Source organism: Lygodium microphyllum, chromosome 4 (genome assembly GCF_053477565.2).
Source record: "Lygodium microphyllum isolate KBCC chromosome 4, Lygodium_microphyllum_v1.1.10, whole genome shotgun sequence".
Lineage (NCBI taxonomy): Eukaryota > Viridiplantae > Streptophyta > Polypodiopsida > Schizaeales > Lygodiaceae > Lygodium > Lygodium microphyllum.
This window is the reverse complement of record NC_141138.1, coordinates 175,447,080-175,511,894: the sequence shown is the minus strand read 5'-3', so window position 1 is coordinate 175,511,894 and position 64,815 is coordinate 175,447,080. Positions and strand designations below refer to the sequence as shown.

The 64,815-nt window shown below is 40.6% G+C and overlaps 1 protein-coding gene across 2 annotated transcripts; it reads right to left on the bottom strand.

The window, feature by feature from the left end:
• Positions 1-4,270: 4,270 nt before the first annotated feature.
• On the bottom strand, positions 4,271-53,905 carry LOC148037939 (YebC-like protein). Of its 2 annotated transcripts, none has more exons than XM_087676972.1 (7): positions 53,613-53,905; positions 34,318-34,424; positions 6,188-6,249; positions 5,937-6,096; positions 5,554-5,831; positions 5,070-5,193; positions 4,271-4,924 (listed from the first exon to the last, which is right to left on the bottom strand). In XM_087676972.1, the coding sequence occupies exons 1-7, from the start codon at positions 53,722-53,724 to the stop codon at positions 4,829-4,831; spliced, it is 939 nt and encodes a 312-aa protein (XP_087533098.1). In that variant the 5' UTR covers positions 53,725-53,905; the 3' UTR covers positions 4,271-4,828. The 2 variants fall into 2 exon arrangements, with proteins under 2 accessions (XP_087533098.1, XP_087533097.1); XM_087676971.1 differs by having other exon boundaries at positions 4,272-4,924; positions 34,318-34,586; positions 53,613-53,902.
• Between the last annotated feature and the right edge of the window lie 10,910 nt (positions 53,906-64,815).

The following is a 64,815-nucleotide window of genomic DNA, read 5'->3' as shown; positions in this document are numbered from 1 at the left end:
ACAGTGCATCCATACCCATTCCTTTCAAAGCCAACTACAAATGAGACAATGCAAAGTTTGGGGATAAAATGATAATCACAAGGAGCCTTCTTAACCTTTACAACTATAATATCTTATGACAGTTTAGGGATATCGTCAATACGTTTAGGAGTCATTTCAATAGGCTGATGCACTATACTTCCATCAAGATGTATTAACTCGATTACTTTTGAGTATACCTATTGAGCTTGAGACAAATTTGGCTAATTTTATTTAGCTGAGCATTAAGATGAGAAGTTATATAGAACCAAAAGGCACAAAAAATCTTCAATCTTTCAACCACAACAAGTCTCTACACATCATTAAGGAGATATGCAATGTTGTCAATCTTGATGATAAAATGCTTGTTGCTAAATCTCCAAATAGAGTGGACATTCTAACTTCGTCTAAGATGAAGGATTGATGGCATGACCACCTTGTCAATACTATGCACACTACTAAAATTGATAATCCAAGGATTTTCATCCAATCATAAACACAATCTTGAATATCAAGTCTCCTATCAACTAGTCATGGACATGTGGACCAAATAATTATAACTAATTGCCTATACACTTATATAAATGGAAACAATTATCTTAACAATACAATCAACAATTATTCTATTTCTTTTATTTGCTCTAATACCATGTGTGACAAATCCATCCCTTAAGTCAACTAGAAAGGAGGTCAAACAGTAGGTGCTTTGGTATCATCTTAAAATCTTTAGACTACCTCATAGTGGATGTGGCAAATGTCTAACATATCAAGAGGTCTCGAGTTGAGGTGAGTTGGAGAGCACTTGAGTAGGATGATTGACTTGCACTTGGCTGATAAAGTGCACCAACTATTTTCCCGATCGTGAGGATTGGTACCCTATACATCATTCCCTTAAGACGAGTTGAAAAGATTCTCATGTAATCCTAGGCAATCAACTACATCCATGAAGCTTTGGAAAGCTATTCAACAGATGGGATCCACCCACTAGTAGGCTACATCCATCGAGGATGCTCATATTAACTTCTTACCAAACTGAAATGAGAGATTCTTTGGTTTTCTAAACATAATATGCTATCATACTATTTGGCATATAGGAATAACTTCTTTATTTTATCTTTTATAGAGGGTTCCTTGACACATTATTTAGGCTCTTGACACTATAATGAGTCAAATAATTTTTTGGAAACATAACATCATTGTAGAGTAGTTCTCTCTATACATTGCTCACTTACACTAGATAATTTTAACTGGGTCATTCAATACTTGGAGCATGGGGATCACAAAGGTTTTCACCTCCATTGTAGTTGACACCATAGATTATGACTAGAGCCCTACCACTTCCCCATTAACGTAGGAGGATTGTTCCTTTTTGTGGTGGCCTTCATACCACTTAGTTGTCAACAAATATTTCAATTAGTTTTCAGTTAAACATCTAATTTGTCAATATAGTGAAGGACCTTGGGATGGGTCCAATATTGTGTATTTATTATTTAAATTTCTTAATTGGAATATATGGATGATGGATCATGTCATGGCAATCAACATCAATTTCCTAGACCTCTGTGAAGATTCCTTTGCAAGTAGTAGGGGGTAATCAATCAACCAGTTTAGCCTTAAAGGAATGAAAGCAAGCTTTTCGAGTTCAATTGAGCTTATCCTTTTGTAGTGGTCACCAAGTAGCTATTGATGGACAAGAAATTTATATTCCTTTATCGAGATCTAAGGCTTGTCTAATTCATAGAAAATTAATATACCTCCCTATCAAGGGCCAATAAGCAAGAAGGTTCATGATTCCTTTTCCCCTAAATTTTGAGATTGAGGAGTTTCCTTCTTGAGATGCCCAATCTATTAAGCTTCTTATATTAGTTTGAAGTTGATTGATCTTTAGAATAGTCTTTACTGGACTAACATACTTTGTAAGTTTTAAGTAGGATTTTTTGAAGTCCTTCCTAGAGGGATTAGGGAATTTTGGGTTTCTTAATAGTTCGTCTTAAATGTCTTGCTATCTATGCTTATGTAGTTATTTAAGATTTTTATTTGATTACACAAGCTAAACATTTGTGCCAATCTTATATGTAACATATTGACTCATGTAATTAGCAAGTCTCTTGGATATATGAATGAGCTCCTAAAGTCAAAACCTTAATAAAATAAACCTAATTTTTGGGGAAAAAGACTTCGAAGAGTTTCTACTAGATACAGATGATCTTCACATTGTTTCCATCATCGCCATCATCCAATTGCTTAATACATCAACAAATAAAATCAACACAAACACTATCAACCTTCTCGCACAATGTTGTACACAAGAAAGAAGATGATGATGAGAGAAATGGATTAATGAGGATGTGAAAGGACCATTGCCAATTGATGGCCCTCCAATTCATATCCCCTTCCCTCCAATAATATAAAACCACTACTAGTAGCCATTCCCTCTTGCCCTCCTATTAATAGCCCCATTTCCTCCCTCCCACAATGAATACAAAAGGGCAACACCTCATACTTTTTCTTTTTTTTTTTGGGGCGCGGGGGGGGGGGGGAGAGAGAGAGAGAGAGCATGAAAGTTATGGATGAGAGAGACAATTAAGATAAGAGAAAATAAAATGAAAACAAAAGGAAAAAAGGAGTACCACATTGTTGACTTTCCTTTATTCATATATCTTTTGATTTGTTGGGCAAAACCCATCAAGGCTACATTCTCTAAGGCACTTTGAAAATGTTATTCACAAATTGCTGTAATACCAAAGAGGAGAGGTACAAGAAAGGAGCCCATGTGTAACAGAGACGCAATCAAAGATTTTAAGATATAAACAATTCCACCATGCAAATGAACAAAGAAGCAATCAACCTTTTCTATCAAACTAACAAGTACAGTTGCCTCTTATGTCGATATAACATTACACTACTAAACTATTATTTATCAATAGAATTATTTGAAAAAGATCGGATTCATTCTTCTATGTATAACCATATAACTACTAGACTATTATCATCAAGATTATGATAAGATTCAAGCGATGCTATGATAATTAAGTTCATGGGACTAACCATGTGCCATCAACCATTGGATTAACCATAGGGTCCGAGGTAAAGCCAAAGAAAATGAGACTTGCTTGGTAATTAAGAGCCGAGAACCAAGTGGTGGAGAAGACCAAGCTTGCTATTGCTTCATCACCTAATACAAAGGAGCTGAGCGAGGCTTTGGTTCAAGTAAATCCATTGACAACCTATGATCAAGATGTAAAAACTTTGTAAAATCAATAGCTAGGATCGAGATTAAAGACATTAAACCCTAGACAAGAGACATGATGAATATGTGGGAGTCAAAAATCCTATGAGGATTGAAATAACAAAACGAAGCCCTAATAAAAAGTAACTAGTTTCTTAGTGATACATTTATTGATGTATTGTACATTTACGATCTTGTAAAAAATCTTATGTAATGGGATGATGAAGGAAGGTGATTGGATATGTCAAAATAGCGGAATATAAATTACTTGGAGAACTAAAGCTAGTTTAGTATATTAAGTGAAAAGGGTGTGAGTAGAGGTCTCGACAACCCCATCCTAAAGGCAATTGAACCCTATTGGTCAAGTGGCTTTTGCATTACTCTTTAGAATTAGGATTGATTAACCACGACTACCATAGTAAGATAGAATCCAAGTCAACATTGTATTAAGGAAAGAGTGGGACTATTCTACAACAAGACTCAACTTCCTAAACTAGAGGGTGCTCAAGTGCTCCTTTTCCATAGGGTATGGTTGAGTAAGTGGACCAAGACCTATGCTTGCATTCTATATCAAAGAACTAATAATTGAACAATTATTTAAAGAACTCAATGAGACAAAGCAAGTTTGAGTTAAGCTTAAGCAAAGGGTAAAAACTATGAACTTCAACAACACTATTGGGCTTGAGTTGATCCTGTTTGGAGAAGGGTGGCCTGATGAAGACTCACTCAAAGCCTGGAATATAATCCATCTAGTTGCTATGTGGCATAGTTGGTCTTTTTTGAAACACTCAAGTTTTGAATAAGGGACCTTCATAGCTCTCAATGAGTCCTTTGAGTCTAATCAAGATGCTACTTTATGTACCCTAAAAGGGTTTAAAAAACCAAGCCGCTATCTACAATCTTTGCGAAGGCATTAGATAGCGCTAGGTGGAAAACATCTTCCTTTTGGATGTTGTACAAACTTAATATACTTTCATAATATTAACAAGTGTATTATCTTTTTTAGCAAGCCTTGCATACGTGCATTATTGAACATCAAATAGTTATAGATAGCATCCGTATCTCAAGGCAAAAGGACGAAAACCTGCCCATACATATACTTAGCCTATGTATAATGCACCCCCTCAAGTACCATGAAATTCCCCAAGAATAGGATGCGCCTCTTTACTCCAAGAGAGGCTATTTAAACTACTACAGTTCACATGCGCTTCCAAGCATGTATGTAAGCTAAGTGCGGATCAAATGGCAATTCTTTTGTTAGATTTCTCCACTAAAAGGAAGACCAACCAATGTTCAGAGCAGTTTACCACCATGTCTGTTAGGTGTTTGTGTGACAAAAAGCTTTTGTGCTGGATGATTGACACCTGGTTGCCTATCAGATGTTAAATATGAGAGAATGATGTTTGACTACTGTGTAAAATCTCATATGGCATATGTGCTACACCTGTGAGGACCTGCTGATGGAAGATGCCAACCGGAACAGGCCTACTCAGAATACGGAAAAGAATGATTTTGCAATTGGCAAGGGCACTTTTTGTGCTCCACCCTCTTAAGCGCCTAGCATTTTGGGTGGACAAAATATCAAAAAGATTGGTTGCTGTAGACTGCATCCACATCATCAAGCTCTAGGAGCTTATCCATCAGGGCTTTGTTTAACTCTAGTGCCTCATCATCTACCTGCAAAATGAGAAAGGAAGCTTCAATAGAGCAAAATCAGAAATGAGATGTCATGACATGCAAGGATTTACTGGCAGGAAAGCAACTCAAACAGATTGGCATCGTTTGCATAGTGTATTACAGTGCCCATAAAACATATAAATACCTCGCAAGGAGCAATGGGTATGAGCTCTAGCCCTGAACACTCCACATCAACAGGAATCCCTGCTGCTTGTAGCTTCTTAGTCAAAGCAGCATATTGATCCACAGGAGTAATCACTTTGAAAAACCTGAACAAACATCAACACTGGATGAGTGCACATCTTGACAACATTGCCCAGAGAAACAAGGCCATCTAGATCATTCCTGGTCATTTCCTTCCATCAAAGATATCCATACTTCATACAAAAACCAAGCTTCACATGGGAGGTCAATCTAAGTGACAATCTTACAATTACTGCTCAATTTTCAGATTTTCATGCATGATAATAATGTTTTGTGTGTGCATAATCTAAGGGAGAACTCTATCAAATGTTGCTCGACCAGCTTTCCTTCTATTGCCAGCATCTAGTGCAGGCACAAGTTTTAATGATTTGATACTGATTGCATCATCACTGCAAAAGCATTTATAGTACAGCAGTAGCACTCACTTGTCGGTTTTGCCATTGGGATCTTCGTCTTCGTCATAGGCCGGTTCAATAACATCTTCTGCACCAGCATCCATGGCTGCTGCAAGTAAAACATCTCCATCAACCTTATCTGCTCGGACATTGATTGCACCTGCCTTTTTGAAGTTGAAAAGAACAGATCCAGGATCAGCCATCTTGCATCCACTCCTCTTGACAGCATCTCGAACCTGAGCTGCTGCACGATTGAGATTGTCTGTCAGGACTTCGATCACAATGCCCACACCTCCATATCCATATGCCTACATTGCTCCAATAAAACATTATCATCAAACTGGACCTGAACTTGCATATTGTGCTTTGTATAGCAGCACTACTGAAGTTTTAAAAGTTCTGTACAATCATACCTCATAGGTAATTTCTGCATAGTCTTCCTGCCCTTTTTCAGAGGCTTTCTTGATGTTCCTTTCAACAATTTCCTTCGGGATGTCAAAATCCTTGGCATATTGCAGTAATGCAGCCAAGGCTGAATTTGAGACAGGATTGGTTGATCCCCCTCTCTTGATACTGAGGTCATATAAAACAACCATTAATCCCATCTGAATCCCACAAGATCACACGGCTATAGAAGCTACCTTCAGAACTTTCAGCTACATACGCTGAGACAATTTCTTTGCCGAACTTGCCGTATAGCTTTGCCTTTTTGGCATCTTGAGTCCCCTGTTAAATTATGCCAAATCCTTATCACAATCTTTTAAAGAAACTTGAGGGTGTAAGTAGCTTCCTTACACAGTCTATGTCTAATACTACAACAGTACTAATTACAAGGCATACTGCTGACACAAATCCGAGCCTGACCAACCAGCATTGAACAGAATGTATGTGACTGTTTTATCAGAAATTTCAAACAATGCTACAAAAATGTCAGTGTTGCTCCGGCCAACCAGTATCAGACTATCTTCGATTCAAAAGTTTGAAACAATACCACCTAATCAAAATTGTAAACCAAATCACACAGCTTTGATTGCTAAACATTTCAAAGTTACATTATGTCATTAAGATATAGCTTGCAAACTGCTCAAAATATAGTAAAGTTAGTATTTATGTCTAAAACTGTAAAATTTCTGCATTATCCAGTATACAAAAGACTCTGTGAAATAATAATAGATGAACTGCAGATTGAAGGAGCTTAACAAAGCCATGACTACAGGAAGTGTTAGCCTCATGATCACAACTGCCAGCACAGATGGTGTTTCAGCCCTTAGTAATTTTGTTCATGGAGCTGTGTTCTATCTAAGTGGATAAAGCTTAAACATACTTGTCAGGGCATAACTGTAATTTGTAACTATAGAGGGTAATCGGATGAAAGGTGTACATGAATGTATTCTGGATAATGAAGTATTGAGGAGCAAAGCTGGATCAGCAATGAGAACTTTACAAATGTAATTTATACCAAACACTAAAAATTTGACCATGTTCCAGCAGTGCTAACATTGCACGATGATGTGATGCAATGTGGATCAGATTTATCTAATCAAACAATTAGCTTCCAAGTCGGGATGTTATTCTTGAGGATTTGTATCCATTCAATGATCTAGTTGTTGATGTTTCAATTTAGACTAATATTTCAGAAGTCTTTTAAGGACTTAAGTCAGTTTAGCAATGAAGTTGAAGCAAATGAAATTACACAAGTACTTGCAATGGATATTTATGCAGTTGATGATACAGCAGGAGTGCTTAATGTTGTTCATGTTGATCAATTTTTGAGCTTGACAGTGCAAATTCTGAATGAGTTTGTTGATCATAACAGAAGTATCCTTTATTTTTAATTTAATTTATATTTTTCTTTTCAGCTGTTAAAAATTGACTATTAGACTAATAAGATAACTTACAGCTGCATCTTGGCTTTTTACTGCAAAGGAAATCTACAATTGACTTTGAGCCAGGCAAAGTCTATCAAAACAGGGCAGTCATGGCTGTCCAGTGTCCAGGTAAGAGTCATGGCTGTTCAGGTTGCAATCGTGACTAGTCTAGTTGCAAACAAGACTATTTCTAGCATAATTGTGGCCAATTTTATCTGTTTTGAGCAGATCGTGGCTGTTTTTAGCAAGGTGAGGCTGTCCTGGCCATTGTGGAGTGTCTTGAAGATTGACAGCATGTGAATTATTACAAGTCCTGTGGCATCAAAACTAGGCTGCACACTGCAGGTCAGTCATGGCTGTCGTTGCAGGAGTCATGCCTGATCATGCTGCCATCGTGGCTGGTCTAGTTGAAAATGCGGTTTTTTCTATCATAGCTTTCAAACAGATTGTGGCTGTTCTCAGCATGGTGAGGCTACCTTCAACAAGATTCACTATATGTGAATTGTTGCAAAACCTGTGGCATCAAATCTAGAGATTATCATGCACACTGCTGGCTGTACTGATCCAGAGTGATATCTTGTTCTTCTATGTTTGTGTTCCATGGTTGTTGTGGAGACATCCAGGTCCATGCAAATGGTAGTTACATGCTGCTAGACTTGCTTGAAGTCCCACTTCTATCACTTGTATTTGGTGTTCAAGGAATAAAGTTACAAAAATATGGCAGGGAAGGTATTGGGCCAATCTGTCTTGGTGTGGGTGAAAATTGTGCAACTATGTAGGAGCACTCCAGCTTAAGGCAGTTTCATTAGTTCATGTGTTTCAACTTCGTCTACTTTCTCAAGGAGGCAGGACCAGAGTTGTTTCAGTGCAGACCAAAAAATTTCAACATTGTGAGAAGAGGGCAGGATCAAAGCTCAGCACAGAAACTCTATAGACAGTGTGAGAGTGAAGCACAACACCCAATCCAATAGACTGAAAGAGTGTAAGTTGAAAGTACAAGGTACAACCCCCAAACCTTAGGGTTGTAGGGGGTGTTCACACCCGAACACGGTAAGTGCCCGTAAGTGTATGTGATAAGCACATACGAAATAACACCATAAGTCTAGGGGAAAAAACCTCTCCTACCGAGAGTTAAAAGTGCCCCAGTGTCCTACTAATCACCGACACTCCTATGTGAGCATAGGCGTAAGTGAGGTGTGAGTGAAATACCCAACAAACCCCCCTAGACTGAAGAGTGATCAAGAGTACAAGGATTATCCGCCACCAAAGGAGATCAAATTTAAAGCATCGCAAAATGCTTCAAATTTGTCAGGAGGAAGAGCTTTGGTGAAGATGTCTGCCACATTACTAGTGGTAGGACAATAGACAAGGCTGATATCACCTGCATGTAGCCTCTCTCTAACAAAGTGATAATATATCTCAATGTTTTTCGTGTGTGCATGAAACACTGGGTTCCGTGCCACTGCAATGGCACTCTGACTGTCAATAAACAAAGGAGTAGGCTCCGTAACAGATATATCCAAATCAACTAGCAAGCGTCTAATCCATACGCATTCAACTGTGATAGTGAAAGCTGCCTTGATTCAACTTCACATGACGATGTGGCAACAGTGGACTGTTTCTTGCTAAGCCAAGACATACAAGACGAGCCAAGAAAGAAACAATTGCCACTAGTGGAGTGACGTGAATCATAATCACCAGCCCAATCAGAATCATTGTAAGCATGTAACTGTAATGGTCCCCCCTTGGCATAAAGCAATCCGAGAGATCTAGTACCCTGCAAGTAACGGAAGATACGCTTAACAGCTTGCCAATGTGACATGTGTGGCTGATGCATATATCTGCTCAAGGCTGAAACTGCAAACTATATGTCCGGCCTAGTGTTGCATAAGTAAATAAGACATCTAACTGCTGGAGCATATGTGTGTATATCAAATAAATCACTGTCATCATGTAATGACAGCTTTAGTCCAGGTTCCATTGGTGTACAGACTGGCTTGCAATTCTGTAAGCCAAACTTCTCAAGAAGTTTACCAATGTATCTTGACTGTGATAACCCAATACCTCTAGCATCATGTATGAACTAAATGCCCAAGTAACGATGCAAAGACCCCAAGTCTAACATGTCAAAAGTTTGCTGCAAATTTTGTTTAAATGCTGAAATTTGATCAGCATGTGTCCCTGTAAGCAAGAGATCATCAACATAAAGACAAATGATCAGTATGGATCCCCCCTCTTTACATACGTAAAGAGTAGACTCAAATGAGCTGTTTATGAACGAAGTGGTCCAAGCCCTCAACTGCAAAACCAATGGGCTGCTGTACATATACTTCCTCATGAAGTTTCCCATGTAAAAATGCAATTTTAATACCCAGCTAATGCACAATCCATCCATAATGAGCAACCAAAGCAACCATAGACCTGATGGTCGTCATGCGGGAAGTAGGAGTAAATGTCTCCTCATAGTCAATGTCTTTCTTCTGTGCATAGCCTTTAGCTACAAGCCTTGCCTTGTATTTGTCAATGGATCCATCTGCATTCCGTTTTAGCTTGTAGACCCATTTTGTTCCAATGGCTTTCTTCCCAAATGGCAAAGACACCAAATCCCATGTTTGATTCTTAATGATAGAATCCAATTCAGCTTGCATTGCTGCCATCCAATGCACACTCTGTTCTGCATCCTCAACACATTCACGCTCCTCATCATCAAGGGTGCTTGCTGCCATAACAAACTCCATGGTATGTGCAATATCATGTATACGAGCTTGCCTTCTAGTACGACCAGCCGTGGGTGCATCCAAATGACTATCTTTCATAGTCTGTAAATACCATCTAGGCATTTGTTTTGCCTCATGACTATGCATAAGCTCTTGCTGAATTTTAGTTTCAGCACTTTGCTGAATATTCAAATCGGTCAATAGCTGATTTTCTGCATTTTCCAAAGGAGCAGCTGGCTGAACATTCACTTGCTGAAACTCCAATTGAATCACCAAATGTAATGGGCAGCAGCCCTTCAAATACATCACGGGCAGCCTAATATGTGTCTAAACCAGCCAGGGACAATTCTGATTTTTCATCAAATAGTATATCCCTACTGACAAACACCTTTTTAGAAACAAGATCATAGAGTCTGTAGCCTTTGCTTTTACTAGTATAACCCACAAAAATGCATTTGACAACCTTGTCATCCAACTTTTTTCTGAGTACCTTTGGAATATCTGCATATGCAAGGCACCCAAAGGTACGAAAGTGCCCAACAGAAGGTTTCCGGCTGTTCCAAGCCTCAAAAGGTGTAATTTTCTTCAAAGCTTTGGTGGGGCATCTGTTCAAAACATGGCAAGTACACATGACGGCTTCCATCCAAAACCTGTGAGGCAAGCTCTTTGCCTTCAACATACATCTAGCCATCTCCATGAGTGACCGATTCTTCCTCTTTGCAACCCCATTTTGCTATGGCGAATAAGCAGTAGTGTATTGATGGACAATGCCCTTTTGCGTCAAAAAAGAATTCAGCATAGAGGACATGTATTCCCCCCTCAGTCCGAACGGAGAGTTTTTAATTTTACAACCAAACTAGTTTTCAACAAGTGCAATAAAAGCCAAAAATGCATCATACACTTCTGACTTTTTGACCAAAGAGTAGACCCAACAAAAGCGAGTAAAGTCATCAATAAAAGTCACAAAATAGTAATATCCTCCCAATGACTTTGTCTGCATCGGCCAGAATACATCTGAATGCACTAACTGCAACCTGGCTGTTGCTCTAAAAGCAACATCACGGGGAAACGAAAAACAATGCATTTTTCCCAACATCCTTCGCACAAGTGCTCAGAAGGTCTCTCCAGTAGAGATAATCCATCTAGCATCTGCGTACACTGCAAGAGCATCAAGCTACCAAAGTTCACATGCCCCATCCTGGCATGCCAAAACTAAAAGAGCATCCAACTCATATAACCCATGACATAAAGTGTCTGTCAAGACCAAAGTCATGTATTCTTTGTCTCTCACCATGCATTTGTCATTATCAAATGTAACCTGCAATCCACAACGTACCAAAGAAGAAATAGAGAGCAGATTCTTCTTTATGCCTGGAACAAATAAAGCATCCTGTAGGCGGAGAATAGAGCCATCAATGGCTATAAGCACAATCTCCTCGATACCTCTAACAAGGTATGATGCATTGTTGGCACATTGTACAGACTTCCCAACTGGAGTTGCACCAATAGAAGCAAATAAATCTCTGCCAAATGTAATATGCCTCAAAGCACCAGTGTCAAAAAACCAAGTGTCTGCATCCTCACTAGAGCTAAATGCTCGATCAGCCCAAGAAGTGTCATAACTACATGTGTAAAAGCAATAGTCTCTATCTGCAACAAAGGACGCGAACCTAGTAGCAGTGGAAGGAATATCAAAAACAGACATTACTGACTCCTCCTTGGCAATGTGCTTTCTGCACTCAGTAATATAGTGGCCTGGCTTCTTGCAATAATGGCATTTGCCCTTTTTGGCTTGCGTGCCCCCTTGTTTTTTACTTGCCTGTGGTGTGCCAGAAGTCCTAGAACTCTGCAAAGCATTCTTTACTTGGCTGTCTTTGCCCTTCTGTCTAGCCATAAAAGCCTGCTCAAAGGCTATAGCATCCACACCACCATTTCTTCTTGTTTGCTCCTCCTCTAGAAGCAAACTCACTAGCTAAAGAAAAGTGATTGGCTGTGCAGTAATCCTCATAGTGAGGTTTAAGGCCGTATGAAAAGCCAAGTATGAAGGAGGTAATAAGTTCAAAGTGGTAGATATCATCTGTGCATCCGAATAGTACTCATCAACATTCATGAGTTGCTCACGCAAGTCTTGAATTTTGTTCAATTTATCCTGAATAGAATCACCTTCATCCATTTTCAATGTCTCTAGCTCTTTCTTTAAGAAAGAGATCCAAGTCTAATTCTTGCTTGCAAACATCTGCTCCAACGTTAGCCAAGCTCCTCGTGAAGAAGCTATTGAACAAATGTGGGGGATGATTTACCGCTGAACTCCCAATGCAATCAGTGACAAAGCCTGTGCATCCCGTGTATCCCATGCTTTATTAGTTGTTGTTCATTGGGGAAGTGGCTGAAGTGGAGCAAGCTGAGGTGCCTGTTGTGCATGTCCTCTTGGAGGAGTAGCTGGAGCCACAACTCTAGGTCTAGCTTCTTCTCCACTGACATAATCCCAAAGATTTTTTGCCACAAGTACATTCTTCATCATGAAGGCCCAAAGTAAATAGTTATTTCCATCCAATCTGTCCTCCTTGGATACATAGGTGAAGACATCTCCTCCCTGATTTGTCATGATAATCGATTACCAAAAAAAAGGCAAAAGATCAATGTCGAAGCGGGAGCATACTAAAAATCTGAAATTTACAAAAATTGCAGGAAATAACTTTCTGCAATTAGTATGCACAGGTACACTCTATCAAAACTATCTTTAGTGCACGCAATTCAATGTGCAATCAATGTTCAACAACACTATATTAGCAAAATCTCCAAAATTTCTTGCCTTAGATTTGTTCAAAACAGTCTTTCAGTGACTATAACTACAGTGTGTATACCAATGTCCTCAAAAAACATAAAAGCCCCAAAAAATTTTATGAATGTGCCAAAAGATTTGCATCCAATGTGTCCCATACACGTTTCTTTAATTCTGTGCTTGCTGCGTAGGAACTCTTGCTTCCAGAAATTTATACTAGAATTAAAAAATTTATTAAAAATTTACCACAGAAATGGTGGGTTAACTGGCACAAATTCGTCAGCTAATGGGCATAAAATTGTAGTGAACTAGCGCAAAATCCTCGGACAGGTGTCAGACGAGTACAGTCGACGCTGCAAACGAGCTGTTTCTTGCGGGACAAACGTTAAGCAAGCGGACGAGCAGTCGACTGATAACGAATAACACAAAAAACATCTGGCGGGTGGTGCAGAGGACACAACTGATGGAGACAGCACAAGAAATAGACACAAGCAACGCTACTGGCGGGCACTGGCGAAGCGTATAGCAGCTAACGATCGACGTGGAGGCTGCAGACTAATGACTGACGTGGCATGAGCAGGCTACAAGCTACAGGGGTGGCGATTCCAGAGACGAAGCACTAAAAACATGACATAAGACGAACAAAAGGCGTTAAACGCCTGAGGTCCACGCGGCAGGAGCTGGATGAGCTGACGAGCAGAACGCTGGCGACTACTACAGGTCGGGCTGAAACTAGGGCAGAGTTGAGCTGAGGAGGACCGCGGAGCTGAGCTGAACCGAGCTGAGCTGAGTAGAGCCATTGCTGCTCTAATACCAAATGTGAGAAGAAGGCAGGATTGAAGCTCAGCATAGAAACTCAATAGACAGTGTGAGAGTGAAGCACAACACCCAATGCAATAGACCAAAAGAGTGTAAGCTGAAAGTACAATGTACAACCCTTAAACCTTAGGGTTGTAGGGGGCGTTCACACCCGAACACGGTAAGTGCCCGTAAGTGTGTGTCATAAGCACATACGAAATAATACCATAAGTCTGGGGGGAAAAACCTCTCCTACAAACAGTAAAAAGTGCCCCAATGTCCTACTGATCACCGACACTCCTATGTGAGCGTAGACATAAGTGAGGCGTGAGTGAAATACCCAACAAACATGTCAAACAGTAAAGAGAATAGATTATCATGACTCACCTCAAGAGTCATATACAAATAAAAGTGAAGAGTAACCACTTGTTTCTAAGCAACAACAAGAGGATGTACCACAGCCATTGGTAGCCACTGCTGGAGATGATGATGTTGTATTTGGGGCACATGTGCATGCAGTTCTGGATGTGTATATAGATTAATCCAAAGATGAAAGGTTTTGTGCCACCTTCAATGCTTCAAAGAATAGTGCACATCTGAATGGGGCTTTTGTTCATCCAGTGTCGCATGATCCTTTTCCACAACAGATTCCAGATCCACAGTATCCAGGTTATTTTGGTGGAAGCTCAATCTTTCACGCCATGGCTGGAGGGTGGCTGCATGGGGGTGCTTCCCAAGGTAGAATGGACATGCAAGGTAACTTAGCACTGGACAATCTGAGATGCAAGGAGATATCCAGGCATGCATAATGGAAGCATCCAGCCCAAAGTGCATATTAGGGCTATATGGGAATTTGGGAATAGCTCCTGGAGAGATGCATAGGATGCCATAGCATCCATCTAGAAATATCTTGATTTGATGCTTAAGGGAAAGCTGAAGACTACAAAAGAAGGAAAACAGTCAAAATTAGCAATGCAAAAGCAAGCCCATGGCACTCACATTTACACAACAGTTTGATGCAGCATGTTTTGGTGGCAATTTCACTGTTCTTCCAAAGTTTGCAAGGCGGCATCATTTCCCAAGGGTAATGCTTTGCAATGGCATTTTACTTTACTGTATCAGGGTAAAGCTTCAAATTCTTGTGGAAGCTTCAAGTAAGTTTCCTCTTCTATTTAGCTCACCACTACTCTTAAAGCACATGTTATCATAACATGGCATACACTCCACACCAAGGCATGTACTGTGTGCCCTTTTACTTCCAGTTACTTCATGCAGGCCCATATCCTTATCAAAGAAAATTAAGAAATATTATTGCAGATTGCCCAAAATGCTCAGTGTTAGTCATTTAATGCCTCCGTGTGTGAACAAACTTTTGTGTGTGGTGTGTGTGCGCGTGCACATGCCCATGTGTGTACGGGTGAACGCCCTCTACACCACCGAGCATTTGCTAAGGGTCAAAGGATTATATATTGAGGCCCTATTCTTTGTACTCCCATATCACACATCACATCAATCTCTCTCTCTCTCTCTCTTTTCGTGAAGATAATTGAATTAAGTAGTAAATATTTTACATCAGACCATCAAGTCAGCTTAGAAATAACGGAAAATAACAAGCATGAAGGGAAGTCTACACAAACTCTAACACAGAAATATCACACTGAAAGCACAGCTGATGTGGAGCAGACAGTGTCCAGCCAGGGAGTAGCAATATCAGGAAGAACCAGGTCAGTAGACACCATAGAGGTGATTTGCCACAACACTAAACCCCGGATTCGGGCCACATGACCATGAATCCCAAATACTAAATCAAAAATGAAGGCATTCCGAGTACGCCAAATATGCCACAAGGCTCTCCATCTGAGAAAATGGAAAAGCCAGGAATAATCTGAACTCAAAGAGGTCATGGAGGTCATCTTCCCCAAAATCCACGAACGCGCTGAAATCCAGTGTTGAGTCAACAAGGACCAAACACAGAAAACAAAATTCCAAATCTATCTTGCAACAGGGCAAGAGACAAAAAGATAAAGCACTGTCTCATCACATGTAGTACAGAATATGCATCACCCAGCAAAGATCTTACGAGCACACAACACATTCCCAGTAGAAAGAGCCCAAATAAGTAGCCTCCACATAAACACTTTTCCCTGATACGAAACCTTAGATTTCCAAAGCTGGATGAATCTGTCCTGCCACTTCTTTTTGCTTTCCCGAATGTGCCATACTCTATTTGCCTTATCCGTGACCCATCTCTTGGCCTCTACCATTTGATGATATATCTGATTGGCCAACCTTTTCCCAAAATCATCCGGAATCACAAACATCCAATCGCGCCAAGGAGACGAGAGATGTAATGTAGGCAAAGGATAGTAGCTCGTAATTCTATCCTTTTTGGCCGTCCAAATAACATGATACACTCTAGGCATCCAAAAGTGCTGGCGAATATGCCGAAATGAATAAAGACGGGCCTTTCCAAGAATGTGAAGTGAGCGATGCGAAAAGGCGATGCAATGTCCCAGTGATGAAAATGTCAGGTAGAGAGCAAAACGTAAGCAAGAGTAGAGAGTCAGAGTCAGAGAGAGAGATGCACAATGTTGTTGAGTACAATCTTTTTCATGTGTGTACCTCTTTAGGTTTTAGATAGATATATATTAAAGTATAAATGTGCTAAGGGTGTGTTCACACCCGTGCACATATAAAAGGCACGATGGCCCTTTAGTCCTAGCAACCTCCCACCTAAAGGCAATGTGCCTTAAGAGAAGAAAAGAATCAACTAAGTCTAGGTATGTATAAAGCTGAAATACATATAGCTATCGAACTCCCATCATCTGTCAGCAATGAGCAAACTGCTCTACTGGAAGACCCTTCGTGAGAAGATCTGCACGATTATTATCTGTATGCACTTTGATGAGCTCAATGCTCTTGCTGTCAAGTACATCTCTAATGAAGTGATACTTCACCTATATGTGCTTCGTCTTTGCATGAAAGACGGGATTCCGTGCTAGCATGATAGCACTTTGACTATCAGGTAACTCTGTAATGCCAAGCTCTCCTACCAGACGTGAAAGCCATAAAGCCTCCTTGCATGCCTCAGTGGCAGCCACATACTTTGCCTCTGTAGTAGACAATGCAACATACTTTTGTAGCCTGGAGATCCAAGAGACTGCTCCTCCTATGAAGGTAAACACATATCCAGAAATAGACTTTCTGCAATCCGCATGACCAGCATAGTCTACATCCGTAAAGCCAATTACAGATGCCTTCTACTTTCCAAAGTAAATGCACAAATCCTTTGTGCCTTTGACCGTATCTCATAATACCTTTCACTGCTTCCCAATGCTTTTTACTAGGGGTTGCCATGTATCTACTAGCTACTCCGACTACAAAGGCAATGTCAGGACATGCAGCAACCATAGTATACATCAAACTGCCAACAGCTGAAACATATGGTATCTTGGCCATTTCAGCCTTCTCATCATCAGATGTAGGGTTATCCTCTGCACTGAGTTTCACATATGGAGACAATGGAACCCCAATTGTTGCATATCATCAACATATAGAACCAAGATAATCGGGCTGCCATCACTGTCTTCTTGATGTACAAGCAGTGATCCACTTGACTTCTATCAAAACCTTAAGACTGCGTAAATGTATCAAACTTATGATATCATTCTCTTGGTGCTTGTTTCAGCCCATACAAACTCCTTTTGAGTTTACATATCATCTTCTCTTTCCCTTTTGCTACAAACCCTTTAGGCTGCTGCATATATATGTCTTCATGCAGATCACCATGTAAAAATGCAGTCTTTACATCCATATGTATGAGCTCCATATCTTCAGCTGCAACCAAGCCCAAAATGGTTCTCAATATAGTCATCTTCACTATAGGAGAGAAGATCTCATCAAAGTCAACTCCATATTCTTGCTTGTACCCCTTTGCAACCAATCTTGCTTTGTACTTTGGCGAGCAACCAGACTTTCATCTTGTAAACCCATTTTCATGGAAAAGTTTTCTGCCCTTTAGGCAACTGCACCAAGTCCCAAGTGTCATTTTTTTTCAAGAGATTTCATCTCTAACAACATGGCTTTATACCATTTCTTGCTATCATGTCTGTCCATTGCTTCCTTGAAGCAAGACGGTTCACCACAGTCTGTCAACACGACATAATTAGCCACATTGTTTGCACCAAGTACGAATCTATCAGGTTGTCTAGTATCCCTAGACGATCTCCTAACCCAATGATCATTGTTTGCTGGCTGTTGAGCCAGCAAATTTCCATTTTCAGCTTGTTGTCCTAACATTCAGCCTGCAAATCAGCATTAACAGCTTGTTGTCCTGGCTGTTCCTGCACGTCCAATGGCTCATCATTATGGGCAATGGCTGGCTGATCATTTCCAGCATTATTTTCTGCATTTGCAGGTTCATTTACAGCAAGTATTTGCTGCTGTACAGCTGACACATTTTGCTGTCCAAAAGGCATTTCTTCCCGGAATACAACCCTACGGACCTCCTCAGTCTTTTCAGGCTGTTTATTCATGCAATCTTCCCGAAAGATAACATCATTACTGCATACTATTTTCCTTTTCTCGGGATCCCATAATCTATACCCCATTTCATCCTCGTCACCATATCCTAGGAAAACGCATTTACAGCTTTGGCTCAAGTTTGTTGCGTTCTTCTTTACGAATGTGCACAAAAGCCTTGCAGCCAAACATTTTCAGGTGAGCATATTAAGGTGGCTTGCCTGACCACGCTTCCTGAGGAATCCCTCCCCCCCCCCAAAAGACCTGTTCAATGATCGATTAATCAAGTGAACAGCTGTTATAACAACCTCTACCCAAAAGCCAGGGGGTAATGCAGCATGAGACAGCATAGTACGGATTTTATCATATATGGTCCGATTCATACGCTCTGCAACTCCATTTTGAGGTGGATTATGAGAGACACTAAGCTCCCTCTTTATCCCTTTGATGTCACAAAATGCTTGAAAGGCCTTCGACACACATTCCCCATCATTGTCAGAGCAAAGACACTTAATTGTCTTATCAATCCGATTTTCAACCAATGACAAGAATTTTTAAAACTTATCAAGCACTTCATCCTTAATAGGGTAAACCCATACCTTCCGTGTAGCATCATCGACAAAGGTAACAAAGTATTTCTTTCCCCCTAAAGATAACCCTAGCATCTAACATACATCGGAATGTACTAACTCTAGAGGGAAAGATTTCAACGAAAGAGACTTCTTATGAGACGTCTGTGCATGTTTACCATAAACACAATGATCACGATGCTCAAAATCAACATAACGAAAACAAGGCAAGTAACCCAAACGAGAAAAGCACTTTCATTCCAGTTTGACTCATGTGTCCCAACCAGCCATGCCACAATGCCACATGCATAGTTGTCCCCAAGATGGACAACACCATGTCGACCCCCTGTATAGTCAGAAAACCACTCACGATGAGGGGTGACATGAAAGGAAACACCTGAATCTAAAATCCAAGTGTGCATGTCATCATCCATATCTGCAAGTAAAACATGTGTACTAAAGTGTGAAGAGACAAAGAGTACGTCGTTCCCACTATCACTGTCATGAGTGACTACATTCACCTCTTCAATTTTAACACTACTCTTTTTAGGCTGACTCTCTTTTTTCTCTTCCTTGCTATCATCTGTCTTCTTGCCCTTTCCTTTCTCTTTCTTTCATTTGTAGCAGTCACGTTTAAAGTAACCCTTCTTGCCATAACAATGGCATTCAACATCCTTACCACGTGATTTACTGCGTCCCTTGCTATCAGATTTACCTTTCTGCTATGATCTGCCCCTAGTATGCAAAGCACTGGAAGACTTACTGGATGCATTATTTTGTCGATTCATTTCTTCGTGAGTAGAGCACTCTCTACATCAGCATACAAAAGCATCGCATTAAAATGGCTCATAGCAGTCCTGAATGTATCCCAACTCGCTAGCAAAGTACAAAGCAAGAACGTAGCCTTAAATTCTTCATCAATCAGGAACTTCAAGGCATCCAACTGGCTGAAAATGGAGTCCAACTCACCCAAGTGAGTAGACATTGCCGTACCCTCTTTCATACGCAAATCCATAAGCTTTTTCAGCCAATAAACTTTGCTTGCGGCACTCTTCTTAGCATACAATTCTTCCAGTCGAGTCCAAATGGCATAGGCAAAATCCAAACCTTCAATGTTAAACAGCAAGGCATCAGAAATCGATAGCTCGATGGGTTGAGCATGCAAGCTCATTTCACTCATCCCAATCTTCATGTTCCATATCTATGGGCTTTGCCCCTTTGGTCTTAATCGGCCTTGCCTGCTTCTTCTACAACAGGATATCATAGCATTGTTTTTGCCAGACTGCAAAGTTATGTGCTTCTTCAAGCTTCTTAATGTGCATGAGATGACTGCTGTCATTGCTGCCAGCCATGATTTTCAGCCCAAATGTGACCAAAAAATTCAGTAAATGCAAGCCCAAACTATCACACAAGTGACCAAGGTATAAACAAGTACCAACCAGCAATAAATAACCACATAAAAGTAGAAATTTCAGATTTGCAAATAAATTTTCAGAATCACTAAACCTTGTGCTACAACGCTCCACAACTGATTACAGCTGTTCCAAGGACAAATACATCACATTACATGAGAAGTCCCAAATTTTAGCTGCAATTTCTGTTGTGCATGCACCCATGGGCACAAAATTTGACAGGCATGGTCAAAAGCCCCAAATTTTTTGTGCTCAAAGCATCAACCATACATTTGCACTGTCTCTGACATGCATAGAATAGGCCAATTTTTCCAAAATAGAGCAATTTCAGCAAAACCCCCAAATTTTTCAAGTGCTAGATGTCCAAATTGCATGGAATTAGACCCGCATGTACATAAAATGACCAAATGGCGCACAAATTTCGCCCAAACAGCAAAAGCCCCAAACTGCATGGGGTCCAATGTGCATCAATATCAAGAAATTGGGTAAATTTCAGCCCAATTCTTACATGTACATGAAAAGCCCCAAATGTTAGAGGCAAAATGTCACAAATTCCTGCAATTTCTGAGACAAATATCACTGTTGTGTCTTGCTCGCATCAAATCTGGACAAATCCCCAAATTTTCGGCACAAATCTGCCCAAAATTCTGAACTCTACTTACACACACGAACGCCCATCAATGAGAAAAGGCTTGCTTGTAGGGAACTTTTGAAAAATTTTAAAAAAGTTCAAAAGAAAAGTGATGAATCTGCCCCGTTTATAGCCGCCGGCCCGTCGCCTGCTCACATGACCTACTCGTGACTTGGAAATGACATTTTGACCTGCGCCTGAAGTGCGTGACCTGCGCATGACTGCATCTGACCAAGAAATGACGATTTTGACCTACGTGCAACCAGGAACTGTCGCCTGACTAAAAACATGGCCTGTTGATCTGCACCTAACTGTACGAGCTGTCGCTTGTCTGAAAACATGGCCTGTTGACCTGCGCCTGACTACACGAGCTGTCGCCTGTCTGTCCAATGAAAGAACAATGACGAGTTGACCTGCACAAACTCCAAGAAGTGCGAACACCTTAGCTGCAGCTCTAATACCAATTTGAAGTGAGCAATGCACAATGGTGATGCAATGTCCTACGATGAAAATGTCACGTAGAGAGCAAAACGTGAGCAAGAGTAGCGAGTGAGAGTCAGAGAGAGAGATGCACGATGTTCTTAGGTACAATCTTTTTTGTGTGTGTACCTCTTTAGGTTTTAGATAGATATATATGAAAGTACAAATGTGCTAAGGGTGTGTACACACCCATGCACATATAAAAGGCACGATATTCCCAACAGAATGACACCATCTTGGACTGATCACAACCCCAACCAAGCCATGTGGTTAAACTTGTCTCTCTGCAGATCTTTGTCTAACCAGTCCAACAACCTAGAAGAGGCCAGTACTTCGCCTAGAATAGAATTCTCCTCCTTGCGAGAATCCAGGGGGCGCCAAACCGAAAAATGTAACATCGCCTGCCAAGATGCGATCATATGGGAAAGGAGAAAAGACTAGGAGACCTTAAAAGATCTTGTGGAGTTAAGCACATGCCACCAAGAAGCATGAATAACCATGATACCATGAGAAATGCAAGTCTTTTCTATAGAATATTTTGCTATATCTGTCCACGGATAAGTCTGTACACAAAGAGCCTGCAGAAGAGCTAACCTCAAAGCAGCCATATGAAAATTAACATCCAATAGAGCTGCTCCCCCCATCCTTTTAGGAGTAGTCACGTGCTGCCATGAAATCCACACCTGACCCAAGTGATTTCCTTTCTTCTTCCATAACATGAATCGGATAGGTTTGACCAATTCCAATAGGGCCTTCTTAGTCCAACGAAGCAAAGGCAAGAAAAACGAAATCATGCTGATCCTAATGCATTGTGCAACTTTAAGTCTCACATGGAGAGGCCAACCTTGTGACTTCTAGTACATAAACCGATCATGAATGCGAGATACCATCCAATCCAACAAGGCACGAGGAGCCACCTCCACCCCAATAGGATAACCCAAGTGTCTAGTTATATTCCCTTTGGGAATCACAATACCATTCAAACCCAAAGCTTGCAAATCATTTTCCATACAAGAGAGCAGAGTGGATTTTTTAGCATTAATATGAAGTCCTGATGCCATAGCAAAAAGTTTCCATGCGACCATTGCCCAATTAACATCGGAGCAATCAACCTTAAGAAACATAAAGGAATCATCTGCCAAAGATTGGCCCACAAGTTGGAAGAGACAAGCCAACGATTTCGCCTTGAATGGCCAACTTATCCAACAAAGAAAGCATCGGGTGAGTAACTAATGCAAACAACAAAGGACTGAGAGGGCAACCTTGACGGAGAGAGCGGGATAAGGTAATTTCATCAATGATGCCTCCATTAAGTGTAATACAGGCCACTGCCCCCTGACCAATAGTATCCACAAGAGAAACCATACGTGGCCCAGAACCCATGGTGAACATTAGCTGCCTCAAAAAAGACCAGCTTACATGATCAAATGCCTTTTCAATATCAAGCTGAAGCATGACCACCTGTGGACCTGAAGCTTTTGTAAAGTCAATCCCCAATTGAACATTCAAAATGTTATGCATTATATTCCGACCCTTAATGAAACCGTATTGGCGAGGATGAACCAAATGCGGCAATACTTTCTGCAATCTGTTGGCAATGATTTTTAAAAAGATTTTGCATAAAGAGCCCATAACAGAAATGGGTCTCCATTGTTTCAAAGAAGTAGAAGAGGGAACCTTGGGCAATAACCAAATGACTACAATCTTCCAGCCTAAAGGCATGACACCGGAATTCCAAACTTGCTGACACAGGCGAGTCAATGGGTCCTTAGGTTGCGCAACATTGGTTGAAAACAATTCATTTGGAAGGCCATCCCAACCAGGGCTTTTTCTTTTAGGCAAATGGGACAGTACCTCTTCCACTTCATCTTCTGAAATATCCACCTCCATTAAGGCTACCCATTCTGGCTGAACCTATTACTAACCAGATCACAAATGTATATGCGAGCAGAGTGAACAGCGTCTGACAAAATCTCTTGAGGGCCCAACAATGATTTGTAAACATCTACACACATCTGAGTGATGGATGTAGGTTCTGTCACCATAACACCTTGTTCATTCTTCAAACGCACAATATTTTCCCGGGCATATTTCTGATGTAAAATCAATCTGTGTGTGTGTGTGTGTGTGTGTGTGTATGTGGCGCACGCGGAGTTCCATCTGCCATAGCTGTTGTTCCTCACTCTAACGCTCCATATGCAACAATGGTATCAAAGCAGCAGATCTGATCTATCCCTGTACAATGAAGGTTAAAGAAGCAGCCCACACGCACATCCCATGACTTGCTAAAGGGGTAGTACAACAAGAGGAACAAGGACAAGAATGACAATAAGAACAAGAAGAGACAACCGTGCCTATCACATCAGAGATCACTGACCTGCTGCAAGTGTTTTTGCCCAGCTGCAGGTCAGAGTACTTCGACCTGCCCATGCTACTGCCTACCAGTTCTAGATCCAGCCACCACCGCTAATAGCTAGCAATAGTCGCCTCTGCCTATGATCGCCCAACCTGCCTTCCACCCTACTAATGCCATCTATTTCAGTGCCACCTTGCCTAGTGTGCTACCCTGGACATCTCCTGTGATGCATGTAGTTTCTTCTACACTGCCTGTCAGTTAACATGAATGACACGCCACCAGCAGTTGACAGCCTGTTGTCACTGCTGCACGGAGTGTCTAGAATGCCACCCACTTGCCACATGTCATCACGCCTAATCTGCTCCAAATGGGTAAGGATAAGGTATTCCTAAACCTTAATAAAGTAAGGTTTAAATCTTAGTGCAGAAGAGGTGGTCCACATGCTCGAAGGCTCAAAGGGGGTGAGTTTCAAAAAGCATATTAACCCCATAATATTCAGGGATTTCCCCATCAAAATCTTCCAATGGCATTTCAAAGTACGGGATTACCATTGAAAAGTTCTCAGGCATTGACTTTGTAATCAGGAAGACCAAAATCCAACTTCTTCAAAAGCGAAAAGGCACATGAAAGGTAGTCTCTATAGACAAACCAAAAGACATTCGAGGAAATCGCAAACTCAATCGAGATTGGTTAGAAAAGAATGAGAGAGCTTTGGAAATCATTGGGTTTGGGATCTCAAATAATCTTCTTAATCACCTTGACCTTAACAAGGCAACCAAAGAGCCATGGGAAAGTCTTGGTACTACATTTAGGAGGAGCATAAGTAATGCAATTATTTTTAAAATGCAAGTTTATACTTTTCCCTACAATCTTGGGGAAACCCTCAAGCAACAATTAGATGGTCTAAGCCTTCTTTTCCAACTACTCACCACGCTCGAGAGTCATCTACATGACAACAACAACAAGGCCGTACTTCTCAACAATCTGGTCAAGGAAGAAAAATTTAAGAATACAACTACAGCACTCAAAGTAGGATGTGAAATGTCCTACATGAGATGGTTGTCATTCTTATGGATGAGAAACGTCGGGGTAAAGAACACAAAACCGATCCATAGCGCTTTCAATAGTAAAAACAACCCACCATACAATTGACCAATGCTACAAGAAGAAAGGAAAGCAATAAGAAAAAGCGCATGCAACAATCTAGCTGCTGCTTTCTACATCGACTTTGATGATGATGAGCTTGCATCAACCTCAGAAAAGGCAATGAGAATTACTATTAAATCACTTGACAATGATGAACAAAAGTATTTTAAAACAAAATAATAGTAATAGTTTAATTAATATATAGAAAAATAAAATTGTGATTAAAACTAGACACTAGCCATGCCATGCATATACTAAGGCCTTCCCATCACATATATTAAATAACAATGTGGGCTACTCTACCATGGTTTTCAAGTACGAAAAGTATGATATGGTGCGGTATCATAAAATATAGTACTAGATGGTATCTTAATATTCCTAAGATCCTATACAATAAAAATATGTTATTCTCCCAAAAAGAACTACTTAAAACTTTTTTTTTTTTAACAAAAAAGATGAAAATGTTTGAATCTCAAACAACATAATCCCATGAGAGAATCATATTAGTATAAGAAGCATTTAACTAATCCAAAAATACTGATCCACTCAAAAAAGAAGTATCCATTACTTGGTGCCTTATGGTACTAATACGGACACTATAATATGGTACAACATGAACGCTTTCATATGTGGTACTAGTGCAACTATGTACTTTGCCTAGATTCTATATCGGAACAACTTATACTTCTTTTTAATGTTTCCTTTCTTTCAGATTCTCCAAGAAGTTATATCTTTCAAGGGGAGTTTGTACCCAATTCCCATGGCCTCTGTGTTGAGTTTGAGAGCTATACTTGAGTTTAGGGCCCCTCCTTCTATGTATTGTGCTTCTAAGCCATGTTGGCCTTTGATCAACCTCCACGCCATGCACTTGCACCTCTAAAACATGCCAAACTATAGTCCCTAGGCTTGCCAATAGAACATGCCATATTCTAGCTCCAATTACAAATGACCTCTCTACCTTGTATATCTTCTCTTGAGAATCTTTTGTACAAGATTAGACATTGCCTCTTATGAGGTAAGACCTTCCCATCTTCCTTCATGATTCATGTCACCGTTTAGCCACCCGTGACCCAATGCACGGTCGGCTATTTATTTAGCACATCTGTGTGTGGGCTCACTTTGGTGTGTGTTAGACTAACCATGTTCCTCCAATCATTCTGTTGTGAACCCTCCAAATGGGCACTTCTTTCTCTTTTGTGTTATTCATTGTTCACTATGTTTGTTCCCGTGTAGCTAAGCATTGATCCAACAATAGTATCAAAACCACTATCGCCACCATTGAGCTTCAAGCTGCCACCAGCTCAGCCCAACAAGTCACTCAGTTGCACCAAATCCACCACTCCACCAGCTATGACGCCAATTCCAAGCAGCCACTTGGCTGTCTTAACCCCAGTTGCTATGGACAATACTGTCTATACCAACTTTGCCCATGAGCCTCTAGCTAAAGTCACACACAATATCACCACCTTTGCTTGCCAAAGTTGCTAGTGCCCAGTGTGTCAGAAGTGGAGCAGCGGTGGAAGCATAAACATGTGCTGAAATAAACTGCTGAAACACAAGACAAAAAGAGAAAAGAAAAGAACACGATACAGATGAGAACTCAGATGTATGCACGGGAAATGGAATCCATATATCTGAACACGAGACAGTCGCATACAACAGTGAGTCACTGGCTGCGTGGGCACTGGCACTGGCTTTGGCTCCTCTCTCCACAGAGTCTGCAAATGGTGAAGATGATGATGATAATGACTGAGGAGGAGCCACTGAGTATAAATAGGCTGAAAAAGTGGGGAGCAATAAATGCTGGTCGGCCAGCATTAATGCTGGCCGACTGGTGCATAAAATGCTCCACTGGCATAAAATGCCACACCAGAAAAAAACCTAAAATACCTAATAAAAATGCCCAGCCCAGATCAAGCTCAGACTCACACATGAGCTGACAAATACTCTGCTAACACAGTGTTGTAGCTGCTGCCATCTACGTGTTAACCTAGAACAGTCCTCTTGCATAAGGCCACCAACTTTGCTAGCGTTGTTGCTTGTGTTGGAGTGTCAGCTCCAATTTGAGGATCTAGAGATTGGTTCTCACAAAATAAAATTTCTATTTGTAAATGAGGACTCTTAAGATACTCTAAATAGCAAACTGAAAAGAAGATTGTTGTGGGGGTGGGGGGGCGTCTGTTTTACTGTTGGAGACACTTTTCACACACTCTACATGTGCACACCCTCTTTTTCCTATAAAAAGGAAGATTGTTTGGTGGGGGGGTGGGGGGGGGGGAGGAGAGCGGGGGGCAGTTTTACTGTTGGAGACACTTTTCACCCAGTCTACATGTGCACAGGGCACATTTCACCCACTTTACATGATGAAAAGGTGGAAGGGTATTTTGCCCTCTTTTTCCTATAAAAAGGGCACATTGAGAGCCTCTACATACTATTTGGAGCTTTACTTGACCAAGACACTCATTGTATCAAAAGGGAAGCTGTTGCAGCTGTCCTAAAGCCACTTCTACAGGTTTATAGCTGATCCTTCACCTTAATTTTGATACTTCAATAGCTTGTGCTGTATTCACCACTTATCTCTTGTATTTTCAGCATAGAATCTAGTCTACACATTGCTAAAACAGTGCTTTTACAGCCTTCAACTGTGTACATCTTGTGTATGATTCTTTCCCAATTTGTGGTGTATTTTCTTAACCTTAGTTTCAGCTGTAATCTCAGCCTAATATCAATTGAATCTTTGCACAATGGTAGCTGTAATTCACCCTTGTGTGTGAGTAATCTGAACTTTGGTTCTTGTTCCAAGCGTCTTCTATCATTGATATAAAAGCTGGCCTTAAATCAAGCGACAGAGACCAAGACCTACTTCTGCCACTCCAACCAAGTTCGAAAGTGATGAAACAAGAGAAGAGGAGGGTCTCACATGTGAGCAAGAAGCTTGGGACATGAAGGATCAACATGCATATGCCATCTTGATGAGTTCACTTACTCCCAAGGCGGCAACATAGTTTGGATCTGATCAATGGTAAACTCATTAGCAAATGCAGTTCAATGAAGGTGAGTCTATTTAAGACAAGATCGTGAGAAATCAATGAGAAAAAGAGCATCCTATTTTGGCTGCTGACAATAAAGTCATCAAGTCTGAAAGTGTAGGAAATATTAAAGTTCCCATATCAGATTCAGAAATCACCATAAAGGATGTCTTGTATGTGCCAGAGCCCAAGAAGGTTTGTTGTCCATTGCAAAAGTTACAGGTAATAATTTGTGTTTTGATGGCTCGTGTGGAGTTTCTTTCAAAGGATACAGGTCCTGTGACGTAAAAGGAGAAATTTGGTATTCAACCAAAACAGAAATTCAACCTCTAGAAGTTTACTTACAATCATATTGCAGGCATTGTAAAGCATTAAGATCTATTTCTTTGGCATATTAGATTTGGGCATTTGCTAATCTCTAGAATTCACAGGACAGCAAACTTGGTGAAAGGGCTTCCCTCTTTTACTATTACAAGTAACATCTGTAAAGCTTATTAGGAAGGCAAGCGGCAAAGAGGCCATTTCCTCATGAAGCTGACTTCCGTGCCAAAGAAGTATTGGATCTCATTCACATGGATATTTGTGGACCTATTAATCCTTGTTCTCTTGGGGGTCATCAATATTTCATGTCGATTGTAGATGAGCTTACCAAAATGACTTCGGTTCCTTTACTCAAGGCTAAATCTAAAGCCTTTACCAAATTTGAGGATGATTTTACCAACATGACTTCGGTTTCTTTACTCAAGGCTAAATTTGAAGCCTTCACCAAATTTTAAGACTAGTATACTTTAGTGGAGAATCAAAGTAGTAAAAGTTTGAAAATTTTAAGAGCTCTACAAAAGATGAGGAGTTTGTTAATGAAGTCTTTAATGGGCTCTACAAACTAGATGCTAGTATGGCTGTTGTAGACTCCATGGAAACCATTTTCAAGTATAAAATTATCAGTGTCTTATTTCAAGCCTTTTGGCTGCACTCCATATATGCATGTGATATTTGTGGAATATAGTGCAATAAATAAAGCCTACAAGCTTTGGAAACCAAACAAAAAGTTAAAGATATGAAAACTTTCATAAAGATGGTGATGAAGATGCAAATGGTTTCCAATTTCCCTCTTCCGCTTCACCTCAACCTGAGGAGGACATAGAATGCAACATAGAAATTGTCCAGATTCCATTGCATCATCTTCATCCTCCTCTGCCAAAACCAGTTCACCTATAGCCGGTAATAAAGCTTCTACTAAAATGACTGATAACTATGTTAAAGATTCTAAACTCATATAGTGGACGTGACACCCCCTCCCCTCTTGCTATTCTTTGTTCACTGTGAGTGTGTGTGGCTGAATCTTTTAGGGCATCCTTGCAGATCAAAAGTTGTCTATGACTATATTCTCATATGGTCAAAGTGCTATTGCTTTTGCAAAGAATCTTGTGTATCATACTAAGGCAAAGCATATTGGAGTTGCCTGCCCTTTTACTCAAGAGCAAGTACAAGCTGGAGTAATAAATTTGCAATTTGGCACTTCTAAAGATAATCTTGCTGATATATTTACCAAAGCCTTGAAAGGGAAATAATTAAAGAGTATTACTCGAAGCATTGGCATTGGTTCTCCCAAATGGATCTAAAGAGGTGTTGGAGTGCCCCTTCTAATTTGAGGACTCTAGAAACAGATTCTCACTAAATAAACTTCCTACTTGCTATAAGGACTCTCAAAATACCCTGAATAGCAAAAATAAAAATTAGGATTTCTGTTATTTACATGGTAGTGCCACATGGCATTGGTAAGTGAACTTGCTAATATGGCATTCCATGTGGTATAGATCAATGGCAGTTACAGAACATTGATGAGATAATCCCAAATGCATCTCTCATGTCCATTGTCCTAGCTGGTTTGATAGAGTCTTACTAAAGTTTTGCCACTACTCTTCATTTTGCTTGTAAAGGATACTATAATTGAGTCGGTATCCTTGTTGTTGCAAGAAGATCAACCTTGAGTTAATCGTGCGAGTATTGTTATGGGAGATCAGGCATTTGCAGCCAGCCATAAGGGCAAAAGGCAAATCATGGCAGCAATTTGGTTTTGACGCAAAGAACAACTAAGCCCTACTTTCTAACTCTTGTGTCACTAAAAAAAAAGGGTAAGAAGAAGAAAAGTGCAGCTATCGTAGCCTGAAGATCTCATTGCACATGGAAATGATAAAAAAGCACACATGGCAAGCTCAAACATTCGTCCATCTTATGCATTTGTGGTTAGATGCTTGTAAGATCCTTAAGCACATACACACTGCCTATCTATGGCAAAAGCCAAGGATACTTCGTATTTTTTATAGTGGTTCTTCAAAGCACATCACCTCTTTTCGTGGACTATTCATCTCATTACTACCGGACGCACCCAACGGAAGATCAATCATTTATGCCAACTCGCACCTTATGCAATCAAAGGTGTTGGCGAAATTCCTATTGTTACAGTAAATGGGGGTACCATCATGCTCAAAGATATCTTGAGCGTACTTGGCATTAAGAGAAACTTGCTTTCAGGTTCAACCATTTCATGTGTTGGTTGATTCTTAGAATCTATATTGCTAGATATAGTGTGTATGACTTGGTGATGGAGATGACCTTGTTGTTGCAAGCACATTGTCTAATGGACTCTGCTGAAACCAACCTTGCTCCTCAGACAAGGTGGTAATAACCTGATTAATCAATAATTGCAACAAGCAATTAAAGAATACAAACTAAAATGCACAATTTATCCCTTAATCTTGGATGATGGACAACCTGTTGGCCCCATAATAATTAGCACCCCTCACGGTATTTCTTTATCTTTTATTACAAATGGATGGAGTACACTTGGATTCTTTAATTTCCTTCATTGATCCAAGTACCTCTTGCTATCCTAAATGACCAAAAAGCCTACAAACGAATTTGCCCCTTGACTTGCTTGGGGATAATCTCTTGAAATTCCCAATTCCCATGACTTAAATTCAAGTCTCTAGGCCTTCAGTTTTAGCATGCTTCTCGAGGCAGCTATCAAACCCTAATGTTTGCTGTAAATTAGGGCTTACAGCAAAGATTCATCAAAATCTTTACCTCCAATGGCTGAATGTGTTAAAATTTGTTGAGAAAGAATGAGAATAGGCTGGGGGGTGAGAGAGAATGCCAATGAGAGAGAAATTTCTCATTTTCTTCGCATGAGAGAGGTGAAATCTGTTGTTGCCCTATCTTGACAGCCCCACAAGCTGTCACCAACAGCCAAGGAGCCCCAAAAAGCTGTCACCCCCCTGTTGCGTGCTATTAGCGCTTGTTGGGAGCGTCTATAAGCTATTGCCTAGGCTGATTTGGCTGCTCCTAAATGGTCTTTTCTTGTTGGCAGTGGCGAGAGAGGGGGAAAATGGCCAACAATAATCACAACGTCCCACCAACCTTTCCTCACTTGCATGGGCAGCCTTCCAAATCCAATTTCCAACATTATCAAGGCTCAGAAAAATAATCTAGCTGGCCAACATTTACATTGGTTATGCCAATTTATCATCCTAGTAATCTTGAGCACTCATTAGCATAAGAACTAGCATTACTTAATTAAAAATGCCCGATTCCCTAGCATCAACACTAACACTTATGGCTAAATAAACGTTCAATGCCGAATTTTAATGGTACCACCTAGTACCTATTAGATATAACTTATTACAACTTTTGCCTTCAACACCACCTGATATCTTAGGGTCCTAGGTCCCACACTGTGAAATAACTATCCTACACATCACACATGTAAGTCACATTTACACATTTGATTATCTATTAATCAAATGCTAAGCAAAGCATCAAAATTTCACATCCTTGTGACACTTTACAAGCTTGATTTGTATGAGAGGATAGCATTAAAGGATGCACGAGCAATTGAGCTAAAAACCATGGATGATACTGAGTTGTGACATGCTCAATTTGGTCAACTTAGTTATGGCAACTTGCTTCATCTTAAAAGCAAAAAAAAGATGCTTAATCCTCAATCATTTGTGCCAACAATGGTTCCTTTGTGGGTATTGATGAGATTTCTATTGTTGCAATAAATGGGGATCCCATCATGCTAAAAGATGTCTTATATGTGTGTGGCTAGCTTTTTTAAAATAAAACTTGAGATGCCCCAAACTACTTGACTATGTTTACGAGATGCGATGATCACGCTAGTTTTCAGAGCAACATTGTGTGAGGGCGTGCAACGGAAGAACATGAATGCAGAGACAAAGGAAGAGAGACAAGAGGAGAAAGAAGAAAAAATCTGCACTAACTGAAGATGAATGCTGAATACAAGAGTGTGGACTGATTAGTCCTTGCATGCAGCCCAAGGCATCAGTGAGGGCACTAGATCAGGCTGAGAATGATGATGGCAGCAACGCTAGAGACATAGGAGAATGCCGAAGATGAAGTGTGCTCTTGAAATCTGCAGAAAAGAATGATCAGCCAAGTTGGGGAGGCAACTATAAATAGCAAAAAAGCCCCAAAACTGGCTGACCTGCATCTGGGATCAAAAATATGAGTGACCTGCCACCAGAAATCTAGCAACTGCAATAAATGCAGTCTGATTGCACAATAATGCTGCAGAAATGACAATCTGGCAGTACGGATGCTGACAAAAGTAATTGATCCATGTGGACAGTGATGTTCCATATATTAGGAAGATTTATGAGCCAATCAATCAGATGATTGAAAATATTCCAGATTGAAAACTTGCTGTGAATATGTGGAATCAATATTACTTTCTACTTACTTATCCAACTTATCCTAAGTTCCAACCCAAGGACCTCCAAGCAGATGTAGAGATGGCTGGAGGTTGAAATTCAGCTTTTTAAAAGTTAGTTTCTACTTCAAAGCAACATAGATTAATAAAAAATTAACTTCAAACTACCACAATAAAGTGAGAATGCTTAGATGGCCTGATGCTTATAACCTCATCCATCTTTTTCAAATCTTTATGTAATTACTTGTAAGTATTATAATATTAATTTATATAATTATTTTTAATATAATTATGATAATAAATAAGGGCTAATTTTGGTTAATATTGTGTTTAACTTATAGATTCCTTGTCAATATTAACTTGGTGGCAAAAATATAAAGCGGCTTATTTGAGCCGCTTCTTCAAACTTGACTATCCGAATTCTCAACCAAATATGCTCATCATTACCATTGCTTGGAGCACCTTCAATCATATCCACACAAAGAAAAGAAATTGCTTAGGAATCCAAAAAGCAAAGGACCTTGTTTTCCTCAATGCAAATCAACATTTGTTAACAAATATAAAGTCAAAGCACACTCGACACACACATATAGACCTCCATAAAAGTAAATAGAATCCTAGATCAATGCTAGATACAAGTAACGAGCAAGATAATGATGAAGAGGATCTTCGAAAAGCAACTGAAGACTATGATATAGGTTGGATTGCCACATCCAATGCGCATATGCTGCTGTCACTAGGCCTGTGGAGCTATGGCCTATAGTTGCGTGCTATCGCCCTATAGCTCGATGATGTCGCCACCTGTTGTCAACTGTCGCCAAGATTTTCTCTCTCCTCCAAATGCTGTGTTTGTAGTTTCTGGCTGCCACCTGACATTCTCTCACCTGTCATATGCATTTGCATCTAACTATTGTGCAGATTTTCTATCTCCTTAGGTACCTACAGTTTTAGTCTTTCTCTCTCCTGCATTGCTGTCTACATCAAATCCAGCCTTCCTTGGCTGCGTTTGCTAGTGTTCAACACTCCGAGGCTGCCTTTGCTGCGATTCGGTATCCGTTTGGAGTACAACACACTCTACAGCTTATAACCTCTACCTTGATCCTAGAGATACAAGACTTCGAGTTTGAGTATTCACTACATAGTGTGTTTGTTGCATGAGCACTGTATATTCATTATTCATTCACTTTATTATTCATTGTGTTCATCGTCTCTGAGTTACCCTAACTGTGTTTTGAGTTTATCGATCTATGCTTTGTCATACAATTGGTTTCATGCTTTTTGTGTTTAGAGCATTTCTTCACACAACCTTGCACCAATAATGCTCAAAATCCAATGTTATCCAGCAGCACCGTAGGCTGCCATTGACAAATGTCTCAAATGCAGCAAGAAACATCTAGCAAAAGCTGGACATCTCATACCATGTGAGAATGCACACTCAATGGAAGCAATAAGCATGTGAGACAAGATCACACAGACATATGAACAAAAAAGAAAGCATAGACACAAGATAGATCAGAATGCAGACTCCATAACCAGGTTGCATTTGAATACAGTTGGAAAAATGTAGCATGCACACACACGATTCTTGCATAGCATACCAACAGTTATCTGCAATGATAAACAATCGAGCTTGTTCTAGATACATAAACTCATGTTTTTAGAAGCATTGGTTACACTTGTTGAAATGAAGATGAATTCTAGAATGCACCATTATGTCAACTCAGCACATATTACAAAAAGGCATTTTACTGACCTTTCTCAGTGCTATTTTACTAGAGCGCCTTCCCATTTGAACAGGCATAGTGGTCCATAATTTTCGATTTTGGAAGAGTAGGCTGCTTTGGAAGTATAAGTCAGATCCTGTGGTGTTTGTAGCAGGATACACTGTTTTATTGCTCAAGGAAACATTTACAAAGTTTGAAGATTCTCCATCTCGACTTTTGATGCTGCTCAAAGTTACAACACTTCTAAACCCAACATTCTTTTCACCATAGCGAAGATAACACAAACATACTTCCAATTCTGCAATAAAAAAGCAAGATTGCATAATATTTTAGACATTAACAACATTATCTGCAATAACATTTTATGGCATGAAGAACTGAAGAAAATTTAAAACAAATTGAAGAACTACCAGTCTACAAAATTTACCAAGTTCAATATCTATCAGATATTAGCCTTCCAGATCTAATTCATCCCTACTCCTATGACCTCCCTTCCCCTCTGCCTTGGCCCCTTCCCATGCCAAGGAGCAGAACCTACCCATATCAGCACCCCTTCTACACACACCCCATTGGGATCCGCTATCCTTGCAACCTACTTAACAATTTAGAATTTTGGAAAGAGTCCTTGCACTTGCAAATACCTAATATGCTTAATCATTTGATCCATGACGAAATTCAATGAGGAAATTAAATCAAGCTCTTGTGAATTAAGGTATAAACATTGAGAAATGATTCCAGCCATAGACAAATGTATAGTTGCCAAGAAACATGTTTCCTACCTAAGCATAACGTCTGAAACATTTGCATGTTTTGTGAAGGTAAGAAACACCTTGATTAGATGTCATGAGGACATGTATTTTGAAAACCCCACTTAAAATGTGGATTAATTTTTAATCACATGGCTAAGTAAATATTGCACATGTGAGCTGTAATTGGGATTAGAGTAAATTTTACGAGCTCGGGACCCGAGGAAATCACGAGATGTCAAAGGCAAAAGTTGTTATAAGTTATGCCGCACAAGTACTTGGTGGTATCTAATGCCAGTTGTTGACCTAGGTCATTCATTTGGACATAAGTGTCAATTACTGACACTAGAGAAGTGGTATTTAATGGTACCTAACGCCAATCTGATGGTCAAAGTTGGCACAGAGACACTCGGGAATGGAAGTTGCCTAGCAAATTTAATTATTGACCAATTTGATTATTTTTTAGGGCACATAAATAATTATTAGATTAATTTTCAATATTTAAAGACTGAAATTTAATATTTAATTATGGATAATGCTGGAAAAACCATTTGGGAAGGCTGCCACTTGTCCAAAATGCCCATGCAAGACTAAAAAAGGTCTTTAGAGGCTGGAGAGAGGCATTTTTAGGGTATTCAGCTTGCAAGAGAGAGAGAGGAGATGTTGTTGGTTTGATTTGCAGCCATTGGAGGACCTTCTGAGGCAGCCAAGGGCAGGAGAAGACCAATCAACAGCAGGTCACAATATCTACAAGCTGTTGAAACAAGGCAGCCAGCAGTAAATGACTAATTTTCATCAGTTCTTTGTATCTACAAGCTGTTGTGCAAGGCAGCAACTGCAATTGACTGATTCTCAGTCATTCTTCGCGACAAAACTGAATTTTCCCTCTCTACAGCATTCTCTCTCATCTCCCAGCCATTTCACAGCCTTGCTCCGAAGATCTCAGCATTTAGACCCTTGGAGGCTGAGAAATTGCAAATTTCTCTGCTGTAAAGCCTAATTTACAGCAGAAATTAGGATATAACTGCAGCCTCGGGAAGAGTGCCAAAATTTGAAAGCTCCAAGACTTGGATTTTTCGAGGCTAAAGGTGAATTTCAGCTAAATTCAGGTGGAGGACTAGCCAACCATTGAATTTGGGGCATTTCCATCGTCTATGAAGTGGGTAAAGACCAATTAAGTGCCCGAATCAAGGGGCAAATCAGATTAAAGACTTGTTGGTCACTCTAGACAGCAAGTGGAGTTTGGATTGCGAAGGGGATCGGGAGAATCCCATTGTAAATCAACTTCTTCTTCAATAAAGCTAAAGAAATACCGAAAGAGGCACCAATTTTGGGACCAATCAGGTATGCATTGTCCGAGATCAATAGGTAAATTTGTATTTTCAGATTTGCATTACTTGTTTTCTGTTGTAATTAAGTTGTAATCAGGGATTCACCACCCATCCACAGAAGAAAGGCTGGTTACGTGGTTTTGTTGCCGAGACACCACTCAATCCCTTGATTAGATGGACCTAAGGCACCTAATTGCAAACCAAAGCTTTGTGCTAGTGCTGATTTTTACTCTCAGCTGAGAAATTACAAGAATATATCTTCATACAGTGAGATGGATTGAAGCAATGATGATGCCTCTCAGTATGATCGTTCACATGGGAATGAAGGAAATGCAATGCCTGACCTTGGACAAGGCGCAGACCATGAGCTGAAAATGTTGCTATTGGGCAAGATGCACAACCTTCAAGGCATAAGAAGGCTGATGACCAGCAAAGTGAAGAGGAATTTTATGACCAATTCAAGAATTGGATGAGGACAGCAGCAAATCTCTTTGTTAAATTGGCAAAGGATCCTCAATTTACCCGATTTTTGAATGCTCCAAAGAAGGACAGCAAAGGCAAGAAGAAGAAGATATCTTCTACACCTTCGGGACAAGAAGATACACTAAAGATAATGCCAAACCCTTCATATGAAGCCCCCAAAGATGCTAATGAAATAAAACAGTTGGTACCTATGGAGCAAGGAATGCAAATGCAAGGCCATCACAAAAAGTGTCAATCCAATAGATTTTGGATAGCCGGACAGGCATACTATGATGTGGTAGCCATGATATTTTGGTGGAAGCACAATTTTTCATGCTATGATTGGACAAGGACCACATACGAGAATGTATGGCACAAATCCCTATGGTATGCAACAACCAATGCATGGTGTGCAAGGCCCAATGTATTCGCGTATGGCTAGAAATATGCAAAACCCTACGTATGGCAGCATTGGCTTGATACTCGGGGCACAAAGTAGCATATTTGGTATTGTATCTACACCCCCAAATGCTTATGTGCTCAAGCAATGAATATTGGTCATGCAAATGCTCCATTTGGCGTTGGTTTTGATGTAAATTTAGCAAATGCATCCTTTTTGCAGCAGCCAGTGTATGACAACTTGACACCCAAAGGGGCAACAAAAGACTATGATGAGGATAGAAAATGAGTGAAGTTTCAGTCCTTCAATGGTGTACAAGATAGGCTAAAAGCTTTGACTTTCTTTCAACAGTTTGATACAGCCTATTGAGGGGGAACTTCATGGAGTCCTCAAAGATTCGAAAGGCAACCACTTTCTTGAAAGGGAATGCATTACAGTGGTGGTCCACTCTTTTGATGCAAGGTAGGGCACCGTCAACATGGGTACAATTTAAGCAAATGTTTGCATCGAATTGGTTGACAAGTACCTTTAAGGTGGACGTCATGACAACTTGGAACAAGCTAGATACTAAGGAATGTAAGAACTAGGAGCAATATAATAAGAAGTTTTGGAATGCACTGCTGCCTATTACTTCTTATTGCCCCGTACCCCTTTATGAGCAAGTGGAAAAATATGTTTGTGGGCTGCCCAAAGGAATCAGAGATTTTTGCATTAAATCCATCGTATCTAGCATGTCTTAGCTTATAGAGATTGCTGCTATAGCCAATACTTTGCTACGTTGTCGTGATATTATGAGAACGCAGTGTGAAAAAGTATGGAATGTATCATCATCCGACTTTTTTATTGATCTAGAGAGTCAATGTGATTTGAGCCATTAGTACTAGTGTGAGTTGCATGGATTATCCGAAAATACTAGATTTTTGGATATTTTAGTCTATTTTTTATATTATTTATTGTAAAAATCCGAAAAAGTTAAAAAAAGCTTCTAGATTAGGATGGCATGCAAAAAGCTAGTTGCTTTTTCAACCAATTATTGGATTTTCACAAGAGGGAACAGATTGACGAAATCGTGCGTGTCGCGATCGCTGTAAATAAACTGAAAACTGCAGATTGAACTGAAAGAAGAAGAAAGAGTGATCTGGGAGATCCGTAATCAAGCATCCTAGGATTTTACCCCCCTTTTGGAGCCAACAGGGCCATCAGATTTGGGTTCAGAGCAGCAGAGAAGGAGTTGTAATTTTGATGCACGTTTTGTTCTACGAAGAAGCTCCAGGAGATCTAATGCTTGGAGATTGCTTCTAAGTAGTGCGAAGATTCCAAGTTATTTCAATACATATTGATTCAATTCATTGTGCTTTGTCTTTGTAGTGTTTACCACTTGGGTATTCTCTATCTTCTCTTCCATCTCCTATCTCTACTTCCTTCTACTTCTGATCCTCGATGGATTCGACCTTTCGACAAGAACCCCTCCAACAGCATGGGAAGGATTCGGGCTTCCTAGAGAGTGGGGAGAAGCCGAATAAAAAGTTGTTTAAGGCTGAGAAAAGGGGCAGATCTGAAAATCAGCCTAAAACGAGACCAAAACAACAAAGAAAGGGGTCAAAAACATTGGCACAACATAGGGAATTGATGGCTGCAAATAAATGTTTTATTTGTGAACAGGAGGGTCACATTGCAAAGGATATCCAAATAGGCAATAAGCTGGAAAATCAAAAAATCAAGAAGATTCTAAAGGAAAGAAGCCCAAAACATCAGTGGAATTGGTGCTCGATGTTATTAGTGATCAACCCAATGATGATGCTACTGAGTTGTGCAGAGCATGAGGCAAAATTAGGGATCAGCATGCATTGATTTTCTTTGATAATGGTGCACGAGCCAACTTCATCTCTGTTGACATGGCCGCCCATCTAGGCATCAGAGAGGATGAAATGGGACCCATGGGGAAAGTTGGAATGGCATGTAAAAGCCATGCAAAGCCCGTCTCACTGCTCATTGGAAAGCTTCGATTACATATACAAGGATATGTGGACACCAAAGAGTTCTTCATTGCTCCACTTGAGGGTTGTGATGTATTGCTTGGTATGCCATGGTGTCACCGTATGCATGCAGTGATTGATTCTCGTGCAACAAATATCACTATTCAGCATAAGGAAAAGGTGCTCACACTTGATGTAAAGTTAAAAGGTGAATTTGTCTCTATTGTATTTGCAACTGCCATTTCCAAAGTAATGAAAAATCATCTTTCGCATACTTGGTTTTTACTAAGGATAAAGATGATAGTGAGAATGTTGGAAACATGTCTAAGTTAGAGAAGAATCGCATGTCATTTCTGAAAATGTATGTTGATTGCTTCTCTCAATCACTTCTAGGGCAGCTACTACCTAAAAGGCCAGAAGATCATGGCACAGATCTTATCCCTGGAAGTAGCCCACCTAATAAGCCACCCTACAGAGTCAATGCAACCCAACAAGAGGAGATTATGAGTCAGGTAAATGAGCTGTTAAAAAAAGGGTTGATTCAGCCCAGCTCATCTCCTTTTTGTTCTCTAGTGCTTTTGGTGCAGAAAAATAATGGTTTATGGCATATGTGCATTGATTATCGTGCTCTAAACAAGATCACAATAAAGAATCGCTTTCCGATTCCTTGGATCGATGATGTTATGGATAAATTACAAGAGACAGCCATATTTAGCCATATAGATTTGAAAAGCGGGTATCATCAGATACGCATTAGACCAAAAGATGTGCCTAAGACAGCTTTTAGAACATCTTTTGGTTTGTATGAGTTTCTTGTTATGCCTTTTGGACTTACGAATGCTCCTGCCACTTTAATCGGATGATGGATCGTATCTTCAAGCCACATAGAAGATTTGTGGGCACTTTCTTTGATGATATGATTGTCTTTTCAAAGAACAAGGCAGAGCATAAAAAACACTTAGACATTGTATTCAATGAATTGCGTTACCATAGGCTAGTTATCAATGACAAGAAAAGTAAATTTTTCTTGCATGAAATCCACTTTCTAGGGCATATTGTATTGGTTAATGGTATTCGCATGGACCTGTAAAGGTTGAAGCAATACAATTATGGCCACCTTTGAGAAATGTGCATGAGATTCACAGCTTCTTGGGTTTATGTTCTTACTATAGGAAGTATGTACACGGGTTTGCTGAAATTGCATCTCCATTGCATGCCTTGCAAAAGGAGGATATGCCATTTCGATGGACAGTAATGGAAATTTCAGCATTTGAAAAGTTGAAGAAAAAGATGACTTCAAATCATGTGCTTATGTTGCCCGATCTAAGAAAGTCGTTCATAGTTCAATATGATGCATGTGGTAATAGCGTTGGGGCTGTTCTTACACAAGATGGCGGAGTTATGGCTTATGAGAGCCGAATTCTCCACGATACAGAAAAGAATTTGCAAGTCTATGAGAAAGAGCTATTGGCTGTAATGTCCCCATTACTTAGTTTATTTTAATAAACAATGTGTGTATACATTCCGAAGAAAATTAATTTATGCTGCATATCCACACATGGAAAAAAACTGCAAAACCTCTACAGGATTTACAGAAAGCAGGACTGGTTTACTAGAATAGTCTAAAATCTCATATCATGTTTAGATGACTTAATTTCCACGTCAGACGGATCCAAATATATACTGTGACTTATTTTGAAGAGAATAAGTCATCTAAGACAAAAGATCGATAAAAATAACACAATTTACAAAAATCGTTATTTTCGCCTATTTTTGATGGATTTTCGCAATTCTGCTCGCGTTCCCTTGTCGATTAGATGCGTTCCGATCGTTTTGAGTACTCGAACAACTATATTTGGAGTTCATATGACGAAGTTATGATCCAAACAAGTTGCAGGGTAGAAATAAACGAAAATCTTTGTCATCGATGATGTCATCAAAAACGCCAAAAAGCAGGCGCCCTCTCTTTACCCCCCACCATATAAACAGGGGTAGAGCGTCACATCAAAACACACACAGACACAACCACCCATGCAGATGTCACTCTGCTGCTATTGACGCGACGAAGCTCTATTGCAATCAGTCGAGCCTCTCTCTCTCTCTCTCTCTCTCTCTCTCTCTCTCTCTCTCTCTCTCTCTCTCTCTCTCTCTCTCTCCACCCCTACACGAAAGCGTTGCCCGAACCCATCAAGCTTCTTCCATGGCTCCCAAGAGAAGTCGAGATGCTGAGCGAGGTCACGCTCAGAGACCTCCCCAACACGAGGAAGTAATCGCCGCTGTTGCTGATGAAACTCAACACGATGCTAAAGCACAAGTAGAAGTTTACTCCAAACCCATTCAAACCGAAGAACCAGCCATCCCGTAACAAATCAAGGCTGCGGCTATAAACCGTAGTCACGATGGATGGCCAAACGAAGATAATCAGGTCAGTACCCAAGATATGGATCACGAAACTTACTTAGACTTGTAAAAGCACGTTAGTATTATCAAGTGCTTTTTAGGAAGGAACACGGAAATTGATAAAGAGGATAGATTCTATGCATCGCATTGACAACTATGTTAAAATGTCTTATGGTTATGATTGCTTTTGGATTTGTGAATGATGAATTATGGCTCTTATGATTCCGGGCTTGCACAGTCAGACGAATTGTGGATTGTGGTAGTTTGGGACATTGGGGTCTCCAACCCAATGCTCCCTTACACTCTGCGGAGTGTGGAAAAGCTCACATGCGGGTGCGGATCCTACGCTCCCGAGGAAGGTAGGTGTTATTTATTTGATCACTCGAGCACCTAAGAGAGCAAAGGGCTAAGTTGTAAGTGCCCTTGTTATGTAAGACGACTCCTGAGGCTCAGGGAAGCTTAGAGAGCCTCTAAGCCAATAAATTTCCCTGTTGACCGCGGACGGAGTGCGATCACATACAGCCCAATCCCGAGGGATTGGAAGGTCCTATCCTAGGCTGGACAGTGTCTTTCTGCTGAAAGACGGTTTTGTACCACTCTGCGGAGTGATAGCTCTGGATGTTATTATGAAATAAAGTATCTGATTTTCCGAATTGTTTGTTATGTGCTAAAGGTTGAGTTTAATGAACCTAGTCTAACAGAGTAATAAAAGGAAGCTGATTTTATATGTCCAAACAGTGTGGTAGTATGCTTTGCTAATTAGAAAACTAATCAAACCCATCGAGAAAAGTGGGAGGCTTCGATCCTGACGATTGGACGCCTATGGCTGGGTGCACCCGATAAGTCGGGTAACTTTCCAACATTAGATAGAGCTGATTAAATCGTGGCCCTCCCAATACCGGTAGGATTAATTACTAGGTTTAACGCCATTTTAGGGGGCCAGAGCTGAGATTTTACCTTATCGGTAAGGTGATCGAGTTACACTCTCCCCGTCTCTCACTCTCTTTGAACTAAGTGCGGTGTTAACCTCATTCCTACCTTTGATTGATTACAAAGTGGTCTTTCTTAGGTGGGCGTTACATTACTGTTAGGGGTGACTTGTCCACGCTTTCCCTATGAAGTAAAACTGAGATTCCCATGTTCAACTAAGTCCAAGGTTTCCCATGGGGAGACGGGATGGTGATGTGCATGGATATGATTTTCAATCGACTACTAGAGGACTCCTCCGGGTCTGTTGAAGGAGGCACCTCACATGTGGTATTAGAGCCTAGGTTTCAAAGGAGCCTAGGTTTCAAGAGAGCTTTTAGCGTAAGGTTAATTAGTCAACATGTAAAAGAAATTAATAAAATAACCACAATTGTTTGAAGAAAACTGTTGTTGAACATCTTGCACTAACAGTAGCATACACATTGTGCTCATCAAGAACTTAGCGATAAGGAAGCTACAAGTTTGCGGGATATTTTTCCCATCATGTATCAAGTAGCCTTAGGGTTGAATAATTTCTCATTCCGCGAGGCTATATTTGAGATAATGGAAATGATCTTTATTCCTCCAATTGTACTGCAACCTTATCCTAACACATGGTACATGAGAGATTTATGGCCAAGGAATGGGTCACATATGGAGATATATTGTGAGCATAACATTCTTTTTCATTATGAACTATTTCGATGGGCTGAACAACTAAGGATAGTTAAGATATATCTTTTGTTCCGTGCATTTGCTGAATGGTTACTAGACATTGGGGATGAGCCTGTATCTGAAACCTTGTGGGTATATCGGAAAGTGTTACAAATAGTACCACCCGAGAGAGGGGTTGTAGTACCAAGAAGACCTTATTTTGGTATTGGATGTTTTGGTTATCCCCAAGAGCCACCATATTATGTTGTTTGCCATGTACATGAGAATCCCCCAAGATATAAGAATATAGACCGTGATACTTTTCATGAGAAATGGATCCATGAGATGATGTATTGGTAGATCATAGTATGATCAAATTTATCTTTGTAAGTACTTTTCATAAATATAAAGTCTCGTTATTATTGAAGAGTGAGTTATGAGCTTATAATGATAGTTGAGCTGTTTTGGCAAGTTAATGATGAAATACGCTTTATGGAGTATGTTTGAGATCATATACTCCACTGCTTGTGTGCCAATCAAACATGTTGGAATTAAGAGAAAGCGTAATGGCTATCTTAGAAAAGATTCATCTATGGAATTATTTGAGCTAAAACTAAAGCCCAAATCTAGGGAAGGGATGACCCTTACCTATACTTAGTCTCAACTCTATACGAAGATGTAAAAGTCCATCTCAAGTTGTTGAAATGGTTTGAGGACCTCAACTTGATAAGACTTTGTAAAAGTATGATACTCTTTGAAATGATAAGGCAAGATACATACATGGAAAAATTATAATGAGAAATAAATGAATGTATGACCAATATACAAAGGTTCTCTCTCTCAATAGGATCGCCTTCTTGGGAGTGTAAAGAAAAAAATAAATTTTTAAAAAAATTATGAGCTTCCAGAGTATCCCAATCTCCCAAAATCTTATCGATTCCTAGAGACACCTCATTTTGAAACAAAGAAGTTACGGAGATAATTAGAATCACCAAACTAGTGCGAATTGATAAAACATATAAGGAACTCCAAGAAAAGAAGTTTATTCTCAAGCAGACACCAACACCTAGGTTTAATGGTGAAAGACCCAAGGTGAAGCAAGATGCAAAAGCATGGCTTGAGGCTTTGGACGACTATTTCCTAGCCGCTGAAACTACTGCTACAAATCAATCCATGACTGCTCGTCTTCATCTTACTCGCGAAGCTAAGCTTTGGTGGAAACAATTTTGCCAAGATAAAGAAGTAACAGAAGCTTCCCAAACTTGGGAGGAGATCAAAGAAGTTGTGAAAGGACGTTATCTTCCCCCATCTTTTGAATCAATAAAGATGAATGAATTCTACAACTTACGACAATTAAGCCTAACCTTGGAATGATACTATTCCAAGTTTGTGAGTTTGCGCAAATATGCACCCCTAATGACAACATCTCAACAGATTGCAAGGTTTTGCCAAGGACTAAATCCACCTTTGGAAACTCGCCTCAAATCAATGAGACCAGCGACTCTCGAAGATGCTCTTATGCGAGCAAAACCTATGGCCAAAAAAATCACTCGAAATGGCCAATGGAACCATCCAATAAACAACTATGAAAGGGCTACCAAAACCGTGGTATCGACATGACTAATGGCAGAGGAAATGGTAGAGCTAATGCAATCACCCAAGGACCAAATGGGATAGGAATCGGGCAATGCTACCAGTGCGGAAGGACTAGACACCTAAGGACTAATTGTCCTAACCGTCCTCAAAATCCTAGCCCAAACCAGGTTGGTGGAAGAGGCCGAGGGAATGGCAACAACCACCCAGGCCGTGGACGTGGAAGAACAGCTAGTGCCCGGGTAAATACCATGATTGGACAGCTCGAGGAATGCACGTTAGGTGAAGAATTTGAAAGAGGATCCATTCATGCTACTATGGAAAAGAAAGGAGCGGACCACCAATGTTCAGTAATTCAATCTCCAGTTACTTACAAGGGTACGTCGTTTATGATCTTAATTGATTGTGGTAACACGCATTCCTTTCTTGCACCTAAGACAGTTAAAAGATTGCATCTAGAATCCAGGGGAACAAGGAAAATGATAGTAGAATTGGTTAGTGGGAAGGAAATCGCCTCAACCGAAACTGTAGGGAAACTTCAATTTCAGTTAGACAGCCATATAACTGAAACAAAATTTCGAATCCTACCACTAGGATGCTACGATTGCATTCTGGGAATGGATTGGCTCAAGAAGAACAAAGCCCAGAATCTCTGTGCTGAAGAGGAAATAATCTTTTAAGACTTGAAAGGAGAAACCGTAAAGGCATATGGGAAAGCTGGAAGAACTAGAGTCCAACTAGCCAAGGCAAGTCGACTCAGTAAGGGATTGAAGAAAGGTCAACCAATCTACATGATCCGATTGAATAAGGTCGAAAAGATTAATGAAGGCACTCTACCTTCGCGGATCAATGACTTCGAGGATGTCTTCCCAAAGGAATTGACTCAACTACCTCCAAAGCGTAAGGTTGATCATGAAATAAAATTGATTCTTGGAGCCGAGCCAGTGTCAAAACGACCGTACAAAATGTCTATTCCTGAAGCTATTGAGCTTGAGGAACAACTGAGGCAACTGATAGAACAAGGATTTATCCGCCCAAGTAATTCACCTTGGGAGACGCCTGTCCTCTTCCAGAAAAAGAAGGATGGAACACTTAGACTCTGCATTGACCTCAAAGGACTAAAACAGGTTACGATAAAAAAACAAGTACCCCATACCCAAGATAGACAAACTCTTAGATCACTTACACGAAGCCAAGGTTTTTTTCAAGATTGATCTAAGATCCGGATACTATCAAATTCGAATCAAGGAACAAGATATCCCAAAGACTGCCTTCAACACTAGGTATGGTCATTATGAATTTTTAGTCATGCCATTCAGATTGACTAATGCCCCAGCTACATTCAATCGTCTAATGCAAGACATCTTTCAACCATATCTAGATGATTTTGTGCTAGTATTTTTTGACGATATACTAGTATATTCCAAATCAATAGAGAAACATGAAGGTCACTTAAAGATCACTCTAGTAACACTTCGTTCTTGATAGCTACGTTCTCCACTTGCTCACAGTACTTCTTAATCTTGGTCTACCTCTTCAGCCTGAAAAGTTTGCTTCACAAATTGTACAACATTGGTGAGTACCATATGGAAATGATATTTCTCAACAAACTTGCCCTGAATTAAATTCTTAGACTCTAGCATCCACCAAGCAACGTGCAAGATGGCTTGTGCCAGCACAAGATCATGAGGCCCCAACAAAGAAAACTCAACATCTCTGAAGAGTGCTATCTTAAGGGTAGAAGCCGTGATGGACAAGGTTGAGGCTGCCTTCACAACATTTTGACCCTCACTTTGGAAGTTTTGATCTTTGGGTTAGGCTTCTTGGAGCAATTCTTAGCAATATCCCTCATCTACTTACACGTGAAACACTCATTCTCTTCATTGAGCTTCATTTGTTCCTCCCGAGAGCAACCGCTATCGTAGAAGTATCAACCCCCTACTCATGGACTTGCCCTTCTCTTTGGCTTTAGCAACAATGGATTGGTTAGATTGACCCATCTTTGTGCGCTTCTCTCGCATCTCATCGGTAGTAGCCAACTCCATTACCCACTCCAAAGAATCTCAACGTTGTGCCTTCACGTCAATCGAAACAATGTTGTGCAAGCTATCAACAAACTTGGAAACAATCACATCCTCAATAAGGGGAAAAAGATACTATTAGCAAACATTTGTATCTTGTACCATCATTCCTACCTATGAGCCTTAGTCTGAGACTCTTGAGTCAAACGAGGACATTAGGAGCTCTAACATTGTCTTTGTATGTCATTTTATGTGCTTTTGGCACTTTATAGAGGATACATTACTGCATTTCTTTTTGGGTACTATGTCCTAGGACCCCATTATGGGCTTACCCACTTTATTACCAGTTGTGGCCTCAATTTACCTATATATAGGCAACATGCCCTCTCACTCTTGTTATCCATCATTGATCCTTTGTGATCAGCCAGCCCTCCTCGTTCTCTCACCCCTTGCTATCTAGCACCCACACCAATGCATAGAACCACGTGTTGGGCCTGATTGTTGCAACCTTTGATTCTTCAGCCATTGCAGTCAGATTGTTCCTTCTCTCACCTGCATTCTCTTTCTCTCTCCTATTGGTGTTGGATTTTCTTTCCGCTACACACTCACGTGGTATCATAGCCACACATGAGACCCAGAGTTTCTTGAAGAGGAGCAGTTGTCCATCTTTGCAAACCAGCTAGGCAACACTTCTCAGACCTGAAAATCTATGTTTGATCATCAACCAATGCAGGGCGTCCTGTTTTGAAGCCCCTCACTGCTATGTTTTTGCAGCAACAACCCTACTTCACCTGCATTTTATGCAGGTTGTCAGTTCAACTGCTGTGTTTTATCTCTCGGACCTTTCAGCTGACCTGGGTAGCAGGGATTTCAGGTGCACAGACCTTATCCAGAGCAGGACAGTCCCTCCATTGCAAGGCAACCAGGTGTCTTCTTCCTGGGTGGCCCTTTCTTGTCACCAACTAGGCAGCACATGCAGCAGTTTTCAAGCTGTGTTTTCATCCTACACCCTTGCCCATCTGCATTTCGCAGATTTGCCTGGCATTACATACTTCTTCACCTCGGATACTCCCCATCTATCATTGTTGTACATCAGTCCTTTCTAATCAGCCAACTAATGGACCCCAAACAAACGGAGAACACCCAATGCAATACCTTTTTTTTCTAGTGTTTTCTTCAAAGGTATTCTTGAAGGACATCTATCATGGACGTGTATGCTTTGGGGGATCGTGTGGATCGGTGAAACCAACCTTCCATTCTCTCCCTTCTTATTCTTTTGAGGCTTCTACTCCCTGATTGGCAATGTTAGCACCCCCTATGCAAGTGCCTATCCTACCCTAAGCTAGATGGGACAAACTACCCTATATGGTCCTGCAAAGTTGAGTGCATTCTCAACACCTACAAGGTTTGGGATTTTGTTGCAATATCTATACCTCGACCTATTGTGGATCACCGCAATGGTGCAACCTCGAACTCAATGGCTTTATGGGATTGGTTGAATACTACAGCCCACTTGTTTCCCTTTTTGACTTGTGCAAATTTCGTGCTCATGCATATAAGACGTATCCACATTGCTGCAGAGGTTCAAAAGAGATTGGCAACTCTCTATGGATCCAAACATTTGGGCATCATCTCTCTCTCAAGTTCAAGCTACAATAGCTCTCTATCGTAGATTCCCCTATGATTAGGGATAACATCCACAAGATGGAGATTCAAAATGAGCTTATAATCCCTTGGTAAGGACATTCCTTCGAAGGACCTAGTTGTGACACTTCCCTCGTATCTTCCGTCACCGACCTATAATGTGTTCTACACTAGTCTTCTCACCTCTCATACAAGGGAGACTCGCTTGGAAGGAGCCAATCTCATTCGTTCTTGAGCAAGATGGATGTCACAAGGCAATACATTCTGGTGGAGCCCGTGTACATAGCCATGCTTTTACAGCATTATCTACAGGTACAAGACAAGCCAAGCAAAAGAAAGGGAAGAGGAAAAAATCAATGTCATTTTCTGACTCTAATTCAACTTTTGTGGAGAAGCATAGAGGGCGTCCTATGTGTCCTCATTGTGGGAAGACCTCACCTCGAGGAGAAGTGTTGGAAGAAATACCCTCACCTCCGTCTAGGAGCGAAGAATGGATCTACATCAAAGCCTCTGTCTACCTCTACTTTGACACCAGCTATTACCACTGAGTCTTTTTTTTTTCACATTCATCAAGTGAAGGAGCCTTCTTCGGCTATCTCGTCTTCTGAGCAGGCCTTGGCTCATCAACCGCGATACATCAAGTCATATAAGTCAAGGAGATTTGTTGCAACATCTTCATCCATCTCAGGATATAGTCATTGTTGGTGACATTTGTTTGGTTTCTATTCGTGGCATTGGTAGTTTACCATTATTGCCTGATCATCCATTGAGCTCCATTTCAAAAATCATACACGTTCTAGACTTGGGCTTCCCACTCCTCTCTGTTCATGGCCTTACTAGACTCCATACCTTACCTGTCTTCACCAAGCAAGCCATCTTTGTGTAGGATTCTTCTACTGGAGCCACTCTTATGACATGTTGGCAAGAAAGAGGGCTATACATGCTCCATTCCCTTCCATTGTACAAGGCCCTTCGAAGCAATTTTCCATTGTCACGCCAATTTCTGGATGTGCACCATCTATCCCATAAGTTTCATCCCATCCCCCACCATTCTTTTAGTGGTTCCCTCATACCTCCCATCCCTTTCAAAGGGGGATGATATCGATGATGCGGCTATGGATTCCTTGGCCCTTTGTGTCTTAAAGGCGGATTCCTAGGATCTTAAGGAGCTTCTTCAAGGATTACAATCTACTTGGGGACTTTCCTTTATATGGAAACCTCTTTCTTTCAACATAGAGCGCCACTTTATACCAGTTGTAATCCCTGTTTGCACATATATAGGCAGCCAACCCTCTCTCTCATTATCCATCATTGATCCTTTGTGATCAACTAGCCACCCTCATCCTCTCATCCCCCTGCTACCCGTTAGCATGTTAAGTCAGCTCATGAGTGATTTTGGGATGTGCCTTAGAGGGACAGACCATCCTGAGTATTTTAGGTATTTTTTAATTATCATTATGATGATTTTTTGGCATTATTGGCATATTCTTGCCTTTATATTCTGGCTCCCTTCTCCACGGTCCATCATTCACCACCACTAGAAGATTCCAATGTAAGGTCCTATTGGAGAGAGGGAGCCAGTGCCAATGCCCACGTAGCTAGTGACACTCTTATACGCAACTATCTCGTGTTTGGTATATGGATTCCATTTCCCAAGCACATCTCTCAGTTCTCCTTGGCAATGTTCTTGTGTTTTCTCTTTTCTATTTCTTCCGTCTTATGTTCAGCAATTTATTTCAACATGCTTCTATGCTTCCATTGTTGCATCCACCTCTAACATGGTTTCTTATTTCAAGATCCACATTTGTGTTGCTATCTCATGCTAATTATTGATCATCTGTATCTGCTACAGCTAGACAACTAGTTTTTGGGGCTTTTTCAGCCTTTTGAACTCTGCATTTTGCTACTACATTTCCCTACTAGACAGTGTTGATTGCATTTCATACTATTGCTGCTTGCATTTAGCAAGCAAAGGTATCCGCATCCTCTTCTTGTTTTTGCCTAAAGGGCTCCCGCTCCTTCCTTTGCTCTAATTTGTAGTCCATCAAAGTAAAGTACTAAAGAAAGGTTGACTCATCTAGGCCCAGGTGCTCACTCCATGTGTTTTGAGGTACGACTCCCAACATAGATCCAATGCATTTGCCTCTTCTAAACGTGAAGAATCTTAAATCCCTCCGTTTGCCACACTAAGGCGAGGTCACTCTTCACCTCCTTCACTTACACAAGCTTCCCATCGCACTTTTCATCAAACTTTAGAATGCTTAATTTCTTCGTCATCGCTACTTGTTCCTTCTCAGTTAAACTCTAGAAGCATGCAAAGACCTACTAAATGGTTAGGGGTAGACGCAAAAGGCAAGTGGAAACACTCAAGGTGGCCTGAGACACCTCGTTAAGAAAGATTGAAGGCAAGGTAACCATGAAACGTTTCACCTCCAAAATGTTTCGCCCCTAGAACATTGCGTTTCACTCCGAAACATTTCATCTTTGGGCAAGTTCCAAGTGAGTCGCCAATTGAAACAGATGAATAATACATGTGAGAGTTTTTTTTTATAAACAATGAATTTGAACTTATGCATTTATACCATGCAAATCTTTTCCTATCAACAAATGCCGTCTTTTTTTTTGGGTGAGATCAATAAGAATGGTACCCTCTTAACATAGTGTGCAAAAACCCTCAAAAAAGCAAGAAAAAACCATTTTTTCCATTTTAAAATCATGTTTCAGTCAACCCTTTCCCTCAAGGCATTTTGCATTTCAGTGAAACGTTTCAGCTCTTTCACGCGTTTCACATTTAAAACACATTTCACAATTACCATGATTGAAGGTATTAGAAATGTGAGTAGAAATGAATGAGTGCTCTTGCCTAGCGTGTCCCAATCCTCAATGTGAACTTGTTGGTGGAGAAAAGCAAAGAGTGCTGGCCTTCTCGTTGTTAACCGGTGATATATTGTGCCACCAAGCCGTACTAAACTCTTCATCTGCTGAATTTGGACCACTAACTATTCCAATCGCTCCATATGCCACCCCATATCAACAACCTCCCTTCAAGCTAGGAGATTATCAAACAAAAAGAAGTTGCCCCACTTTGGAGTATAATGAGCTCTTGGCAAAGTGACATCACCTCCGAGTATATTGCCTCCACCACTACTCATGTTGCCTCCACTTCCCTCGCAAGATCTATATACAAAGCATCTTTGTACAAAGCATCCACGGGTAGAAAAAGCAAATTCTTGCAACCTGCAATAAAGAAGAAGCAAAATAGAATCCTCCAATCCAATCAATTGTCGCCCTTCGAGAGTTGGCTCTAATACCAATTGTAAGAGTCACAATCCTAATGCATAACTCAACAAAAGATGAAAGAACCCAAGAAAGATGGAAGAGTTTCTCAAATCTTTATTACCACAGTTTAATAGAGATTTGTAAAAGTATCAGCTCCGAGAGCCCACACATGAGCCAGCACTTCAAATCCACAAAGTCCCCCAACTGTCCTATCTAGGATAGTTCTTCACTCTCTCTCGATCTTTCCAAAAGAGTCCACCTCAAGCAAGCTATGACACTCCAGCTCACCTCAATCTCACATTCCCTCCAACACACGAGCAAGACTCCCTCTGCATCATCTTGGAGAAGGTGATCATTGCATTTCATAGCCCACAAATGGTATCATCAGGATGTTACATATGGAAGTCTAGCAGACAATCTGGGTCTCTTAAATAAACACTAAATATAATCAATTCTGGTGAAGATAAAAACTGAAAAGGGACCAGAGTACTGGAAAGAGCAAGAAACTTAAACATTTTCTACCATGCTGCAAAACACAGGTAAGGGCAGTACAACCCCCACAGATTCCAGTAGAGAATTTTTGTAGAAGTGAGCAAGAGATTGGGAGGTGGGTTGCAGCAGAATTGTGCAGCATTGGTGTGGCACGAGAGATTGGAGCATCGCTGGCTCCATTTACAATCTGTAATTATGTGTCTTGACACTAACTCCGAGTATTGTAAACCCAGAAGGACCATGAGAGAAATTTGAGTGCACCTTCAAGAAGCCATCATGAACAAGATCCACCTCAAGTTCTCGACTGTGAAAACAACGATAACCATGGATCCTGAAAAAGTGCAAACAACATTCATGCAGCAAACCTCTACATATGTACATGGCCCGAGTATGTTGCTATCTTGTTCCATGAGTGGTTCAAGGGGCAATATACTTCACTCACACTTCCATCAACCACAACAAGCTTTGTGTGAAGTTGGTTAACTCTTTATTCTGTACTTAACCTGATCCAGATGAAACTTTTCTGGTTTTTTTTCATGCAAGTGGAGGTTGCAACGGCATGGACAACCAACTGCCTATATGAGAACCAAAAGCTGAAAGAAGATTTTGGTATTCAATATACCAGAGTGCGTGCATTGTGTACAAGTGGGGACATTGCTCAATCAGGTGGGAATTCAGAAACAAACCATCAAGGATTGCAATATCTTCAAAACTTATTGTCTATTGAGTAGGTCTTTAAGGAAATTACATGGTAACGGTTTCACTCGATTCAGCTGCAATTGAGTACTCACCAAGGAAAGAGAGCACTCGTGTCAATGATTCTAGCCAATAACATGATTCTATCCAAGTGGTGGTATCTACGCATAACAACTGCTTCTTGCCCACAAAGGACAGGTACAAGAACTGCCCACACTTTGGACACCGTTTCTGGGATCCTCGGGGGATGTGTCTCGACAAGGCATTGGACCATGATTTCTTTTGGCCCGCAATAAAGGAGTGGTTAGATCGGTACTTCAAAACCAAACATTCCATACATGAAATCGTTGGTCTTGCTGAGGGTAAAAGATTCCAAAAAAACACCATGACGAACATAAAGCAGCAAGTTGAGAAAGCAATAGCACGTAATCCCTCCTTTGAAATCAACTTGAATGGAGAGGTGTGCCATGTTTCTTGACTGAATTGTGGCGGGGTGAATAATTTGGCAAGCAGTAAGATACATTGCAAAGACTACAAAAGTAGGTGAACAGTTAGCCAAGCAGTGAGATGCATTGCAAAGACAACACACACACACACACACACACACTCTCTCTCTCTCTCTCTCTCTCTCTCTCTCTCTCTCTCATTGTAGCAAAGGCCTCACCTACATAATTGGTGAAGTAGACAGAGCGGCCACAGCTTAGTTTCTGAAATGCGCTCCGATACCTCGACGAAGAGGAGAGCAGAAACGACGGGTTTCCAGCCAAAACTCCCATTTCTGCCGGGCTACAGCAACATGTAACCTGCTTCCACTGTCCGGTCTAGAAGCGCAGTGACATAGAGCACGAACCAATAGCGTGCCACCAAAAGTGGCCCCGAGACCAGCCAAAATGGCCCGTAGGAATGCTTTGTTACTAGTACCACTGACTCAAGCTGGTTACACACCAATGGCCAACGCTCCAAATTTAGCATCTTTGCATTCTTTCCCCTCATAGGCTCACTGTTTGATCAAATGTGAGGATTAGCAAATGATAAATGTCACTAAAGGCCTCTCCACTAACCCTATTGAAGGATACTTCCTTCTTTGCAAGCAAAATAGGATCGACCTAGGTGTTGGATCATTGCATCACATTTGATTCAACAAGAGGTTGAGGCATTGGTGATTGGGTGGTCACAACCATGCTTAATAATCGTTTAGCAATGTTTCCATCCAAGTCCTTGTGCACAAGGTTGTTTGGCACTTGGCTACAATCAAGGAGATCTTGGCTTGTTATATTTTTCACCCACATTTGGTGCCTCTATATCTAGGACTACCTATGAATATCCATGTTATCGCATGATACATCCCGTAGATTATGATGTCATGCTTCAAAGGCCATATTCTACTAGCAAAGAATCCAACTCTTATGTTGATAGGGCCCTTGAGGCTTGCCTATTCATCTTAGCCTTATTCTACATTAACATCATAGCCCCTTAGTCATGCTCCACAAAATGATTTTTCATAGCGTTCTTGCCTTTGAAGATGAAGTAGCTTGGCAATGCACACTCTATAGTATTTACATAAGATAGATAGCTAACCACTTCCTACTATCATTTGTCTTGTCATGACTTGCACATTCTTGGATGCTTTCCTAGCCAACACCTATGTGCATCTATCCTTACTACTTGCACTCCTAACTCACGTGCATCTAGAATATTATCAAGGGATTTGTTATGTTCATTAGAGATGGTTGTTACATTATCATGAAATGATCTCTCCACTTTAGGCCTTTCAAGGTTCTCACATATGTGGGATTGTGATATGCTAGTGTGGTCGACAAAATCCATCCACCAACTTTTCTAGAGATCCCATTATTGAAGGGGTTGTTGCTGAGGGACTCAAAAAAGACACCCTATAACTAACATCTTGCATATTAAATACTCAATAAATAAATGTATTTTATTATTCCATGAATAGTATGGGTATATTGAGCCCTTCCTCTTTTCCATGGTCCCATCCATTGATCCACCTCCCAATGATTTTGTACTCAGAATTTGTTATACTCTCTGATTGACATACCATCATCACAAGCAATAATTTCCTTCAAAATATCATCCTTAGTTCACCTCAATCATTTTCTTTATTGGGAAGTATTTTTTCTAAGGGGCTCAGTAGGATATAGATGCAAAGAGTGCCTCTCGTTAGATTGGATAGTTTGAGGCAAAGACGGCTCTTCATTTGAGAGGATAGGACAAGGCAAGGAAGCATCTTCATTGGATTGGATAGTTTGAATTTGAATAGATGGACTACCATTCCTTTGTGTTGGTTTAGGAGGATGTGTTATTTTATAGTGTATACAAGCTGGTTTGAGTGGAAGACCTATAGTTGTGTGACCAAAGATGTGTTAAAACCATAATCGATGAGCTAAGATACATGTTACAGAATAGAATAGACGAGGACTCGTTCTAATAGGCTAATAGCTTTATAGGGTCCTTTAATTGAGAGTGAGCAACCAAGCATAGCAAACAATGTTTGAAGCTACTTATAAATAATGCTACTTCAAGTTGCCCACTAACATGGCAATACCTCACTCAAGTGAAAAAGGCATGGTTGCAACATCTAGCTCTCTTTTTTGGTGGTTTGTCTCAGGAAAAAATATTGAAAACTTGAACTTCTCCAATGGATTTAGGTAGTTTGGTTAGCCTAGTTTTCAATGGTGAAATCCAAGGTTTGTGACTTTCTTCTCAATGAGGCAAAAGACAAAAGTATCAATGATTCCTCCACACTAACAAACTCTATTTCCTTGCTTTTCCAAGAACAAGTTAGTACATGGAATGTGGGAGAAACATGAAAATCTAGAAGAGAGATTCTTTGCACTTGCATATAAAAAATGGCAGGATAAGTGCAGCATAGTCACTATTTGGGTAGAGATGGGATGGGATTGTTTCTCACCATAACATTAATAAGTAGACAATTTGAGTTTTGAGGTATCTATAGAGAGCAATAATCTATACTCTATTAGAATTGATAGAAAATCCAAACTCAACTTTGATCTTACTTGGCAAATGGAGAGTACTCCCTTGATCCTTCTTGGCTAATGAACATAGAATAAGAGAATAAGAGAGCATCCAACATTTCTAAATGTGAAACTTTCTTGCACCAAACCTTTTGTCCTTACATTAGATAATAGGAAAATGGATATTCCATTTCTAAATAGGGATACAATTTATTTCATTCAACTTAAAAATGGTCAATCATCCTCAAAAGAAAATGAGATTTAGCACAAAGTTTTTATTGCATTTGAGATGCTCCCTAAGAGCAAGGGAATGTATCTGACCTATATTGGACTCTCGTACACCAATGATTGGTGTTAATGAATGTGCTTGTACTTGTACATGATGCATGCACAATGTAGTCACTTGTTAAGTTCTTGCTTTCAACTTTCCTATAAAGCTTAGCTACCATTGTTGCTTTCTTTTTCAAGTCTACATATACCGTTGGATTGTCCTCTCTCTCTCTCTCTCTCTCTCTCTCTCTCTCTCTCTCTCTCTCTCTCTCTCTCTCTCTCTCTCTCTCTCTCTCTCTCTCTCTCTCTCTCTCTCTCCTACTCCTATTTTTATAAAGGTAGTTTGGAGTTATGGAGGCGAGAGAACTAGCAAGGGCATAGAACAACATTAAGCAAGTTCCATGGAATAGCATTAAGCAAGAGAAAGGTGTGTCTTTGTCTTTCTCATGCCTCGTTGTTTGTGAAAAAGCTACACACACACACACACACATATATATAGAGAGAGAAGGTGAAATAATCAAGGCTATGTTACAAGTGTGGTAGAATAGTCAAGGGGGAGTGTGTATTACCTACAAGGGAGTGTTCAGAATTAGGCGATCACACCCAGTGTATCCCTTTTGTAGTGAGTAGTTGGGCTAAGGATATGCAAGCTTGCTCAATCCCATAAGCACAGTGGTGGAAAGTGCTGCCTATCCTAAAGATATAAAGCATTGTACTTGCCTTTCATTTTGAATGCAATATCATGGTACTTTTGTCCTTTCACTCAAGTGTACGTGTCATTGTCTACATACACAAGATTGTCTTTATGAGTCCAAGTCTCAATCTTGGAACCTAATTCACTTGTGTAATAAACAATTGTCATGTCTACGTCTTCACGAGTCTTGTTTACATCTATCATGGAAGGTGAGAAGGATTGAAGCTTGCTTGGAAGAGCTATGGTAGGAGAGCAAGAGCAAGAAAAAGAGAGAGAGAAAATGGAAACTCCAACAGTCACAATGTGTGATCGGGCCTTCCTTTATTCAAACTATCACTAAAAGAATAAGAATAAAGTGACGGTGATGGGTGCCCGCACCACTTGCAGTATACAGTGGCACAGTAATGTCAGTGTAGTAATATACATGCGGTTAGGCGGAGGCGCCTTTACCCCCGACAACCTCTCACTTAAAGGCGAATTTGCCCCAATGAGGAGTGAAAAGAAAAAAGAAAAAGACAGTACAATGTACAGATGTACAACATGATGGGGAAAAACATCATCTCATCCAACGTCCATCAATCTTCTCAAGAAGGCAAAGCACTCAATAGTGAGGCTTTTCGTGAGCAGATCTGTAGGATTTTTGTCAATAGAGATCTTGACAAGGTCAATAGACTTGTCCTCCACGACCCCACGTATGAAGTGATACCTCACCTCAATGTGTTTCGTCTTCGCATGGAAGACCGGATTCTTGGCTAGCTGAATAGTACTCATAGAATCCGAATGTAGTGTAGATATAGTATCAATCCCAAGGTCATGAACCAAACGGCCCAACCATATGGCCTCCTTCCAAACCTTAGTGGCTGCAGCATACTTGGCCTCGGTGGTAGAGAGAGCCATACACTTCTGAACCCTGGACATCCAAGAGACAGCACCTCCAACATAGGTGAATACATAGCTCGAAGTGGACTTCCTACTATCTGCATGTCCTGCATAATGAAAGTCTGTGTACCCCACAACTCCTGTGTCTTGGCTGCCATAGCAAATACATATATCTGATGTGCCCTTCAAGTATCTCATGGTACCCTTCACAGCATCCCAATGCTTCTTGCCATGTGTAGCCATATAGCATGCCACAACACCAATTGCAAAGGCAATATCTAGACGAGTGGCTATCATGGCATACATCAAACTGCCCATGGTTGATGCATAAGGGATCTTGGCCCGACTCTTTGCTCATATGTATGCAGACAACTGTCTGTGGACAATCGGCATGTGAAACCTTCACATAAGAAGGTAATGGACATCCAATAGGCTTCACATCCTGTATGCAGAAATGCTCAAGGACTTTATGAATGTAATCCCTCTGTGAGAGGTAGAGTAGTCCCTGATGCTTGTCACGCTTAATGTGCATACCAAGAATGTGAGAGGCATGTCCCAAATCCTTCATCTCAAAGCTCTTCTTCGGCTTAGATTTAAGAGCATCCAGCTCATTATGAGCTTTCCCTGCTATTAGCATATCATCCATATAAAGTACCAAAATAAGCAATGAGCCATCATGGGATTTCTTTGTGTAAAGACACAGATCCATAGCACTCCTACTGTAGCCCTGTGACTGCATAAAGGCATTAAATTGATGATACCACTCCCTAGGTATCTGCTTCAAGCATAGAGACTTTTCTTCAACTTGCATACTAGGTGCTCCCTACCAAGTTCTGTAAAGCCCTTAGGTTGTTCCATGTAAATCTCATCATGCAAATCCCCATGTAAGAATGCAGTCTTGGCATCCATATGATACATGTCTAAGTCAAGCTTTGCGACTAAGGCCAAAACCAAGTGTAGGGTGGTCATCTTGACCACAAGAGAAAAGACTTCATCAAAGTCAACTCCATGCTCCTATTTAAAACCCTTAGCAACAAGTCTTGCCTTATAAGCCGGCTTGGGATGTCTAGGGATACTTTTCAGCTTGTACACCCATTTGCATGGCAGAGTCTCATTGCTAGCAGGCAAGGAAACCATATCCCAAGTCATATTCTTATGCAAGGAGTCTATCTCAGATTGCATAGCCCTCTTTCAGGAGTGACTGTCACCCTTGCGCATACTCTCATCATAGGTGAGAGGCTCTCTTGCATCTGTAACCAATACATAATGCATCAAGGGCTCAAATCTATCAGGTGGATGTCTATCTGTAGTAGACCATCTTACGACAGGCTCTGCTGCCTGTCCAACACCACCCTGGCCATGTGTGCCAACTATTGTTGCACATGCTTGTGTAGATACAGCTGTGCGCAGGGCTCCTCCTAGAATATAACCTTCTCAGGATGCCTATGCATCTTATCTTCATGGAAGACTACATCATGACTGTAGATGACTTTCTGTGCCTGTGGATGCCAGAGGCGGTAACCCATCTCGCATGCATCTCCATAGCCAAGGAAAATGCATTTGTTACTCTTAGGATCTAGCTTACTACGCTTGTCCTTGGGCACATGATAGAATGCCTCACATCCAAAGACATGTGGATGCGCATAAGACGGTGGTTTCCCAATCCATACCTCCTCTGCAACAACCTGGAAATTCAAACCATTAGAAGGTGATCTATTTATGATATTCACAGCTGTACTGACTACCTCAGCCCAAAAGCTCAGTGATAGGCCTGCATTGCTAAGCATATTGCGTACATGCTCTTGGATGGTTCTGTTCATCCACTCAGCCAAACCATTCTGGGGTGGGCTATAGGGGGCGGTCAATCAACACTTAATACCCCTCTCGTCACATAACTGCTCAAAGGCATGTGACACATATTCTCCACCATTGTCAGTTCGAAGGCATTTCAGCCTATGCCCAATCTGGTTCTCAACCAATGCAAGCCATCTCTGAAACACAGCCAATACATTTAACTTAAGCTTAATGGGATAAGCCCAAACTTTACGCGAAAAATCATCAATAAACGTCACAAAATACATTGTACCACCCATAGACTAACAGGGCATGGACCCATAAACATCCGAATGTACCAATGCCAAGGGCTTACCCATGCGTGTCCTACTAGACTTCTTACACGCATTCCTAGTCTGTCTGCCATAAAGACGATGCTCACATGAATCAAAACATGAATAGTCAAGGGACACTAAGTACTGCAAAAACCAGAAAGCATTTTCATTCCCTTCAAAGACATATAGCCTAAACGAGCATGCCAAAGAGATACATGTGGAATGGAACCCACTGACAAAACATGGTCAACAAAGGACCCATCAACTACAAGAGGATAGAGGCCTCTAGCAAGCAAAGTCTACCACATGTGACTTATGGATGTATGTCATTTAACCTTGGCACCTCTAGCAAGCGTAGATCCATAAGTTGCTTCAACCAATACATTTGACTTGCTGAACTTTTCTTGACATAGAGGTTCTTGATCTTATCTGAAAGCTGTCAAGCACTCTGTGCTTCGTCAAACTTAGTGATGTTGAAGATATCACTGTCAGTGGAAGAAGATGCCATACTACAAGCTGAAACAGTGCAGATAGTTCAAAATTGTGTGATGTTTTCTGCTATAAACAACCAAAATACTATCAAAACCAAGGCAAAATGATCACTAATTGATATCTAAAGATGTTTTCCACCAAGTACCATCAAATGCACATAAAATCAGGTTGATTCAACATGAAAATTCCACAATAGACCATGTATAATTGCTTACTCTAATAAATTACAGCCAAGTACAATGAGAGCAAACTGTAGGCAAAATGAATGCACCAAGTCAACCACTGATTGTCAAAGCATAACCGGCATCAAGCGGGTATAGATCAACAAGTGACAGTCATACTAACATCGAGCAAATACCCAAGCATGTCAAATGAATCCGTCAGTAAGCCGGCACACCCCCTGTGTAATAGGGCAAGGTGTACACAACACTGGCAAGACCTGACACAAATAGGTATATCCTTAGGGAGTGCAAAGCCCAAATCAGCCCAACTACATCTGTGAGGACCATGGCATATCAACCATCCAACTTCCAAGTAAAGATCCCAATCTCAAGTATCCGAATGCTCAAATAGTATAAACCCACCTACTCTATGTCTGTCAAGCGTATCAAGACACTCCCACTAGCACAAAATCCGTAAATCTCAAGCAAGAAAGCTCGAACAAAGCATGTAAGAGTGCACCGGTGACAAGTGTCCAAGATCAAGCATCAGTGAGACATCTCAAGCATATAGGCTCCATAGCATCCATACATAGCATCCATAGACATCAAGTACATCCAAACTATAACTTTGGCAAGCCAAGAAATAGCCAAAGTAAGCTTTAGGCAATCAAATGTCAAGCCAAAGCAAGGCTTAGTAGCATCCAACTCCAGACAATGTATGTAATGGGCATGTAGTAGTGGCATAGGCCAAGCATGTCAAGACTGGTCAAACATAAGTGAAGTGCATACATCAAAGATGGAGATCCAAATGCTATGTGAAGCGAGCTCAAGCTCAACCAATGATCCAAAGCAATATCAAGCTCAAAGTCAATCCCTGATGATCAATACATCAAAGTATATCTCCAAAGCATGTCCTGATTCCAAGAGCCATAGGCAAACATGAAGTAATAGGCTTTAGCCCACTATTGTACAATAGTGATTTACTATTCAAAACTGAGATTTTTCAGCCCAAAAATCAGTCCAAGATGATGGCAAAACATATATCATGCATTCCCCAACAATCGGTCATCAATAGGCATTAAACCGCTTAGCTAGGAAGCTCCAACCAAATAGCATTGACAGCTAGTGTCTGTAAGCTTCTATAAATTGTTTCAAAATAGTGCTACAAGATCTCAAATCAATTTCTAAGGCTTGGGAGGCTTCAAAGCATGTTAAGCATCATTGCCAAGGGTATCACAATGATCTAGAGGTATGCCATGGTCATCAACAAGTTGAAGAGGAGTTGTCCAGAGGCTATAGGAACATGTGTAAATTCACATTGATTTGCTGATGGCTTCTGCTGGTCCTACTGGGGCTATACAAGGTGAAAGAGGGCTCAACCTTGAGCCAATGAAGGCCTAGTGCAAGCCCAAGATAGCCTACAAAGGCTAAAAGCAAGATATGGTGTAAACAAGCTCCAATGGTGGGAGCTATGGCTGCCCCTGATCTTGCAAACCCTGTTGTACCTGTAGACTTCAATGAAACCCTAAAGCAAGTGAATGAATACCTTTGTTGGAATGCCCTGAGGGTGCCAAAGGGGATGGGTAGGTGCTTGGGAAGCCGGGAAGTGACGGAAGCTCGGGAGAGTCGATTATGGCTGTCGGGAAGGAAACCCAATAAGTGTAGGTAATCAATAGGAAGTTGAAGGAGTCACGAACCAAGTCGGAATGCTTGAGCAACCATGCTCTGATACTAGTTGAAAGGTGAGAAGGATTGAAGCTTGCTTGGAAGAGCTATGGCGGGAGAGCAAGAGCAAGAAAAAGATAGAGAGCAAATGGGAACTCCACCAATCACTATGTGTGTGTGCAATATACAGTGGTGGGTACTATCAGTGTAGTAATACACTGGCAGCTAAGCGGAGGCGCCTTTACCCCTAGCATATCATCCACCATAGCCATGCTTTAAATCCATGCATTTTAACATGGTATCAGAGCCATGGTGAGCATGGCTCAACTCTAAAATTTCTTCTCTTAGCTCCTCTTCATCTCAGCCCCTCGTCAATGTACAACTAGCCACCATCACTGACATGGACGATGAGAGAGAGAGAGAGAGAGAGAGAGAGAGAGAGAGAGAGAGAGAGAGAGAGAGAGAGAGAGAGAGAGAGAGAGAGAGAGAGAGAGAGAGAGAGAGAGAGAGAGAGAGAGAGAGATGTAATTAGAAAGGCAAGATGCAATAATAGGTATCAAGCCTCAATAATGTAGCCAGAAGAAATAAAGCTACCATTACTAGCTGCATGAGGTCAATCTTGATAAGCCCATTCCATGTTGTGGTTTTAGCACAAAAAATTGACCATTTGATGAGAAGCAAGGTTTTGTGTCCACCTCTACCATGCTATGTTGATTTGAAAGGTGATGGAAAAAGCCAACAAAAAAACATCTACTACTATGATGACACATTAAAGAAAGAGTAACTAGAGCGCAACTCAAGGACACAATCTACTGCAAACAACTCTAGTAATAAAGAGAATACACCATGCTACCCCAGTTAACAACTCAAAAGGGTTGATGCTCATACAAAATCAAAAGCACAACCTTTGTATTGCTCAAATTTGGGTACAACATCATAGTCCTTAAGCCATGATGATGTGGGGCATGGTGTACAAGGGTGTGTCCACAATACAACTCAATCAGAGATGAATTAGATGTCGATAACTTTGAAAGGATAACTCTATGTATAGGCATTACCTCAGGCACCATAAGTACAAATCAACTTTTCTCTTCAAACATGACATCTCCTTTGTACTCATATCCTCATCCAAAAATATCAAATTCTCCACTCACAACTCACAAATCAATAGCATTGGCATCATAATCCTTTGTAATCACCTAGAGTAGTAGGTAAGTAGAAGCTCTCAATTAGTTTGCCTAGGAGATCTTAGCTCCAAAGTCTTTTTAAATGTACAATCACCTCCAATCCATGAGCCATATTTACACCTTCCAATTTGACATTCACATGGCATTACACCTCCTCACTTAGCTCATTACTAGCACCTCTTTCTCACTTCACAAACTCAACTTTGTGCCACCTTCTCCTCAAAGAGTTGCTACTCCTCAACTACTACGCAAACTTTGACACCGTGTTCCACTAGTTGTCTCCACTCTCCTCCATGGACCTCCTCCACAAGCTCCACTTTTACAAGATCTATCTATCGCCTCTAGACTACTCTTACACCATGAACTCTCTCACACCCACATCCCCTTTATGTTGGCCGTACCAATGTTGGTCTTAGGATATAGATAGCCCTATCTTGAAATATTTTTGCATTATCAAAACAACATTGGGAAAAAATAGATGCCACTTTAAAAAGTTTCATTTTGCCACCTCAAAAGTAATCAACATAATTGCTTTTATCTTTATTATAAGATTTTTAGCTTTTAAAACTTTTAAGCTTCGTTCCCTATAACATGAAAGGCTTTGTTCCCATGACTTTGAACCACACGCCTCATGTCCTTTGTAAATATAAGCTTTAGGTGTCATTTGAAACCCACATCTTGTAAACTTACCCTCCATTGTAATATAATCAACTGGAGTAATCTCAATGGCACTTCCAATTAAAAATGTTTGAGATATAGACCTCAAATACCAATAAGACCTTATATTTGGCTAATTACCCCTTTACTCTATCAAAGCCAATTTTTTTAGCATACACCTATCACTAGACTCAAAATATCAAACCTCAAACCCTCAAGTCGCAAAAAAAAATTAAAACCTAAATCTTGACTTACAAGTTCATGATGCCGTGTAAAACCTTACTAGTCAAGAGGAAAAATATTGGCACATAGCCTTAGAAAACTAAACCTTATTGTCTTCTAAATCCTTCAAGTGATTCCAATTACCTCAAGGCACAGAATTTTATTATTCCTTCCTTTTGTGAGATTGATTAACACTTCCTTGTCTCTCAATCTTTGCAAACTTGCAAAAAAGCATGTCTCACACCACCATTGGGAATGATACTAGGTAATGCATTCAATGTCCAATTTTTGTCCAAGCTATAAGGGGATGAAATTTAAATGTGACCTTTGAATGGCCTTCCTTAGCCTTCTGTGTATTTGCAAGTTTATCACATGAGATGACCTTCCTTAGCCTTCCATGGTTTTGCAAGTTCACCACATGAGATTGCTCATGTACTACTAGTTAGGAGCTCTCTTAACATCATAGAGATTTGCAAGGAACTATGCATCCAAGAAGAACCTCCTTTAAGCAAAGCGATGAGACTTGACTCATGTTG

Bases quoted from the DNA above. Each gene is read 5' to 3' on its own strand.
- LOC148037939 (XM_087676971.1), bottom strand. From the start codon at position 53,724: ATGGGAGTTTTGGCTGGAAACCCGTCGTTTCTGCTCTCCTCTTCGTCG. The intron at 6,250-34,317 runs GTCAGTAAAATG...ATAATTTAACAG, and splicing joins GTAAAATAGCACTGAGAAAG to GGGACTCAAGATGCCAAAAA. The intron at 4,925-5,069 runs GTATTTATATGT...CTCATTTTGCAG, and splicing joins TACCCATTGCTCCTTGCGAG to GTAGATGATGAGGCACTAGA.